The sequence below is a fragment of the Hyaena hyaena genome, unplaced genomic scaffold (assembly GCF_003009895.1).
Source record: "Hyaena hyaena isolate Hyena2069 unplaced genomic scaffold, ASM300989v1 scaffold_786, whole genome shotgun sequence".
Lineage (NCBI taxonomy): Eukaryota > Metazoa > Chordata > Mammalia > Carnivora > Hyaenidae > Hyaena > Hyaena hyaena.
The window spans coordinates 58,371-130,459 of record NW_024081421.1 but is presented as its reverse complement, the minus strand read 5'-3'; the positions used below and the strand labels follow the sequence as shown (position 1 = coordinate 130,459).

Below are 72,089 nucleotides of genomic sequence, written 5' to 3'. Positions count from 1 at the left end.
CTTCAGACTAGAGCCAAAATCTGTAACTTCCACATGATTTCATACCAGGGTTGACTTGTTGGGGCTTTATTTCAGTCCTGATCTACTACTTCACTTTTTTTGTATCCTGCACTCTCCAACATTAACCTACTTACTTACTACACCACACACAAGAATTCGGGTTAACTACATATTTCAGGGCATTTAAAAGAAAACATGCTCTAAACTGGCTTAGGGTAGTAGTATGTATTACTGGTAGCTTTCTTAGCCAGAGAAGTTTAGAAATATAAACTGGTTCCCTACCAAAGTCTACTGAAGAGAATAATAAGGAGAGATAAATGGTAATAGGGGGACCAAAGCAAATTCAATGTATTCCAATAACTGTAAGACAGTAAGGAAAGCGTGGTACTGTGAAAACACCAACCCCAATGGGAAAAAATACACGCATATTTTGCTTTACTTTTAAAAGAAAACATTACTGGGGGCACCTGGGTAGCTCAGTTGGCTGAGTGCCTGACTTTGGCTCAGGCTATGATCTCTTGGTTCATGGGTTCATTGGGCTTTGCATTGACAGCACAGAGCCTGCTTAGGATCCTCTGTCTCCCTCTCTCTGCTCTTCCCCCACTCGTTCTCTCTCTCTCTCTAAAAATAAACATTAAAAAAATTTGCCGGATAACGACACAAATGTTATAAACTGGAAAAAAAGAGGCAAATCCCGCGGACTGTACCAATATTAAACAGTTTTATCTATCAAAAGGAATACACTATAAAAATAATGCCAAAATATACAACTTTAAGACTATTTAAGAATATGATAGCTCTACTTCAAACCTGAACTTAAATTCCCAAGTTAGTGATTCATAGTATTTTCTGGACAGACCTATTTCAGACCCTGAAAGCATATTCACTAAAGAATTTGCTATATAATTTCAAAATGTTTACAGAACCTCTCCTTAATTATGGATCCTTGCTTTAAGTAACTATCTCTTCATGCTAGATTTTAAGTTCCATACACACTGATAATGTCGTCTTCTTCAAGTATGTGCTTAGGGCACTGAGACCTAAAACCTTAAAACCTAACAACCTTATCAATGATCTTTTTGTCTCTAACGTGGAATGTCTATAATGTTTTCTAAGAAAATTTTTTCCATCTTGCAAGTTCATTTTTTAAGTTTATTTCCTTTCAGAGAAAAAGAGCACCCATGGGGGAAGGGGAGAGGGAGAGAGAGAGAATCCCAAGCAGGCTCCTGCCGTCAGTGCAGAGCCAATTAGGGGCTCAATTTCATAAACTATGACACCATGACCAGAGCCAAAATCAAGAGTCGGATGCTGAGCCACCCAGGTGCCCCGCAAATTTATTTCATGCACTACTCTTCTCCCTTAGTCCTCTTATGCTAATCGGACCATTCTCCTGTCACTGGCTGTGGGGTGATTCTTGGTCATTGATAAACATGCAATGACTCTACTGTGTGATGAAATCTGGATATACAACACTGAACAAGACAGACCCGATCTTTGTCCTTGCAGGACTTAGTACGTTCCTTTTCACACGAACCGGAAAGCAACTGGAATGTTTATGAACAACGATATCTTCCTATTTCACACGTTCATATTTTGTTCATTTGGTGTAAACCCTTTAAAAAGATGTAAACTATAATACTGCCTTTGCTTATATTTTCCCAAACACCTGCCTCAACAATGACAAATGCAGCTGTTCATAGAAACATTTAAAGTGTATTAACTATGAAATGTTTAAAACCTTTATTGTTGTATCCATAATATTTGTTCTACTTGAAAACTGAGAAGTAAAAAGATAAAAATTCCAGTGACTTTCAAATTCAATATCCAGAGATTATCACACTGTCAGACTGGATCATTCAAGACTTTTCATTCCTCATAAAAATCCATAATCTGTAATGCAAAATAATTACTTTTCACCAAAAGGCTAAAAATTTATCTATTATTTTATCCTTTTCTCTTAATGTCACCAAATTTTTTAAGGTGTAGTTTTATGAGGAAGCAATACAATCACAGATTTAAATCGAATCTCATCTCTAAAATACAAATAAGATATGGGGCACCTAGCTGACCTAGTCTGTGGAGCAGGAGTCCCATGTTGGGTGTAGAGATTACTTAAAAAAATTAGGGGCACCTGGGCAGCTCAGTCGGTTGAGCGTGCAACTTTGGCTCAGGTCATGATCACACAACTTGTGGGTTCAAGCCCTGCTTTGGCTCTGTGATAACAGCTTGCAGCCTGGAGCCTGCTTCAGATTCTGTGTCTCTGTTGCGCAACACCACCCCCGCCACCCCCCCCCCCCCCCCGCTATGCTCTGGCTCTCTCTCTCTCTCAAAAGCAAACATTTAAAAAAATTTTTAATAAAAAAATTGGAATGTCATAAACTTCACAAGGTTACTGTAAGGAGTGAATGAAAAGTTAAGTGGAGCGCCTATTATCAACCATAAAACACTTGTAATTGCACCTATACCAGTCAGATGGTACTTCATAATGAACAGGACTTAAATGTGACACTCTAGTTTTCCCCTTTGCTTAAAGGATTCTCATGGTTTTCTGCTGCTTCGTCCCTATCAACTGAGTTCACAAAAGCTATGGGCAGAAGAAATTCTTGGATTAGGGATGTGACGAAATAATAAAAGAGCCCAAAGAGTTATCTCATTAAGTTATCATCTAGACAATTTTCAAATACTCAAAATTAAAGTTAATAGTATGGAGAGGGCCCATTTTTTCTGGGATTTGCCAAAAGGTTGTAAACTACAAGTTCTCATTCAAAAGATACATGATAAACTAAAAAAAAAATTTGTAACATATAAACAATTTCTAATACATAAATACCACAAAGAGACTTTGGAGAATCATAAACTCTTTTATTACAGAGTTTTTACTTTAACAATGAGTGATTTAAAAACACTAATGAAAGTGTTTGAAAAATGGTTTAAATTCTTTTTAACATTTATTCGGTTTTGAAAGACAGTAAGTGGGGAAGGAGGAGAAAGAGAAAGAGAGAGGGAAAGAGGGAAGGAGAGCGAAAGAGAGAGGGAGGAGCAGACACGCAGACTCTGAAGCAGGCTCCAGGCTCAAACCCACGAATTGTGAGACTAAGACCTGATCAGAAGTTGGACCCTGAAGCAACTGAGCAACCCAGGCGCCCCCAAAATCGCTCAAATTCTTGACTGCCATTCCCAGAAGTTTTCAATAAGAAGAAACAAAGAGAAAAATGGCCAAAGATACAAAGTATCAATTCACAGATGAGAAAATGCAAATAATGTATTAGCTAATGATCCAAATTCCTATAGCTAAAATCAATATTCATACCATAATCAAAGACAAAAGGCCTGAAATATAAGTGGTATACTTAAATCTAACACAAATTTAAATTGTCAACCAACAATAGATAGGTATTGTTTTCTTCACTGGGTGTTTGCAAAACCAAGGGAACACCATAGTCTGAAGGGGAAGGAGGAGCCACGAAGGAGGAAAAAGGACAAAAGAAAGGAAGAATGAGTAAGCCAATTTGCTGTCAAACATTCTTGTTTACTTTCAATGATAAGAGGACAAATAGAAACTCAGTAAAGAGGTATTTTTTATTCTGTTCAAATTCAGCTTAAAGAGAACACTCATCTTTATTCTTGGGATGTTTTAATGAAGCCTGGAAGACAGGGATAATTTCTGAAGACTGAATAACCACCACTGGATGATCCACCTCAATATAAATCTATGAATGAATTAGCTTGATCATAAGAAAATTTTTCTCAAAGTAACAAACTTAAATTTATACAGCACTTACAAACTTCAAGTTCGTTTTTGGGTCTAGTACTCAAGATATCTAAATATCTAAAGTTGGAGATATTTCAATGACAATTTTTTGAAGTATTTTCATAACTAGATACTGTATCTCCTCTGATCACTGATTAAAATAAGGTATGTATCTAGCAGTACCTCATGTACAGAAGCTCAAAAAAGTTCTTTTCCTTGATCACCAAATAACTTTCAAATACTCAAACTCTGGTAAAAAGGACTTTAACTCAGAGGTTGCAAGACTTTTAGTATTAGTATTTAGAACAATTTAGCATTTAGAACAACAGAATGTTAAGAAGGCTTTCTTCCTAATTGTAATACTTTTGTTCAAATTAAGGTAGGAAACATTTTGTAAAATTTTCTCATTTGTCTTTAACATCATTAACCATCACCACAAATTAGTAAAGTGGTATAAAGAATGTTTTAGTATTTACTTCTACCCTGCTTAAGTTTCAGAAGAGATGTAACAAAATAGAAAGCTGTATGTGATGTGTCTTTGGTGGAAACGAAAATAAAAAGTCCACTGGTAGGTGTGTTTCTCCTCTCTTCCTTTAGATGTACTAATGCTTCTCTTTCGTGAATGAATTTCAAAAGTCTAGCATTTTGCCAGAGAATTTTAACCTGGATCCTATCCATGGTTCAACATCATCAGCTTAGCTCATGTTTTGCTGATCTGAGAGTAGTTGAGAAATTCAAGGGATCTCAAGCAGAAAGTACTACATGAACTACAAAGCACTATAATTCTTACATACTACTGTATCCTGAGTCAAAATAGCTACTTCTAGGAAGAGAGAACCAGACATACATAGTTTCTGTTCTCTATTAGAATTCAGGGGGCAGACAAAACTCCATGTAGGAGGAAGAACAATCTGAAATCTAAGAAGCTACAAGGTTCTCTCACACACCTCTTTCAAGCAACAAAGTAGTTTAAAAATAAGATATTCAGGGAGGGCGTCTGGCTGGCTCAATTGGTACAGCATGCGATTCTTGATTTCAGGGTTCTAAGTCCCAGCCCTACACTAGGTTTAGATATTACCTAAAAACAAAAATAAAGCTTTAAAAAATGGGAAAAATATGGTATCAGTAATATTTGTGGTATTTCCCCCAATTATGGCCCAAATACAAAACATAAACCAGGAAAGTATAGTACTACATATATGAAACAATTTTAGTGCAATAGCAATTATTTTTTTAAAACGTTTTATTTATTTCTGAGAGAGAGAGCACGCGCGTGAGCAGGGGAGGGTCAGAGAGGGAGGGAGACACAGAATCTGAAACAGGCTCCAGGCTCTGAGCTAGCTGTCAGCACAGAGCCAGATGTGGGGCTCGAACCCACGAACCATGAGATCATGACCTGAGCCGAAGTCAGACGTTTAACCAACTGAGCCACCCAGGCGCCCCAGTACAATAGCAATTGTTAAGGCAATGGCCAAAGAGACAAATTTTAAATGCCAAAGAAAAAGAAATGATTTCCGCCCTATAACTTGCAACTTCATAATTTACCTCTTCTACTACTTATCTCAATTTGGAAGCATTTCTGTGTTTAACTTAATTTTCTAAGAACTTAAAGAGTTTGAACTTCTTAGAATTTTTAATTGAAAAACCTAGTCTTGGATGCTATTTTCTAACCTGGACAAATTTACTATTGGTGGATCTATTCCTTTATAAAAGTCCTAAATGAGTTTGGTTGGTGATCTTTTTTCTACAGCCACTATGATTAAAATAAGTTTCTTTAGACAAATGACATCTGTATCAAGGTGGAGTCTGTTAAAAATCACCTCTTGTAACAGTAAAAATTGTAGTCCTTCTGTAGCTGGTGAGATTAATTCGCTTCTGACAACTAACATAAAAAACCCAACAGTTACCTCACCGTCTCACAAAAAGGCTTGCTGCCTACCTTCCAAGATTCTTATAAGGTATTTTCTTTTCTTTCTTTTTACCAACACAGTAGAAAGCAGAATAGCTGGCCTCCAGACATTTTCACAAAATCTGAAATTTAAGAAACACTGCCTTAAAACTTTTTAAAATCAGCTAAATACTCTTAATTAGAGGCAGAGCACAGACAAATGATTAAGAATGGGAACAATACAGTCTGTCACTTTTTTCAGGTCTGTGAATATCTACACATCGCTTAACAGTTCAAAGCCTTTTTCCTCAGCCATATGTTAGAATAACAGTAGTATCTAACAACATTATTTTAAAATTATCTTAAATATTTCACTCAAAACTTTGAAAACAGATATTCATATATAATGTTTAAGGAATATTTAACATAATCTTCAAACTCAAGACTGCAGGTAAAATATGTAATACTACAGTAAACAATATTACCAGATTGGTTTCCAGCATTATTAATTTAAAGCACTAGAAGATCCTTAAGCACAACAGCAAAAACCAACAAACAAAACTCTCTATTAACATTTCTACATATTCAGATCTACAAGATAATCTTAACACCAACCAAAGCTGAGTTTATAAAGGAAATTATCTCCTGTTATTGCCGTATGTGGAAACTAGCAACAGACAAATTAACATTGCAACTAAGACACTTTCACTATTACTTTTAAAAAGCCACTTTTAAAGAAACAGATTATGCATGCATGAGTGTAAATGAGAATATTTTCAAATGCTATATGGAGAAACTTCATATTCTCCAGAGGAAGTCAGGCTCTAACAACTGCAATATTTAAAATGTTCATAAGAGGATTTACTAAGATTAGAACTAAGTGGGGATCAGAAAATGTATCTACAGGGAGTTATAATCTGTGAAACAGCAGGTGCTAGAAACAATAAAGCTAAGGCTAAGCAAAAACCTAGGGATCTAGACACCTTGTTACACAGTGAAACTGTATTTATTTTTAAAATAGACACTTTTTATATGTATAAAAGTTTACAGTACACCACGTGCTTTCCATATGTAATCACATTTATTCCATCCTTGTAAATTATGCAGGAAAATTACTTTTTGCAGATTAAGAAGGTTCTGAAAGTTAATGCGATTTGTGAAAAACCAGTTAGGAAGTAATAAATCAAGAATTTTTTTTTTACATCAAAAATGTAAACTGAGGCCTTCTCACTCGTATTTCAATATTCTTTCCACTACTCCATGAGCTACTTCTTAAAGGAAGAGGCAAATTAGCATTTCACAGAAAGGAATCTCTAGGCCAAACCACAGACTTTTTGAACTAGGTTGTAGTGACTTATGTAAGTTATTTCACTTTAGTAGGACTTTATGTTCTCATCTGTAAAATGAGAAAATTTGAGGTCCCTTCCATTTCTAAGGACAAATCACCATGACTCTACCTTTTACACAATACAGACATTTTACAAATACATGTTAATGTTAATTTTAGGAACAAACTCCAAGTAACAAAGTAGTGTGTGAACAGCTCTGAAACAAGCTATTGCAATTATTAAACAAATTCTTCATGTCTTTCTGATAAATGCTGCTTCAGTATCAAGTTTATATACAGAAAGCAGTCCAAACCTCTTATAGACGATGATGGAAATAATCTCATAAATCATTCTTTTTAGACTGAAATAATGCTCTTGAAACAGAATAAAAAAATTTAACTACAAGTCAGTATCAACAAATTGAATATTTTTACTATTCTTCTTCTTATTCCTTAGAATAAAAACCTCTTTTCCAACAAAGTGTTTTTCAAATATCCCACTGACTGCCATTTGCTACAGTCTACCTCAATATCACATTTTCCAACAACTTCTACAGGATTATACATACATATATATGTGTGTATACATACATAAATATATATATAAATATAAACACCTTGATAAAACATTTTCCTTTTAAATTCATTCCACTGAGTAGGGAGTTGCCTCCAAACAAAATTCAACCTTTCCCCCCCTTCCCTTGATAATCAAGAACTAAAACCAGAGACTAAACAACATACTTTTTCACCTACTAAGTTCTTTCCTCATCGGAATATTTAGTTCTCTCTATTCTTCCTCAAATATTCCTCATGGAATACACACCCGAGATTTTCACTTTCCCAGTTCTGCTTGCTCATAAAACCATACTAAACAACAACTATGGACATCAGAGACAAAAAACATTGAAGGTACCCTATTTTTTTCCTTTTTTTCTTAACTCCTTACCTTCATGAATACCACTTAATACTTTGATTTTCGTTCATTTTAACACCTTGCATGCTCCTAAAATAGAACACATCCCTGAATAGCCTGACTTTAGTCAAGCTGGCTGCAGACCTTCCTTTAAAAGAAATTTAATTAGTACTTGTGTTAACTATAAAAGATCTTTAAGAAGTAAAACCTTTCTCCTCCTGCCAATTATCTCCAGGGGAAACATCATGAATCTTTAAATATTTCTTTGCGTTTAGCCCAAATGAAAGATTTTCTCCAACAAAATTAGTTAATATAATGACTTGATCTTATACAGTCAACACTATCTCATTTTGTTTTTAAGCCACTTGGCACCAATAGAGCATATGTTCTGCCAGTTCTGAACTAATCTCCAGGAAAGCCTTTGTATAATGATTGAAGAAACTGAAACAGATCAGTGCCCGAGATTCTGAACACCCTACTTGAGCATATGTTTTTAATAAACAGTCAATTTATTTTAAAATAGCTATTTTACCAGTTCGCCTTCCTTCATGATTTACGTAAACCAACTTAAAATTAAAAAGGAACACATGACTAAGAACACAGGTTCATTTCAACTTCAGAATTACAGATAATTCCAAGGCTTTACACATCACTGAATCTGCAACCCATTTCACCCGCGGGTGTCCGGTGGAAATTACAATGTCAAAGAGTACACTGTTTAAAATGTTTCCTACGGTTTCAACTGGTGCAATAGTGTTAACTTCCCAACCCAAACTGTTTCTTACTGTTATTATTAAAACAGCTGTCAGCTGGGCTTCGGTAACCTCTTTGTACAACCGTTTTTCAACGCTTTGGGATCCTTGAGGATGCGTCACACCATATTACCCCTCAACAGGAGATCTAAGAATCTGACGTGCTCCGAGGGTCTACGAATACCATTCGAATGGGCACATGCAGAACGAAGAAGAGAACCGATTGCCTAATGCGGCAAAGACAGTTTACACTGGCATTTAAGATGCAACTGCAGCGTGCCGCTCTCTTTTCCCTTGAGACTAATAAAGCGGCAATTTCCCTTCTCCCTTTCATCTTCCTCTCCCCCGGAACCCTGTACCTCCGATGCTGTCTCGGGGAGGGGGGGTGGGGGGGGACCGCAGCGGTCTCCAGCGGCCGCGCCCGCACCCTGGCTGCCGGCGGGCGGGCGAGCGCGCGCGGCGGGCCAGGCGCGCCCCCACCCCCGCCCAGCCCCGCCCCGCCGGGTCCGGCCGCGGCACGCCGGCGGCGCCCTCTCGGGCCGCGCACACTCGCACGCACACGCTCCTCCCGGCCCCGCCATGTTCCGGGAGGCGGCGGCAGCCCAGCCCCGGGATCGGCGGTGGGGGGCGGGCGGGGTTGCCCCACCAAATTCCCCCGCACCACCGCCCTGCTGGCGGCTCCTGGCCGCGCCGCAGCTACTCGGGACTCCTGAAGGGGCGGCGGCGGGCGGAGCGGACCCGCGCCGGGGCCACTAACGGCCTGTCACTGTCAGGCCGGCGGCGCCTTGGGCTGGGCCTGCCCTGGCTGGGCGGCACGAGACAGGGTGGGCAGGGCGCGTCCCCTACCTTGCTCTGGGGAAGGGAGACGGGAGCAGCGCAGAACTGAGGGTCTCCTCCCAGGCGCCGGGTACGGGGCTCGAAACCGCGCCCCTCCTTCCTCCTCGCCTGTCGCCACGCCCCCCTCACCCTCACGAACCCAAGGCACTATCGGCGCAGGAGGGTTTACCCCCTGAACGAGTGCCTTGGTGTTGCCGTCGCTGTCGTTGTCTTCGTCGCCGCTGCAACCGCCACGAACGCCGCGGAGGCCGGACTTGAAAACATCTCCGGTCTCCGTCCGTCTCTCACCACAGCCTCCTCGCTCCCAGGACAGCGCCGCCCGGCGATTGGCTGCGACGCAGACACGTGACTCCACGGGCACGGGACGGGCGGCGTGACCGCCCCGCCTCCGGCGCCCGCCCGCCTCTTCCGCCGGCCCCTCCCCGCTACCCCGCGGCTCTTTCTGCTCTGTGGAGAAGCTTCCCGAGCCGTGGGGCGGGGGTAGTCGGAAGGTACCAAGTTGGAGGCGGCGGGGGTGTAGGCCGGAACTCCTCTCTACGTGCTCGTACCTCCTCCCACCTTATGCAGGTGTTACCGTCTCCCTCCGCCGTCACCGGCCCGAAATGAGAGGAGAAAATCTAGGAGTGAGCTAGAAAGCAGCACAGGCTCCGCTGACGCTGCCGGGACAACGGGCTCTGCAGTCGCTTTTTGTGGCGACCATGGCACTGGAGGTGACTGGAAACTTCTGGAAATGGCGGCGGCGAAGAGGCTGAACATAGCGTATTCACATGTTATTTTTGCAGGGCGGGTGGGAGAGTTCGTGAGGTCGAACCCGGGAAGATAGGTCTACAGGCAGAGGCGGGCAGTCAGCCCCCTAAACTCGCAGCTGCAACGGCCGGCCCTAAAGTGTTTAGAGACGCTGGGCGCGGCTGGGCGCCCACGTCCAAGCCGCTGTGCGCGTGCGCGCCGGCTGGGCAGCACCTGCGCCGGAGCCCGCGGGACCAGGAAGCTCGCTGCGAGTTCCGCGGGGCAGCGACGCGCCCGCCCTCACCTGCGCCAGGTGGGGCTCCAGTGTCAGTTTTGAAAGCACCTTAACGTGCACCTGCAGCGGGGACAAGGCGAACCCCACAATGAATATGCTCTCTCCCATTCACACCTTCAAGTAAGCATTTTAGAGAAACTTAAGTACATTTCTCCTCATCTGCGATAGTATTTCAGAGGAAACCGCTCAGATACTGGAAAATTTACGGTCTTGGCCTACCAGCAGCGGGTACTCTTCGGACGCATTTTATTTACATCGAGGTTAGTCTGCGACAGTTCGTACGTGCCTTTATTTAACCACCAAAGGGGTTACATAATCAGAGGGAAACCGTTTTATTGACTTAACGTCTGGAAGCTTTTTATTTCCATCGAGGCTAATCTGTATGCCTTTATTTAACCACAGAAGGGGTTACGCACTGGACGGAAACCACCTCAATATTGGCCTTACAGTAGTAAGTTGTAGTTTACAACTACAGCACCTATCTGACTTAATGGAGTTAAGAGATTTATGTCACTAATCACAGTTGTGACACTTTAAACCTGACACGTTAGATCTCAACGAATTATATAAATCATAAATTTGTATTTTTCCCATCCTAGGTTCCTGAGATCTCCCACCTATAAAACATTAAGTTCAATATGAATAGTAAGAGCACTTTATGGCTGTAGGTGGAAGACTGTTACCTTTAATATGCGTGTTTATGGCACGAAATACAGAGATCCACTAAAAATTTCACCAACTCTGTCACCTCTTCAAGTCATTAAATTCTCATTTAACTCACTGTCAAAAAAAGTAAGTCCATTAGTATTGATGGCAATGGCATTGCTGTTTCTATAGTGCTGCACTAAAGAACTGAAAGGTAGCAAATCTTGAATTTGCTCAAGTAAATTAACCATAATTTATGGCAACAACTATATGTACAAACTTATTACTTAAAATCACTAAATATATGAAAGATTCATAAGGCACTGACTTATAACTACACTGGATGGGCCACTACCTATAGAAGAAAAGCTCACTGTAGAATTCAGTTGCAAAAAAATTTATTAATGAAGCTCATATTTATAAATGGCAATTACATATTAGCTATACTTTATTATTAACTTTCCTTTTCAATGTGAAACTAGAAATAAATCTTAAGATATTATTATAAATATTATGGATAATGGTCTCAAAAGAAGTCTGAAGAAAACCAGATGTACAAGCTAGTTGGTTAGTAAGCTGCTAATTAAGACTTTTAATTGTATAGCCCTGTCTTTTGTTGGCTCAAGTCCTGGAATCCATCTTCAGCAAATGGGTAAAATATCTATTTTCAGAATAGGACCAAAAGAGTCAAGGACTCCAAGCATTAAACCTGTCTTAGCCAAAGCTAAGCAGACACTTAAAGTATGCATACAGTTGACTTTTTTAGAAGTCTATTTAGGGTGTGTGTGTGTGTGAGTGGGGGGAGGGGTCAGAGGGACTGCCCTGTCAGCGCAGAGCCAGCTGCGGGCCCAACCCACCAAATTGTGAGATCATGACCTGAGCCGAAACCAAGAGTCAGATGCTTAACTGACTGAGCCACCCAGGCTCTCCACAGTTGACTCTTGAACAAGATGGGTTTGAACTGCATGGGTCTACTCATATACAAACTCTTTTTGAAAAGTGCAGTATTAAAATGTATTTTATTTTTAACCTTTTCTATAACTTTATATAAGAATACTATATATAATAAATACATGTAACATAGAAAATATGTGTTAATCAAATGTCTATGTTACCACTCAACAGGCTATTAAGTTTTGGGGGAGTCAAAAGTTAGTCAAAAGTTAGTACCCAAACTCCCTTCTGCCCCCTCACACCGTTCAAGAGTCAACTGTATTTGATATCTGTATCAGAAGCCATTGTACAAAATGTACCTTCTCTCCAACTTACTTAGTTCTTCACAACTTTAAAATCAACCACCTTTAAAATGTTTTGCTACATTAAGTCCAGATATATAAGATCATGCAAAGATTCCTGCCATATTTCAGGAAGGTGAATGTAATAAATGACAAGTATAATCTCAGATCATAGCTTATCATATGACTTAGTCTATATATAATACCTTTGCAGTGAAAACTCTTATGTACCTTATTATGTGCTGTAGGATTCTGGAGCAGTGGCCCCATCCAGTTATAGGAAGTAATTCTAAGCAATCAGTAGCTTTCTCTAGCAAACTTTCAGTAGCTGATACAGAAAAACTGGTATTAGATCCTTTGTTATTAGGGACAATGATAAATTGTTTGTTGATTTATTTTTCTATTAAACAGTAGTAAGATTTCCTCGTCAAATACCCTCCTTTTTAAAAACAGCACAGAGTTAGAAACTGAGAAGAGGAAATGAGGGAGCTAGTGATAGTAAACACAAATGATGCCTACCTCTCCCTACAGGTTTGAGAAATAGGCCAGGATATAGCAGTCATCTGAAAACTGGCAAGGAAATTTTATTTTATTTTATTTTATTTTTATTTATTTCTAGGAGAGAGAGACAGAGACAGCGTGAGCAGGGGACAGTTAGAGAGAGCGGGAGATACAGACTGAAACAGGCTCCAGGCTCTGAGCCGGCAGTCAGCACAGAGCCCGATGTGGGGCTCGAACCCACGAACCGCGAGCTCATGACCTAAGCGAAAGTCTGACACTTAACCGACTAAGCCACCCAGGTGCCCCACTGGCAAGGAAATTTTAATCAGTGTGTTCATATACATTTTGAAACCATCTTGGATTACTGTAATAAAATTTTACCTGGTAGGTGTTTTTAAAAGCTAATCAGGAAACTATCATTTAAACCAGTATTCTTATATTAAAAGTGATATAATTTTTAAGAAAAATAGGCAAAAAGATTAAGCAAGACTAAAAATCCTACTACATACAGCTACAATACAATGTAAGTGATGATCAAAGAACTATAGAATATGTTTTGATAATGGTATAATATTATGCCTACAAACAGAACCTAAAGTTAATTTTCTAGTTCTAAAATATTACATAAAAATTGATAATCAGTGCATATCCTGAATATGTCTTTGTTTTTTCACCCAGTATCTGAAGCTTCCCCACTCCTTATTTTTCTTCGAGTAAAAAAAAAAATTATGTCAATGTAGAAGACATTTTTACAAAAGTCATTAGAAAGTCAAGAGGCCCTAGGGTAGAAGACAAGTATTTTCATTGTGTTATCTGTCTATGCTACTTGGAAAATTACTGTTATTGTTTACCCTCTCGGTTAAAAAACAAAGACAATTTTTTAAAGATCTTCTTGAAAATAATCATGTTTTTAAGCATCATAATTACTATCAGTGACTGATTAGTCTGTTAGAAGAGCAAAGCCAAACAATGACCTTGAGAAATTCTGAAACAAGCTATTAAAATTTTTTTTCAACTTGGAAAACTAATGCACAATAGCTAGTTTCTTGAACTAGATATAATACACAGAAGGTTTGGGGCGCCTGGGTGGCTTAGTCAGTTAAGCGTCCGACTTTCGCTTAGGTCATGATCTCGCGGTTCGTGGGTTCGGGCCCCGCGTCAGACTCTGTGCTGACAGCTCAGAGCCTGGAGCCTGTTTCGGATTCTGTGTCTCCCTCTCTCTCTGACCCTCCCCTGCTCACGCTGTCTCTCTCTCTCTCTCTCTCTCTCTCCTAGAAATAAATAAAACATTAAAAAAAAAAAAAATACACAGAAGGTTTTATCCTATGTTCTAAGTTGAATTATGCATTCAACCAAGTGTTGAATGAGTATATTTTGCTTATTGACTGCTCTTTCCAACTCAGACTGTAAGTGCAGTATACAATATCAAAGTATTTTGTTACTTCCTTTTATAAAAATGAAAAATATCTACAGTACTTCTAGAGACAACTCCTGTATCCTCCTTACACCTACAGTCTGCTTGAGGTGTCACTTACCAGCTGGAAATACAGTAAAAACTGTATGCTGTAAATATATAAATGTTTAAAGGGAGTTCTAATATAACTATAAGGTGTACAGAACAACCATGTTAAGACTTGGCTATAGCTAAAGATAGAAAAGCAAAATATATGTGAAATTCACAATAACCTTATGTTATTGATAAAAGTGACCTGGCATTTGAAAATGGAAATAGTGGAATGACTGTTAACTAGATTATGAAATACTGTCTTCATAGTTAGCCATAGACAGCAAAAGACTTTAAAATGGTATTCCTAAATATTAACATGACACATAGCAGCAAGTTGCTACATATATACCATGAAATGAACAAATAATATAAAAATTTATGTAGTTAGGAGATTCATATTTTATTCCTCCTGGAACATATTTACAGTTGAATATAAATTAAAGTCCTGCTTGTACACCAAAGCCAGGTCCTTTGGGTGGTTCAGTCAAAGAGGTAAGACCTCCAGCTGGCTCACAAGAGAAGCGTCCACTCCTGAAAATAAAAAAAGCAAGTAACATTAAATTGACTGTTAATGATTACCATTTATAAATCTTTACTTAAAAAAATAATTGTTATCTTACAATAACCCAGTTAACTATTTTTCACCCAAGAATTAGCATGGATTATTTTATTCAAACATTTCAACTGCTGCAAGATTTTCTAAAGTATGAAAATCGACATATCAAAACTCACCATAAATATGAAAAATATAAAAGTAACACATTAATACTAGTTCCCATTTATTGAACAGTGTACATATATTATTAGTTCATTTAATCTTTACAACAATGCCATGAGTCAAATGGTACTGGCCTTACTTTACAGATATAGAAACCAAGGCTCAGGAGATTCAGCAGCTGCCCAAGGATTAGAGCTAAGAACTGTGACATAATAACCCAAACCCAGAGGGTATTTTATTCTTTTTATATTTGAGTTTTATTTAAATTGAATTTTATTTTGTTTAGATTGAAATCTATCAGAGTGAACAGAAGGGAAAGCAAATTTATACATTATATTTGGAAATCAACAGAGGAATTGGAAGGAAATAGGAATTAGAAGATTTAGAGGAGCGTATCCTTTAGGGGAAACCCTAAATATCTGTATTCATATTGAATATTTGTATTCACATTTTTAAAAGCTGTACTAGTAGTATTAACATTTGGTTCCAGTCTAGGGTGGCTACCACAGCCACGAAGAAAACAAGAACAGGTCCTTAATGCAGCACAGAGGTAGAAGAACCTGTCTTTTTTTCACCCCCACACATATTTTCCCAGGTAATCACTCAACTCTGCCCCGTCTGACCTCCATTGCTAGAGCCCAGCTCAGCACCTACTCCTATTACACCCTTCCTATTCCCTAGCTTTGTTAATTTACTTTTTTCCTGCCATAAATTTTAACTAAAGAATTGTTCAATTTATATCTTTTTACTCCTTGTTTTGCCCTTTACATTCTGTCATCAATCTTCCAAGTGTCTTTTTAGAGCCACAGGAAATCATTTTTTGTTCAGGGGACAGGCCAATGATACCACATAATCATTTTAAGATCTTTCAAGATTACATTACACAACACAAGTAACTAAGTAGTGTACTGTAATGAAGAGTGCCTACAAAGTCAGAAATTGGGTATTATTTGCATTGTAAGTTCACTGTGAAAACAAGATTAAAAAAAACAGTCCCTGTTCAGGCGTCTGGGTACCTCAGCTGGTTAAATGTCCAACTCTTGATTTAGGCTCAGTTCATAATCTCACAGTTCGTGACATCGGTGCCCCGCATTGGGCTCTGTGCTGACAGTGCACAGAACCTGCATGGGAAAGTCACTGTGAACTGTCAGAATCTAAAACTAATGTAGGGTTAGTGGCAAAATGATATCTAACTTTAATACAAAACATTATTTGGCTTTGTAAATTTTTTATATTATTAACATAAGCCTAACATAACATAACCAAATAATGTTTTCTATTAAAGTTAGATAGGTATACTTGCTGCTCTTTAACTGCCAATGAAATAATTATTCTGGAGGACTTTTCTTCCCTTTACTAGGTTCCCTCTACGGTTTAAGCTCAGCTACCTTCTTTACCAACACAAAGGACCAATTTATTAGGAGGATTATAAAAAATGAGGTTTTGAGAACAGTAAATGGCAGAATTAATCATGCACACTGCCTGAACTCTTCAAGGAATTATGAATTTTTGTATAAGAAAGTAATTTCAAAAGTAATCTGGTCCATTTTCCTACTTTATTCCATGAAATTACAGTCCCATGACATACTTAAGGGGGGAAAAAAGTTTCAATAGTCTGTTGTATCTGTCTGCAAACTTTTTCCTTCCCTTACTCTTCAAAAAAATGCACATAAAAATGCTATAAAGGCTGTTACATCATCCAGTAAAGCCCACAAATTGTGTTTAATCTATTAATCTCATGTTTCCCCTCATTTTATCTATAAATATGCCTTAGAACAGCAGACAGGCAACAATCTAGCCCTTCCATTCAATTTACAGTAGGGTTTACACTTCATAAAAAACAAACATTTGCCCTATGCATTAAGCTTAAAATGCCATCTATAAATTACCTTGTTCTCGTTACAACTTAAACAGTAAATCTGGTTTTTCAGCCATTCCAACATTATTTATAATACATCATTTTAACTCATTTGCATTCTAGGAAACTTGACCTTTCTCTACATTGTTTATGGTTTAAAAGTACTTTTTAGGGGCTCCTGGGTGGCTCAGTTGGTTTAGTGTCCAACTTTGGCTCAAGTCATGATCTCACAGTTTGTGGGTTCGAGCCCCACATCAGGCTCTGCTGTCAGTCTGGGACGTGCTTCAGATTCTCTGTCCCCTTTTCTCTCTGACCTTCCCCTGCTTGCGCTCTTTCTCAAACATAAATAAACATCTTTTTAAAAAAGTACTTTTTAAAGAAAAGGTACTTTATGAAAGTTTAATGTTTATCTTTTTAATATTGCTGATATATATCCACCACTGCACACTGTTGTTTTAGTATTAAAAAAACAAAAGTGATTTTACGGTCTAGAGTTATCCATCAGCAACCACCTATGCTTTTTTTTATACTTTGTAGCCTACCCATATATTTTTACATCTCATAATATCTGCATCCCATAGAATTCTGCAAAATTTAAGGTATCCTGGGAAAACTATGAAGAATTCAAATTGGATTTAAAATTAGTTTTAGCTAACCCATACCAAAAAAAACCAACTTCTCTTAATTAGTAATTTCTTTTTTTTTTTAATTTTTTAATGTTAATTTATTTTTGATAGTGAGGGAGAGAGAAACAGAGTGCAAGTGCGGGAAGGGCAGAGAGAGGGAAACACAGAATCTGAAGCAGGCTCCAGGGCTTTGAGCTGTCAGCACACAGCCCAATGAGGGGCTCAAACTCACAGACTGTGAGACCATGATCTGAGCCAAAGTCGGACACTTAATCAACTAAGCCCCCCAGCACCCCATCTTAATTAGTAATATGAGAGCAGGTTTAGAAGTTATTTTCAGTACTTAAAGAAAAACAAAAATAACAGGGCACCTGAGTGGCTCAGTTGGTTAAGTGTCCGACTTCAGCTCAGGTCATGGTATCTCTCAATTTGTGGGTTTGAGCCCCGTGCTGGGCTCTGTGCTGACAGCTCAGAGCCTGGAGCCTGCTTCAGATCCTGTGTCTCCCTCTGTCTCTGTCCTTCCCCCCCACCTTCCTCTCTCTCAAAAATGAATAAACATTAAAAAAACTTTTAAGAAAAGCAAAAATAATCTTATCATAAAATTTAATCAATGTCAAAATAAAGTATTGTCTTACCATCAGTTTAATATTTCCTTTCTAACCATCATTTACCAAAAATATAACAAAGCAGTTCTGAACCACTTATAGACTTGAATCTTTTATTGATTTTGGCTAGGGCAGACCTGGTAATGGTACTCTGAAATCAGGTACTGCTGAACCAGTTTAATTGTTCTGGTTACTCAGTGACTCACAATGAGCACTTCTTATGTGAGCAGAGAGCTTTATTATAAAAATACTTAAAAAAAAGAACTAGCTAGCTTTGGTCAATTTAAAGAATAACTCTAACTATATTTTGGTTATTACTATCATTGCATTCTCTTTCATTATACTATATATCCAAGAAATTAACTTGAGGAAAGGAAAGGAAAAGTTTTTGTTTTCTGATACGATGGGATAGATTTCTGTTTGTAGTAAATTTCCCTTCTCTCTATTCAAGTAGATACCAGAGGATTACCTGATAAGGGTTTTAGAGGGGAAAAAAATACTTGTTTTAGATGACAAGTTGGTTTTGATCTATCCAAAACACCTGACAATTCCTATGAACTTAGGGAATAAAATTTTTTAAATTAGGTTTACACTAGGTTAAACCATTAAAATTTATTTTACAGAAATAAAAGAATACCTTGGCCCAGGTTTTGGAACCTTGCCAGCTTTGAGTTCATCAATAATTTCTTCAATATCCTTAGGTGTCAGATCCTCCTAAAAAATAAATAAAAGTCATATTAAAATTATTTCCTACTACTGAAATCTTTGTAAATCCTTACTATCAGTTAGTTTGTCTGCCTCTCTCAGCTCACAAGTTAGTCACCAAGGTAGCAGCAACTGAATACCTCCCTCCTATATCCAGTCTATACTGCTAAATGCAGTATGCAGTAACAGCTGCAGCGGAAGAAGCAATACAGAGTAATGCTTTAAAGTGAGAGAGTTCGCATTTGAGTCCTGCCTCCAAAGTCAGTAACCAGTAATCTTAGACCAGTTATTCAGGCTCCTTAGGTCTGTTTCTTCACTTGTAAACCTACTTCAAGAATGTTTTTGAGGATTCAGGGAGAAAATATATAAAACAGAACAGTGATATGGCACATGCTCAACAAATGCTATGTCCTTGAAAAAACAGTGAGGTGCAAATAGTAATTAGCACCAGTAGTCATAGTAACTTAAAAGTAGATGCCTAATATCTATCCCTACCTAAAGAGAGAAAAAATACTCTCATGAGATCATCTTTCTTTCCTAAGTGAAATTCACCCTGTTTTCAAATTCACTTAATTTTTGAAGGTAAAGGTAAAAAATATATATATGTTATATATATATATATTTTTGACACCTTTAACACCTTATTTTAATGATCCTGACCCTCCAATCCCCATTTCAATAAGAGCAGCACTAGGTACCTGTGTAAAATCTTTACCTCAGGAAAGGGTTCTGTTATTTAAAATAACAAATACAATTAAAACACAGACACAGGGGCGCCTGGGTGGCTTAGTCGGTTAAGCGTCCGACTTTCGCTTAGGTCATGATCTTGCGGTTCGTGGGTTCGAGCCCCGCGTCGGGCTCTGTGCTGACTGCCAGCTCAGAGCCTGGAGCCTGTTTCAGTCTGTGACTCCCTCTCTCTCTGACCCTCCCCTGCTCACGCTGTCTCTCTCTCTTTCTCTCTCCTAGAAATGAATAAAAACATTAAAAAAATTTAAAGAAATAAAAATAAAAATAAATGTTCACAGCTTTCAAAAAGTGTTTCGGTTCTTATTGCAAAAAAAAAAACAAACAAACACAAAAACATTATGGTAAATCTTCATAACAGCATATGGGGTCATGGATTCCTAGCTCTATGGTCGACAGCAAAGAAAACAAAAGCAAAAATTTGACAAATTGGACTTCATCAAATTTAAAAACCTGTTGTGCATCAAAGAACATCATCAAGAAAGTGAAAAAGCAATTTACAGAATAGGAAGAAGTATGTAAAGCTCCTATATCTGATAAGGGTGTGATGTCCCTTCACATATAAAGAATTCCTGCAATTCGACAACAAGAATTACAATCCTATTAAAAACGAACAAGGCACTTGACATTTCTCCAAAGATATACAAATGGCCAATAAGCANCAGCGTGAGCAGGGGAGGGTCAGAGAGAGAGGGAGTCACAGACTGAAACAGGCTCCAGGCTCTGAGCTGGCAGTCAGCACAGAGCCTGATGCGGGGCTCGAACCCACGAACCGCGAGATCATGACCTAAGCGAAAGTCGGACGCTTAACCGACTAAGCCACCCAGGCGCCCCACTCTCCCAACTGTTTCTTAATGAAAATTTGAAAATTATACATGAATACCCATTATTTCTACCATCTATATTCAACAATTATTAATTTGTTATATTTGCATTATATGCACACAAGTCCCCCCTCTTTGGGTTGCATCATTTTGGGTTTATTTTTTTTTTAAAGATGGCATTAAAAAACGTTTTTTAATGTTTATTGATTTTTGAGAGAGAGAGAGAGAGCAAGTGTGAACAAGTATGGGGAAGAGCAGAGAGAGAGGGAGACAGAATCCCAAGCAGGCTCCACACTCTGAGCTGTCAGCACAGAGCCTGACGTGGGGCTCAAACCCACAAACTATGAGATAATGACCTGAGTCAAAACCAAGAGTCTGATGCTTAATGGACTGAGCCACCCAGGTGCCCCTGAGCTGCACCATTTTGAAGGCAAATTGTAGAAATCATGGCATTTCACTCTTGATACTTCAGAAGACATCTAAGAATAAGAACACTTTCTAAATAACATAATGTCACTACACCTAATTAACAATAATTCTTTAATCAAATATCAAGTCCATATTGAAAATCTACCAAACTATCCTCAAAATGTATTTCATAGCTGTTTTTTTCCTAAGCAGGAGCCAATCAGAATTTATGTGACTACTTCATTTTATCCACCAGTCAAATGAGATCCATAAAAGTTATCTGCCCTAGGGGCAAGTGGCTGACTCAGTTGGTACAGCCTGCAACTCTTTTTTTTTAATGTTGATTTTTGAGAGAGAGAGAGAGAAAGAGTGGGGGAGGGACAGAAAGAGAGGGAGAGAGAGAATCCCAAGCAGTCTCCATGCTGTCAGCTCGATCCAACGAACAGTGAGATCATGACCTTAGCCTAAATTGAGTCAGACACTTAACCAACAAGCCACCCACAGCATGCAGCTCCTGATGTCAAGGTCATGAGTTCAAGCCCCAAGTCAGGTATGTTGTCTACTTAATATAAAAAAAAAAAAATTATATTGCCAAAGACTATACCACTACTCACTGAAAGAATCCTTATCTTTTGGATAAATCCACAAGCTTTATATTTAAACTTAGAGTGCATCACACAAAGCCTTGACTGTCTAATTCCTGCAAATCAAGATCCTATTTATTACAAGCAAATTACAGAAATGTGGGAGAAGGCAAAATTGCTGCCATATTTTTAAAGGACTTTTTAAAGTTTTATTTAAATAATCTCCACACCCCATATGCAGCTCGAACTCACAACCTTGAGAGTCAGAGTCATACACTCTTCTGACTGAGGCAGCCAGGCACTCCAATGACTTTTTTTAAAGTATGGGAGTGGGGCACCTGGATGGCTCAGTGGGTTAAGTGTCTGACTTCAGCTCAGGTCATGATCTCATGGTTCATGAGTTCGAGTCCCACATCAGGCTCTGTACTGACAGCTCGGAGCCTAGAGCCTGCTTTGGATTCTGTCTGGGGCGCCTGGGTGGCTCAGTCCATTTAGAGTCTGACTTCGTCTCAGGTCATGATCTCACCGTTTATGGGTTCAAGTCCTGCATGGGGCTCTGTGCTGATGGCTAGCTCAGAGCCTGGAGCCTGTTTCAGATTCTGTGTCTCCCTCTCTCTCTGACCCTCTCCCGTTCATGCTCGCTCGCTCTCTCTCTCATGGAAATAAATAAAACATAAAATTTTTTTAAATAAAGTATGGGAGATAAAGAAGATAAGAAATTTTAATCTCTGATCATTAAAATGAAGAAAATCAAAAGAGAGAATAAGACCACTCTAGAAACCTAAACAGCCAAAGAAATCAAATTTCATCTCCATTAAAAAATAAAATTGTAGATTTCCACTGCAGGGACTATATAGCAAACTAGCTATCCTGACTGACCCTCCCCCTCCCCAAGTATAACAACTAAAAATGCTAGATAAAATAAAAAAAAACAAAAAAATTGTAAATGTCATCAATATGCTGACAAGAAATACCCAGAGGCCAAAACTCAGTGAAAACCCAGGCAGGCAACTGGAATACCAAGCAAACTTGGCTTCAGGGTTTCATAGTCCAGAGGGGCAAGAGACAAAGCTCCAGGCCACAAGAGACATGCCAACCTTACAAAGGTAAGGCCCTAAAAAGCTATTCCCTCAAGGGTAAACAAGAAATTAAACTATCCCTCAAAAAGAACTCCTAGTCTAGAATCTTACACATTGGGGTAACAGTGGAGGGTATAAAGAGAGGAGCTTTTTTTGCAACAGTATTTCCAGGAGCAAGAGAGAACCAAAGCAAATACCTTATTGAAGAATCCACACTTCATGCAGGATTAAAATAATTTCCATTAACAAATTTCTAAGAAGTAGCAACTAACAAGATATTATGTATGAAAACCATTAAATATAATTAGGGTAGGAAGAAATCTTTTAAAAAAGGTAACTAGAAAATTCCACATACTTGGAGATTAATACTGTACTTCTAAAAAACACAGGCCAAAGAAGAAATCAAAATGCATATTTAAAAATACTTAGAACTAAATGATAAAAATATTACTTGTCAAAACTTTTTTGAGATCCAGCTAAAGCAGTACACACAGGTCTGATACCATTTCTGTAAAATTTTTAAAATAAGCAATATAGTATACATTAGTATGACTGGATACATATACTCAGTTTAAAAACATGTAAAGGAAAAATACACACTAAATTTATGATACTGGTTATCTCTGGGAATGAAAGAGAATATAGGATTTGGGGGCCTTAGGAGTGGCTTATCTGCATCTGTAGCTTATTTCTATAGATAATAATGAGAATAAAAATAATAATACCTAATATTAGAGTGGTAAAATATTATCTGTTACGTCTTGGTGATTATTTTCTGTATTTCTATGTAAATTATTTTTCATAATTTAAAATTTTTTACAATTTGGCATTATCTCCTGGAGTTAAATGCAAAAATGTTAAAAATAATAATTTTTTAAAACCTTCTAGTATATAAAAATGTGAGTTAAAACTGACATATTTTATGCAAAGTGTTTCCAGTCTTTGCTTTTTTTAAGATGTATTTTTTTAACATTTATTTATTTTGAGAAAGAGAGTGAGCAAGCAGGGGAGGGGCAGAGAGAGGGAGAAAGAGAATTCCACGGAAGCTCTGCACTATCAGCAGGGGAGCCTGATGTGGGACTCATTGCCTGAGCCGAAATCGAGTTGGACACTTAACTGACTGAGCCACCCAGGCACCTCCACTATTCTTTGCTTTTTAATAAACTTGGGAAAACAGAAAAACACCCTTCTGGATAATTATGCCACTAGTTTCTTCTAAATGAATAATTCAGAAACCAATATCCACAGGATAGGAAATCAAATATTTTAAATATTTTAAATATGACATCATACAACTTTAATTTATATTAAATGGAATACTCACATAGTAGTTGTCATTTATTTGAACCATTGGTGCATTTACACAGGCCCCTAAACACTCCACCTCTATAAGGGTGAAAAGTTTATCAGGTGTTGTCTCCCCAACCTTTATTCCTAAAAATATAAATGGTCACTGTTAAGGACCAGATTATATTTTAATAGCAATATAGCTTCAAAAACAACAACAAATTACAGAGGCATACAAAAAGTATTTAAGAACATTAAGTTTCTTAAAACAACTCAATAATTACACTAGAACATGCAAGGATTTCTTTTCTTTTTTTTTTTTCCTAAATTTCTGAGAGAGACAGACAGCGTGAGTAGGGGAGGGTCAGAGAGAGAGGGAGACACAGAATCTGAAACAGGCTCCAGGCTCTGAGCTAGCTGTCAGCACAGAGCCCTATGCGGGGCTCGAACCCACGAACCGTGATATCATGACCTGAGCTGAAGTTGGACGCTTAACCGACTGAGCCACCCAGGTGTCCCTCCTTCTTTTTTTTTTTTTAAATCTTTTTATTAGGTCTGTTTATTTTTGAGAGAGACAGACAGAGCATGACTGGGGGAGGAGCAGATAGAGAAGGAGACAGAGAATCCGAAGCAGGAAGCAGACTCAAGGCTCCCAGCGAGCTGTTAGCACAGAGCCTGATGCAGGGCTTGAACTCGTGAACCACGAGATCATGACCTGAGTGGAAGTCAAACACTTAACTGACAGCCACCCAGGCACCCAATAATATTGAAGGATTTAAGTGGACTTACTTCTTTAAGAACAATCAGATTTCAGGGGACTCATGTCCAGTATTTGTTGTTATACAGCAGAGTATCAGAATATATTATTTTCATTTTGACTGTGATAATTAACCTACTAAAATCAGTCACACTGGCAAAGACTCAGAAAATTGCTAATGTCAAAGATCATTAGGACTAAAAGGAAAACAAGTACTCTCATATCTTTAGGGAAGCCATTTTGGCAAAATACAGTAAAATCTGACCCAGCAATTCTACTTCTTGTAAACAACCTCAGTATACAGTAGGACAAGTATGCAAATGTATTCATGAAAGTAACTGCAGACTACCTTGTAATAGAGAAATGAGGCAGACACATATATGTTATAGCCAAAATAAAGGGCAAAGAACAAACACATTTATGTTTTTAAAAAAATCTAAAACTAAGATACCCAACTATTATCAGAATTTGTACACTGGAGGTGGAGGGTGGGATTTTGAGCAGACTTCAGCTTTGTGTTTTACCCAACTAATTTTACAACATGCAAATACTTTATATTCAATAACAAGATAAAAGTATACCTCCTTTTACTTCCTTTGATTTGCAGTTATTAATGCAGCAATGGCAGTTTTGTATGGAAAGATGCTCTTTTAATTTTATAAATGCTACCATAATAATACTTCAAATACTTCAAAGCAGAAAATACTTCAAATTTCCCTTCCTAACACATTCTTCCTGTTTTCGTATCTTATTTGTTCCAAGACTCATTTGGAAGAATACAAGGACAATGCAGTCACTTTTTTATGTACCACATGCTATTATTACACAATGAGTGAAATTTAATTTTTAACAATGAAAACTTTAAAACCCCCGCGTGTTTTCCAACATACTTAATGATTACAGGAAAAAAGGGTGAAAACTCAACTTTGAGGCTGAGAACTAAGGAAAAATACAAAATAAGAACAAATACAGGTGGGCAACCACAGTAAGACAAAAATTTACTGATGAAGTACACATCCAATAAGATGTCAAACTGGAAAACTTAAGTAAAAATGGGTCAAATCTAGAAAGACAATTCTATTTTTCATAAAAGTTATAATGTGTCCCATACCAAGCTTTTTCTGAATGGCCTCCAGTATGCTGTCAGAGTTTCGAAGCATGCAAGGTGTAGTAGTGCAGACCTGAATGTGATACTTTCCAACTGGCTTTCGATTATACATTGTATAAAAAGTTGCTACTTCATATACTCTCATTGGAGGTACTTGTAAAACTTCCGCAACCTAAAATATTGGGAAATTTTAATATAATTACAATGTTTATTAATTGAACTTTAGGTATGTTGTAAAGCGCATAAACTCAATATTGCTTCAATTTGCTAAAAACATGAAAGTTATTCAAAAGCAGAAAATATACTTGTATTTGATATTTGCGAGGTATAAGTCCCTCAGTTGTTCCAGAGCCTTTACACTTAAACCACACAGAGCCCGGAAGTTAATGGTTACAGTACCTCCTCCACTTACCCCATGCCCTATCTCTGCCAAAGGATCTTCTTTTTCTCTAAATCTTTTAAGTCTTCCATTATTAAGAATTTCTACTTTGATCATTTCAACTCTTATATTTTATAATTTAAAATTTCAAAATGTCAAAAAATTTGGTGGTCAAATCCCAGTAAATTAAATAACTGTATTTTTTCAGTCCTTCACCAATCTTTTCAAAAAGCCTTGATGTTACTGGTACAATGCATGCAAATGGTATGGCAACACAAAAAAGGGCAAGAATCAAAGCTCACCTATTTAGCACAAAGCACACATACATACACGTACATAAGTCTCCAGAACAATCTAAAACACAACTTCTATTTCCAGTTGCCACACTCTTTACAGAAATCTTATGGACTAATACTTCCCAACTCTTCACATCAAGGTATTTATAGTAAATACGTCTTGACACAGTGGGGTTCAGGACGAAGGGAATCATTGTCTGAGCACAACTCTCTTGGTCAGGGCAAGTCTATTAATGAAAACAAGGTTGTTTTAGTTGTTTCCTAGGGATAGTCCACAGATAGTCTATCATGACTACCATCCTGGTTACAACTTTCCAGGCGATCTAATATCATTTAATCTATCAGGTCTTAAGATTTGATATCTGACGTTCTTAAAAAAAAAATTATACATATATCCATGTTTTAACATGAAAGATGAGTTTGTTAAATGGCATTTCAGATGACAAATATGTTGAACTTTCTCATATCAGAGAATCTAAAGGATATGTATTCTCAAAAGACATATAATCATGGCTCACTTGTGAAAGATAAGTAGCTGTGCTAAATTTAATTTGGTGATACTAAACCAGGCATGTACTTCTGAAACTGGGAGCTCTCTCAAAACAGACATGCTAGAGCCTGAAAATACACATGCTGGAACCCTACCACTGATGCTAACTTGAAAGAGATCCCCTAGGAATGTTCTCCCTACACTTTAGTGATGGTTAAAGAACTAACATGTGAGCTTCTGGATTTTGTTTTGGTTGTAAGATTGGGCTTTTTCTTTGGGGGCTGGGGGCAGGAAAGTAAAGAAACAAGTCTCAAATGTAAAATGGAATTTTAAGTTATTTTTAAATTTTCTCATAGTTTATTTTTGAGACAGAGAGAAACAGAGCATGAGTGGGGGAGGGTCAGAGAGAGGGAGACACAGAATCTGAAACAGGCTCCAGGCTCTGAGCTGTCAGCACAGAGCCTGATGCAGGGCTCAAACCCACGAACCGTAAGATCATGACCTGAGCCGAAGTCAGACATTTAACCAACTGAGCCACCATGGCACCCCTGGAATTTGATTCTATCCTCTGTACACTTTCCTACCTCTCACACATACACGTTCACTTCTAAATAGAAAAGGACAATATTTGTGAGATGTTCTCACAATAGTTCTCATTTATTTTCTTTTACTCTGCTAAGCTTGCCATTCAGCAAGACTTCCAACACAACTGCCATTATTAAAAATGTTAATTTTGGGGGTGCCTGGAAGGTACAGTTGGTGGAACATGCAAGTCTTTTTTTCTTTATGTCTTTATTTTATTTTGAGAGACACAGACAGTGAGTGAGTGGGAGGAAGGACAGAGAGAGGGAGATAGAATTTTGAAGCAGGCTCCAGGCTTTGAGCTGTCAGCATAGAGCCTGACACGGGGCTTGAACCCATGGACTGTGAGATCATGACCTGAGCCAAAGTCAGACGCTTAATCGACTGAGTCACCCAGGCGTCCCTAGAACATGTAAGTCTTGATTTCAGGGTGGTTAAGTTTGAGCCCCACAGGGATGTAGAGATTACTTAAAAAAAAAAACCATAATCTTTAAAAATGTGAATTTTTGGGGAAAAAAAAAGCATCTATGATTAGAAACATACCTAGATCGTTCTTTAGAAAGTTGGCTATTATAATACAAAACAGTATTAAGTAATTTAGAAAACACCCAAAGAGGTTCGTGATTCATTGGCAACAAAACCACCTGACTATATTTTACCAGGTATAGTACCAACCAAACTTACTTTATAACATTCATAGTCAAAAAAACAAAAAAACACAAAACTAAGGGTCCATAACCATGTTAGAGTACTGTACAAAGCAAGTAAGAGATAGGAACTAAATCTAAAATTTGTATATGTCATTCCACTAAATCACTGAAGACATTCCTGTTCTCTAAGAAAGATGTTAATGGTCTAGCCTAATAGAGCAAATAAAATTTAGAAAGTGAAAAGAGGAATGAAGTAGAGCAGATCTCTGCCAATACTCAGTCAAGCAGAAAATGCAATGAACTGGAAATGTTCAGTCCCAACTCTATCACCTAGAAATAATAACATAATAATTTGAAGAGATCTGCCCTAGTTCAAAATCTTCACTGTGCATGAGGAAGTAAGTCTACAGAAAAGTCAGTTCTTTTAGCTCAAAGTCAAATATACTTTCTATTATATTACTCTGGCTTATTATTTGTAAGATTCTCATAAGAATCAAATAACACATGGTTTCGTATGGTACTTTATAAACTATAGTCCGCAACATAATACCATAAAAATCTAATTAATACAATGTAAGTGTAAAACGTGGATTACCATTGAAACAACTATCAGAAAATAAGTAGTCTTAAAATATGTATGAATAGACTAACTTCCTTTAAATGGGTCACCCCTACCATTTCTGTAGGTTGTTGATTTTTAAGTGTAGGGTGCCATCAAGTGTCATAAATACAATGTCAAAAATACTTATGTATATCTTTATTAAAGCCTGTAGCCAAAGTTACAAATAAAAACATTCATATTAGGTATGATCAGATATTTTTCTCTATAATTTTAGTGTTTAAGACATTAATTTTCAGAATTCCTTAACAGTAAATTATACATATGTGGGATCTTTTTATCTTTATTACAGTCACTTCTCTCAAAAAGGGAAAAAGAAAGCTACTGTCACTATGATGCCTTTACTATTTCTTGCAAGGATAAAAACCTCTACATTTTCCGTTCTCCATGTTATTAAGAGAACCAACAAAAACAAATTTGAGGAAACAAATGATTAAAAAGGCTTCAAACTCCTAGATTCTAACATTAATAACTGTCAGAGAAATTTCTACATAAGAAGACATTCATACACAGTCTCTCTTCTTTTCAAATTAAGGCAAAAATGAATCCGGTACCTTATTCATAGCAGAGATGGGCAGCCATCCATTCTGTCTTTGGGCTAAATCCAGGACTGGAAGCACAGCTGCTGCTTTATGTCCTTCTGGATAGTTTCCTACAATTGCCTCTATCCTCTGTATCAAAGAAAAAGCACCTGTTTTCATACATTTGGAAGATACTAAATACTCTGTAAATCAATTATAACATTAATTTTGTCATACCTTATAGTTTTCTGGTGTGAAATCAAATGGAGTATCTGGGTTATTCTCAGGAGTATCTCTGTGCTTCACAAAGGGAAAAAAAGTTTTCAAAATTACCTCAAAAGTGTTAACATCTTTATTACTATACTACTACTGATCATTTAATCTCTTCACTTTAGGGGCGCCAGAGTGGCTCAGTTGGCAGGCTCTTGATTTTGGCTCAGGTCATGATCTCACAGCTCGGGAGTTCAAGCCCCACAGCCTGCCTGGGATTTTCTCTCTCTCTTACTCTCTGCCCTCCTCCATGCTCACTCTCAAAAAAAAAAAAAAAAAGACAAAAAACTTTCACCTCTGCTTTAATTCCAATGTAACATATATCAATCTATCCTTGCATCAAAAGGAATACCTAATTATTAAATATACATTTGAGGAATATGATTAACAAAGTAATGTTAACAGAATAAAAAACTTTAGAAAAGCTTTAGAAATCACTGTTTAATGACTAAGAGAATTAGCTTCAGAACCAAAAAAAAAAAGTGTTATCCAACTTGATTAGAGAATACAATCTTTTTATTTATTTATTTTGAGAGAGAAAGAGAAAGAGAATCCCAAGCAGGCTCCACACTGTCAGTGCAGAGGCCAACATGGGGCTTGTACCCACAAACAGATCATGACCAGAGCCGAAACCAAGAGTTGCGCATTCAACTGACTGAGCCACTCGGGCAACCTGAGAATACAATCTCTGAATGTAATTACCCAACAAACCAATTGCTGAAACACTTATAAAATTAAGACACAAAATTCTGAGTGTGAAAATAACTTGCATGGTTCCAAAAGAGTGCATCAGATGTTCAAGAGGACCCACTACCTTAGGGAAGGTGCAAAAGCACCATCTCTTCCCCACATAACAAAAACTAGCCAGTGACAAGAAGCTGTATTTCTTCTCCATAAAAAGAGCAGGTCCTCTTCAAAAACTGACAAGAAATGGCACGTCAACAGGAAATCAAATGAGTCACACTGAGATTAACACTTACATCAATTAATGTTTAGTATGAACAGTGAACAAAGAACTGAATCCCTTATGTTATCTCTCAAACGTCTGCTTTTTTAAGGATATAAAAGAAAGAAAATGGAAATTCTGAACAATGATCTCAAATATGTGGCAAATTTTATGTTTTTAGACTAACTGTAAAGCAGGAATCAACTCAATGGTATGGCTAACTCACTTATTAGGATTCAGCCTGGAAATAGTTAACAAAACTGTACCACTAACTCAAAATCATCCTACAAGTCCACCAAATAGCCTTTTAACAACACAGAATTAATCCCTGAAAACCACACCTTGTCACAGAAAGGGGAAACATCTCTTTTACTTGTACAACTAAGCTAGGGAGTTTATTGGCCTCTACCTGGACTTAAACCCTCTAAAGCAAAAATATAAAGGCAGCCACTAATATATTCACTGTATTACTAAAGTCCATGAGTTTCAAACTGGTACCATTTTGGGATTCCCCAAGTTGCAGCCATACAATCTTTATTCAGCCAATATGACTGATTTTTAAGAACCCAAAGTGAGACTAGAAATCAGGTTAGGGAGCATAGTAATTTAACCAAAAAGTAATCTACATTCTTATGAGTTGCCCTGGTGTCAATTTAAACTTGAGAGGTTCAACTGCAATCACACATCTTTTGAGATGTAATGAATTCAGTTAGCAATATTTAAATCACCACAAGGGCCAGCATATACCAAAGACATTGGTGTTTAAGATACTTTTGATTATCCCAATAGATTTACCCAAATTTCCCAAAGTCTTTCCAGTCTGAAGAAATCGGAGTCATTACTTACAACAAATAAGGCTCCTCCAGCTCCACTCTGCACAGCTGTCTTATGTAAATTCCTTATATGTCTTCCCTAAAATTTCAAGAAAGTTTCATAAGTCATAAGCCTTAATAAATTTTAATGAGTAAATACTTTAAGATCCATAATTAAAAAATAGAATCAACTTATATAAATAAAAGATCTTAGGAGATATGGTCCACTGTGCTACACTCTCCTATCTCTATTTTAGAAGTATAAGGAATCGGAGATCCAAGGTAAGGTTATTAACTTGCCTAAGGTCACACATGGGTCCATGAAAGAACAAGGTCCACAACCCCTATCTCCTGAGTCATGTATCCTTTCTTCTAGACTCTTGTTGGCATGTGTTAGGAGAGTTAATGTTCCATTAACTTACAGCCTTTCACTTTTGTCTGAATCAAGTTGGATGGCAGCTTTCATTTACTGTGGGCTTTCATAAACATGTTTTTATTCTGTACAAATAAATCATATACACAAATGAGTCGTGTGTCCCCTTTTTCAATTCTTTGCTATGGCAATGGCTAGTTTAGAAACTCTAGCCATAAAGTTTCAGAAAGCTGCTTATGATGCTATGCAGTGACCATAGTCAATTGTTTTAGAAGAAATCCATTTGAGTACTTTCTGTTGCATTTCATTTCTCTTTGCCCTGTTGCTCCCAACACCTCTATCCTCCCCACAGCCACTAAAACCAATTCAACCACTATTAAGAAATCCTCTGATTTCTGAGTTCTACTTATCACAAAGATGGCAGAACACTGGATTAAATAAAGCATGAAACTAGTGAAGAGTTGGGACAATTCAAAGAAAGCAAATACAACAGAGAAGTAAAAGCAGTGATGTATAACACAACCATGTATTTAAACTTTTCACTAGGTCCAAATATTTCAGTTGAAGAAATAAGTTTACATAAATTCTTGTTTAATTAACAAGAAAAGATCCAAGTACAGAATGTGAGACATAATTATAAAATATGGGAGAGGGAGGGGAGAATTTGATCAGCTAAGTGGTACACAAGGGGGCTTCAACTCTGTTGTTTTTGTTTTCTTTCTTAGGCAGCAAACGGATACAGTGTTTATTATATTCATTTTTGCTTTTTAGTGTCTTAAACACATAAAACTTACACACACACACACACACACACACACACATATCAAAGACAGAGTTTAGGTTCTTATACTTTTATTCATATTCTCCCCAACTGCTCCAGGGTCAATCTGTGAATTAAATACAAAGTTATGCTTATATCCCTAATTTGCCTGTCCATAAAACTGAGACAGAGATAGACTGAGATAAACATTAAAACCAAGGCCACGGTGGGGGGGGGGGGGGGGGGGGGGATGGGCATGGAGGAGGGCACTTGGGATGAGCACTGGGTGTTATATGGAAACCAACTTGACAATAAACTATTTGTTAAAAAACAAACAAACAAACAAAAAAACCAAGGCCACAGTTCTGAAACAATACTGTTAAAAACAACATCTGCATAAGGCTTTGAAAAATTAACTGAAACTAAAGATTAGGAGATAGAACCTACTGTCATTTTAGCTGAGATTTTTTTTTAATCAAAGAACAATTTTTACTGAGTAACATTAGTGAATTACTTAACTAAAGCTGGAGAGGAAGCAAAGTATTTCATATTAAGTAAGTAAGGATTAAGAGAATGGAGGGACACTTGGGTGGCTCAGTTGGGCATCCAACTCTTGACTCTTGATTTCAGCTCAGGTCATGATCTCACAGTCCTGAGGGTCCTGAGATGGCACAGGCTCTGAGCTCGGTGTGGAGCCTACTTAAGATGCTCTCTCTCCCTCTCTCCCCTGTCGCTCTCCCACTCGTGCTCTCTCTCCAAAAAATTTTTTTTTAAATTAAAAACTTCTGAAGCATTTTTACTGGCTCTTTACCCACTCCCTCTAGGTTGTCCTCAGGGCTCAGGTCTGTCCTAGGTTCTTTTCTCCACAGATTTTTTTGCCCCTAAGGAGCTTATTTATTCTTATCTATGAACTCCATGCTGATGATTCTTGAATCATTCTTGGCAAAAAATTAACAGCCTGAAGAGACCATAAACACATATAAGCCAATGAGAAAAATGAGAAAGTATATGAGAAAAATGTATGAATTCAATGAGAAAAATATATGAAAAATGCCAATATAATTTTAATGAACTAATAATCTAAAACATGCATTTTTAAAGGAGATAACATTTCCAGCTATCAAATTAGCATTTTTTTTCAAAGATAACAATTCTGCTGAGCATATGGAGAAATGGGCATGCTTATACATTAGGTAAAAATTGTTAAGTTTTTTAGGAGAGCAAACTGACATAATATATGGACAGACTTTAAAGAAAAGTTTCCATCTTTTAACTTAGTAATTCTACTTTTAGAAGTTTATTCTAAAGAATAATATAAAATGAGGATAAAGGGTTATAGAGAAATATGTTCTCTGTATTGTTATAGGAAAACACAAGCGCCAAAAAGGCCAACATAGAAAGCTTTTAAATAATAATTCCAACAAAAATTATATTATTTAAAAAAAATCTGTTTTCTATTTGAGAGAAAGCACACGCGTGAGCACGAGCAGGAGAGGGGCAGGAAGAAAGAGAGAGAGAATCCCAAGCAGGCTCCATGCTCAGCGCAGAGGCCAACACTGGAGGCAGGGTGTGTGCGGGCATGTGTGTGTGTGTGTGTGTGTGTGTGTGTGTGTGTGTGTGTGTGTGTGTGTGTTTGTGTGTGTGTGTGTGAGTTAGTGAGTGAAAGGGGTCATGATCTGAACCAAAATCAAGAGTCAGATGATCAATCTACTAAGCTACCCAGGTAGCCCCCAAAATCATATTATGTAGCTACCAAAAATCATATTTACTAAAAATAATGGCACTGAAAGATATATTTGTGCCACAATCATAACTAAAAAATATCAGAGGTAAATGAAGTAAAAAAGCATAATTATTTCACAATTATTTCACAATTATTTCAACACAGACACAAATGAAAAGATTGGAAGGCCATAACAATTTAAAGTGCTTATCTCTGATGTTACAAGATTATATTTCTTATATTTTTCTCCATTTTCCATGCTTCCTATTCAGTATGGATTGACAAAATATTATCAAAAACATCTAAAAACAAAACATTCATCAAGTACAAATGAAACTTAACACCTCTACTATTAATCCTGTTTATCCTTCCAACTTCCCTATATATTATCAAATTAAACACCACCAATCTCTAAGTTAAAATAGCTTCTGTTTGAGGTCAGTATTTGAGCCTTCCTCATTATTCCAGGATCTGCCATATAACTTTACCACTTCTACCCAAAATTATGTGTTTTAAGTTCCAAATCATTGAAAGCAGATTACTGATTGAGGTGAGGAAAAAAGCAGCTATTTTATAGAAAAAAAACCACTGGAGTTTCAGATTAAAAAAATTCTTAATTTGGGTTTAAATCACCTCTCTGCCACTTACTAACATGTGACTTTACACAAATCACTTAATATTTTTAAGCCTCAATTTCTGCACCTATATAAAACAGGTATGTTCATTTAGTGGAGTATTTTGAGGTTCAAATAATAAAGTTTCTCTGAAAGTACTATACATACAACCTATTAAAGCATTATCACATCTGCTTAGCTGAGATGGGGATAAAACATTCAATAAGTGAAGAATGGAAGATTTAAACACCATTGCATTTGAAGAACTAAACAAATTTTTAAATTGCACTTGGTTAGCTGAGTCTAAGAGGCACAGTCAAAAAAGAACAGATTACCGAAAGCTTCCTGAATTTCCACATAATTATTTTTATTATTTTTAGCCACATAAAACTATCAGTTTTTCTGGTGAAAGTATAAATGGTTGAAAAATACTATCTCCTCCCTCATCACTGAAATTAATGTATAAATCTTTTTCTTTTTTTTCCCTCATCACTGAAATTAATGTATAAATCTTTTTTTTTTCTTTTTCTTTTTTTTTTTACTTACAGTGGAGGAGAAGTAGCAAGTAGTGCCGGTAGACAATTTTCCAGAGGTGTGGGTTTCTGCACATCTCTGCACGTGAGCAGAGGCACTAGCCACTGACAGCTTTCATTCCACACTATCTTTTCAAGGATTTTTGTAGAGTATCTCCCTCTCGGGCAAAGGCTAGGCAAGTGCTCTTGCAGCTGGGGTTGGGTTCCTCAGTTGTGAGGCACAGCATTCACCCAGGCTGTTCCATGTCACTCCCATGGGATGTGAGGGTGAAGGAAAACCAATCTGAACATGAAGCTTATGCAGGCTGCTATGCCCTGAGTATTTATTTAAGTCCTCTGTCTCTCACCCAGAAGTCTCAGTCAGTACCCATTAAACTGAGGCAGGTTAACTTGTTAGCTAGCAAATAGGGTAAAATCTTGGAGCCTTCACAGTTCTTGACAAGAAAGGTCAAAATCTACAAATATGCCAATCTGCATGGCCCACTAATTTCTCAAAATATAGAAAATATTATAGAGAATGAATACAGAGATACTATAAAAGAAACCAGTAAAGGTGGCTGTCTCTGAAGAGGGGGGGATCACCTATTTTATATTAACATCCACATCAGACACTTGCAATAAAGGAATAAATACATGAAAAGTCTGAATTAACATCTTTGCACTAGTTAATAAGCCATTTGATTTTAGTTTCACCTTGGAATGAAGAGGCATTCCAGGACCCATTATTGGTCTTAGACCTAGACTTAGCTATGCTGAACAGATTTGAAGAGTAAGCAGAGATTCCCCCTTAGAGTCTACTCTTTTCACCAGAGTATGGTTTCTCACTGAACTCTGAAGTATCTATACTTCAGTGAATTCCATTTGAATTCAGTGAATGCCAGTTGAAAATTCAAGTAACTTTTTTTAAACAGACAAGAACATAATTTGACATATAGCACACAATTAATAGTGGGCTTCAATTCTAGCTTATTCTTTTTTCAGAGTGTTGAAACACTTCTGAAGAACAAAGACGATTCACAGCAAATAGTGGCAGTGTTTTCTTTGAATTCAACTCGAGTGGCTTTGTGTTAAGTATACTTCAACATACCTTTTTTCACTGACTCCTCAAAAATCAATGGTTAGCTATTATTATTTCCATTTTACTTTTAAAGAAACTTAGGCTCAGAAACAGTAACTGCCCTATACCACACAATTAGTGACAGAGATGGAGTTTGAGTCCAGGCCTTTTGGATTTAAGTTCTCAGCTGGCTTAGCCCTTCCCTTTTTAATCATTATTTGCATTACCAATACCAGTAGCTCAAAATGACAAAAAAATTAAATTTGATACTCTTACACCCATTCCCCAAGAACAAAATCTTTCATGGTCCCTATATTCGTCTTTCTAGTTTCTTCTGATGCTCAAACATTGACAGTATCCACTCTGCTCACTTTTCAGTTCTGTCAGACACTTGCACAATAAAAGGCCACATCCAGCCAGAGGAACTTAATAAAAAACAAGGAAGCTGAAAAACAAAACTGACAGAATCAGTAACCTAATTAGTCAGAAAGACAGGACTAAGGTCAGGCAATCGAAAAAGTGTTTTCCTTTATTAGCAATCAATTCAGGCACAGAATATACCTTTCACACTACCCCACACATTTACCAACACAATATATGTATGCACTGGCAGGGGAGGGTCACAACTCACATGTGAAATATCTGGTGAAGGGAAAGTGATAATGGCTCTCAATGTAGTTTCCTCCCATTGTTCATCAATTATCTACTAGCCTATTACCTACAGCCTCCCCCACTGCCAGCTAAAGCAAAAGCCATTTCTTTCAGCTGTCTGGAGCAAAGACATGCAGAGAAAACAAAAAGCTCCCAAGAGTCTTTATGTATAATATACTCAGAGTAGGTATTTCCTACAATTTAAATAAAAGTTTTCAATCCATTTTGGTTTAATAAAGTAGATGATGGATGAGCTAATAGTAATTGTGAAATCTATTTCAAGGATAGTGATTATAAATACAAGTGCTTACTCTGCATCAGATACTGTGCTACAAACTTTACAAACACTGTAACTCATTTATTCCTCCCAGCAACCCTGCCATATAGGTATTATTATCATCCCCTGTTTTACAGATGTGGAAACTAAGGCTCAAAGAACAGAAAAAAAAACCTTTTCCTAGATTGCACAGCTAAATAAATGAAAAGCCAAACATAAGTTTTCCTGACTACTAAAATTAAGTTTTGTTTTATTTTCAAATATATGTGGGAGGGCTCTTACAAATGTCTTCCAAATAAAATCCCATCAATAATTTTAAAATGTTAATTCAGATTAAAGAAATCTGATTTTTCTAGCACTGTATAAGAGAACTGACAAGCAAACTTTGGCCAAATTATATAACAGAAAAGCTACTCAAAAAGCCCAGGTACTACAGGAGCATTACAGATTAAGATAACCATATCAACAACAATACTGTCTTATTCTGACCATAAATTAAACAAAGTACTCTTTAAATATGTAAAACCCAATGTGGATATAAACAACACTCAGATATTGGAACGATAGGAATACTTCCTAGAAATGAAATGTCCAAATATCATTTTAGTCAGTAGACCTAGGTTCAGTCATACCTTTACCAATTATATAGTACACTAACCTTGGGCAAGTCACTCTACCTCTCTGTACCTAAGTTTGCGTACCTATAAAATGACAGAAATATCTATCTTAAACTGTTAAAGATGAAATGGAATATTTAGCAAAGTATCACTATAAGTACTCATGTACTGGCCAGTATCATCATTATCATTATTATTATTACTGGAACTTTAATTAAACAGTAACACTCCAATTTCCCATTATCTTTTCTTTTTGTGTCCCATTAAAATGAAGGAAATATAAAGGCCAAGTAATAGGCCTCAATAATCACAAAAACAAATAAGACCCTAAATAATTACAAGTTGACTATAAGAGCAAACATTCATTTTCAAAAGGTTAAATGATCTGAAGAGCTTTTAATCTAAAGAATTACCTGGTAAAGGGCACCTGGGTAGCTCAGTCAGTAGTCGGTTAAGTGTCCAACTCTTGATTTCAGCTCATCTCAATGGTTCATGAGTTAGGGGCCCATGTCCAGCTCTGTGCTGACAGCTTAGAGCCTGCTTGGGATTCTCCCTTCCCCTCTCTATGCTCCTCCCCTGCCCGCTCTCTCCTCCTCTCAAAATAAACAAACATTTAAAAAAAAAGAAGAAGAAGAACTTGCTAGGGGCACCTGGGTGGCTCAGGTGGTTAAGCCTCTGACTTTGGCTCAGGTCACGATCTCACATTCGTGGGTTCGAGCCCCGCGTCGGGCTCTGTGCTGACAGCTCAGAGCCTGGAGTCTGCTTCAGATTCTGTCTCTCCCTCTCTCTCTGGCCCTCCCCGTCTCATGCTCTGTCTCGTCTCAAAAATAATAAAAACATTTAAAAAATTAAAAAAAGAACTGGTAAAACTTAAGCACAGTTTTTTTTAGTTTAACTTGAAAATCAAATAAATCTGAACAAATGTTCTATAAATGTAAATTGTTTTATTTTCTAGTCCCTAGGGACTAATACTCTGATAAGCATATATTGTTTAAAATTTTGTAAACCTATGACCAGGTGGAACTCAAGTATGTGTATTTTTTTAAACATTTATTTATTTATTTATTTATTTTGAGAGAGCAAGTGCATGCATGAGAGCAGTGGAGGGGCAGAGAGAGAGGGAAATACAGTCCCAAGCAGGCCCTATACTGGGCTTAATCTCACGACCATGAGATCCTGACCTGAACCAACGAGTTGGATACTCAACCAACTGAGCTACCCAGGTGCCCCTGAAGTATGTGTATTTTTTTTAAGTTTATTTATTTATTTTAGAGAAAGAGATTGAAAGTAAGTGAGGGGGGGCAGAGAGAGAGAGGGAGAAAAAGAGGGAGAGAGAGAATCCTAAGCAGGCTCCACACTATTAGCACAGAGCCCTATGTGGGGCTCCAACTTGAGCCTTGAGATCATGACCTGAGCTGAAATCAGATGCTTAACTGACTTAGCCACCCAAGTGCCCCAAGTATGTGTGTTTTTAAAGCACCATAGATGACTCTTTTAATCAAATTTGGGATTTACTGCTTTAGAGTATATGGTATCTATATCCTAGCATGCAGATGATGGATTTTATGGTCCACAAATTGTAATCATGCCAAGAACAAGAAATGCTAGGCTATCTTTTCCAACCCAGAATCTCTGAAAGTACTGAGGGATATCAAGGAACATGTTAGTCAGTGATAATGAGGAACTATCAGATATCTCCTTAGGAACAAAACTGCACCCATCGTGACCAAGTTAACCTCCTCTTCTTATCTCCTCTGCTCTCTTCCCTAAGTACAGTGAAATCACTTCCCTAGTCTCTGATCACATTGACAAACTCTTCTATTATAGCACCTACAATCTTCACTATACACACATACCTTCAGTAAGCTTGAGCAACTTAAGAAAAGCAGATGAAAAAGAAGAAACAAAAAATAGGACTTGCAAACTAACCCAGTTCAGATTCCTACTTCTGTGTAATTTGGGGCATTTTTGTCTGGGAATCTTCAGCTGTCTTACCTACAAAATGGGATAACACCCAGCAAAGTATCCCACATATAAGGCATTTTCCCTCTCTACCAACAAGACAAAGAAAAAGGTGTTTAAATACGTTAAGTATTTAGTGCCTGTTGAATGAAAGAAATCTTCTACAACTGATTTTCTTTTTAAATTTTTAACGTTTATTTATTTTGGAAAGACACAGAACCTGAAACAGGCTCCAGTCTCTGAGCTGTTAGCACAGAGCCCATGCGGGGCTCGAACTCATGAACTGCGAGATCATGACCTGAGCCAAAGTCAAATGCTCAACCAACGGAGCCACCCAGACACCCCACCCTACAACTGATTTATAATGTGTTTCCTGATCTGACTCCAAAAGTAGTGGGTGAGTCAAGGTTTCTCAATGGAAAACCAGACTGACATGGTCAATGAACCTATTATTACCCAATGCACCGAGCTGTTATTAAACAGTATGCAAAGAGAAGGGAAGTACAGCTATTTATATCTTTGAAATGGAGACTGAGTTCACATCTCCAATATAAAAGATCTGAATTTGTAGTATGCAGTAGCAGTCTGCTAAACCTCACTGAATAAATAAAAATTTGGCTTATTTTCTCTTTCCCTTGAGGTGTTTAAGGCCATGGGAGGCAGAGTAATGATGCCCCCAAAATATCCACTTCCTAATCCTGGAAAGCTATGAATATATTAGTATGCACAGCAAAAGAGAACTATGGTTGCAGAGGGAATTAAGATTACTAATTAGCTGACCTTAAAATAGGGAGATTCCCATTCAGGATTATCAGGGTGGGCCCAATGTAATCACAGGGCCCTTTAAATGTGAAAGAGGCAGCAAAATTACAGAAGGATATGTCACAAATGATGGGTGCAGGGTCAGTGATGTGACAGCTTAACCTGCCTTTGCTAGCTTTGAAGATGGAAGAAAGGAGCCAACAAAATAAGGGTAGCTTTTTCTAGGAGCTAGAAAAGTCAAGAAAACAGACTGTCCCCTACAGTATTCCAGTAGCTCTGCCAACAGCTTAATTTTAGCCCAGGAAGATCCATGTCAAACTTTCAATTTACAGAATCATAAGACAATAAATAGATCTGTGTTACGTCACCAAGTTTGTGGTAATTTGTAATAGCAGCAATAAAAACACTAATACAGATGCCTTAAAAAAAAACAAAACTCCTTTAGAGTCCTTGAGCCAAAATGGACACTGCATATCAGGTTTAATGATCACTAATGAAATGAGAAAACAGTCCATTCTACAAAACTTAAAATTTAGAAAGAAAAATGCCACCACAGGCGGTTCTACTTCTAGAGTGGCTGAGTAGGTATTATCAAACCAAACCCCTAACAACTATAAACGCTGGATAAATTATTTTTTTAAAACTACAAAAAAATCAAAACTTTCTGAAGGCATTGGAAAACTACCAAATGCAGGCAGACACCAAAGGGAGTCTACACTTAGAAGAAGCCAATGAAGGTTTTTTGATTTATACTTTGTATTTTTTAGCCTGAAGGCAGGCCCACAAGCCCCCATCAGTCCTGTGCTGGGCAACTAAAACCTAAAGAGAAAACCCGAAGTCTTAATGGCTTGAAGAACCACAGAACAGTTTGGGACAACAGGCATGGGAACGTGCGAAATCCCAGAAAGGAAGAGGCAGAGAGGGGCCCCAAATTCTGTGGTTGACCCCCAAGCCGTGCATGCACATGGAGCCAACTCCAGGCAGCCCAGCTGCCTGGAACTGAACCAGTATTTGAGCTGCTGCCTACAAGGGAGTTGGATTATAGTTCAAGTTGAATTGAGTTAACAGCTTGCCCCAACACTCATGGAGAAATTAACAAAATCTAGAGTTTTTTATGATTTATTATTCACAATGTCCAGGACAGAATTCAGAATTAATTACTCAATATAAAACAAAACAGCCTATTTTTAAAAAGACAATAAATGGAGATTACCACACAATTTAAAAACTGCTACACCCATGTTTAAAAAAAAAAATCTCCAATGAACAAAAAGATCAAATAGAAACTATAAAAAAGAACCAAATGAAAATTCTGAAATTGAAAAAAAAGTTCTAAAGCCGAAAATGCCACTCACTGCTACTGAACTAAGTAGTGGATTGGAAATGAAGCAGTGATGAGCTGCAGAGCAGTATCAACAATTCAAAAAGCCATGGAAAATTACTGAAGAGAATAAGCCTATTCTGAGTATTTACTGCTCCATAATACACTTTTTAGGCAATTCTTGATAATCACTCAAAGTGTTACTATACTTTTGACAGAAAAGACACTTCAAGAGATTAAGAAATATGGTTCAAGGTCACACAACTATGGTCTTGTAGGCACTTCTAGACAGTACTAAGTTATGGGTACTTTTAAATCAATGATGAACTCAAGTCTGTGGCTGAAGAAATTAGCTAATACAGCAGAAATTGTAACAGAATAAGCAATTTCCTTGAAAATGTAAATGGTTTCCTTAATGGTTTCTCTTTTAGGAAAGGAACTTTATTAAAAGGCATCTCTCTACTCACACATTTCCTAGGTCATTCTGATATTCCACTATTTGGAAAAGGTTGTAAGGGCCTGGTTATATAAGTTATAGAACATCCCCACAATGGAATGTTATGCAGCATTAAAAATGACAGTATAGAAACATTTACTGGAAAGTGGATCAACAATGTTTTATGGGAAAAAATAGGCTATAAAACACTGTGAACAACACCATCAATTTTTACCAAAAAAATTCTAAGTTCTATTAATTATAGACACAAAAATGTTAACATTTTGGTTATTTCCAGGTTGATGAGACTATGGGTAATTTTTATTTTTTGAGCTTATTCTATTTGCTGTTCCAAAATTATGTTTTCTCTACAATGTATTACTTGTGTAATAAAATCAAACTTATAAATCAAATCATCATGCTCTACACCTTAAACTTATACAAAGATGTGTCAATTATTGCTCAATAAAACTGGAAAAAAAAGAAAAAGAAAATCTTAGATTTATTCATCAACTCAATATTTATTGGGCACATACTACATACCAGGTAATATTTGTACAAAGAAAAAACTGTTGCAGAAACATAAAATTTGATTGAAATGTCTTCCACTACCTGAAGATAGTCTTCAATTTATACCTCTAGACCTTTCCCTCAGAACCTGAAGAAAATCTATCTGTACTCTTATTTCTAGCCTTTCTACTAGTAGACAAGGTCTACTTCACCTCTCACCTGGGGTTCTGCAAGAGACTGTTATCTATTTAATCTCCCTACCTCTGGCTCCAACAAATGTATTCCCTTACTCCATCCAGTCACCTATCCAATACAGGGAAACCTGACCATGTTCCTCTGCTTCTCTAAAATCCTTCACTGACTCCACACTACTTCTAAGATAAAGCCAAATTCTATGGCATGGCATGCAAGGAGCTCCAACACCTGGGTCCTACCTTACCTCCAATAATGGGGTCCAGAAACACTGCTTGAGGGTTCTTAAAGTCACCAAGTTGGTTTTTTTTTTGCCAACTATCAATAGTTTTTTCTTATGCTGGCCTTCCCATCTAGAATATCTCATCACCAATTTTAGTATTGCCTCTAGAAAAAATCTTACCATCTTCAAACCATATTGATCTTATTCATATCTCTTAACACTGTACTCTTACACTGTACGATATTACACCTGGACCTTAAAGTTTCAACTCCACAAGAACAAGGACTAAGTCTGTTCATCTGTAATATAGGGATATAGTATCAACTATGAGATTTAGAATGTAAACATTTAACACAGTGCTTGGCACATGAAAACTAGTCATCAAATGTTACCTATCACTACTATCCATATTGTTACCTGCAGCCCAGCAGTGAAGCAGGACCTCAAATGTTTATTGAACGACTAAACTCTGCAAATTGGAATATTCCTCCCATTTTATGACCAAGAAAAGTAAGTGCAAGAAAATTACAGCCCAATATCACAAAGCTAGAAAAGGCGGTGAAGCCACCATCCAAAATCAGGTCCAATTCTAAAGCCCTGAACTATTCAATTCTACTATGCACTCTCTCTTCTGCTAAAAACTGACTCAACCTTTCTATTTTACTGCTGGGGGAAAAAGGGGCTTCCTTCCAGTAAATGATGTAAAAATCGCCATTCCTGGAATCACCATTTCTAAGTTAACTTGAATGAGTGTTTCGATTCAACTTCCTTGCCTAAAATAAGGGCATGTACTTGGATCTCAAAAGCCCATTCAAGCTCTAAAATCCTTCTGGGTGCAGTTTTTCTGATGGTGTTCTTTCAGAGTTAATGTGACATTATTACTTATCGAACTTTTCCCATATGCAAAATAAAAATTGCAGTAAATCAAACACCTTGCCCAAAGGAAACACTCTTTAAGCTTTCAACCTGCAAGCCAATGCCTACAATTTCAGAGTCCTTTCCAGGGCGCTACTACCGGCCGGCAACAAGGTCACCAGGCCTGATATGCAAGGTGCCTCCTTCGTGGGCGGGGGACCTCAGAGCCTCTCCGGCTGACAAAGGGCCAAGCCTACGTTCCGCGCTGGGGCGAAACGGCAACAGACCACCGGGCGGCCCCTCCTTCTTCCTCTCCTTGACCACACTAGGCGTAAACTTCCCAGTCCTGTGGGGGAGGCCACGCACCCGCAGCAGCTACGTCTGCGACCCTCCCTCGGAGCTCCTCGCTGGCGGTGGAGCTGCGGCGGCCTCCCTGAGTGAGGGCGAAGGCCGCAGTGTCCTTGCCGCCGCCTGCAGGCCGTCCAGAGCCCAGCGTTCTCGTGCGCCCACCACAAAAGGAGACACCGAAAAAGAGGGGAGGGTGGCGGCAGTGCCGGGGCTCATTCCGAACCTCCTTACCCACTGGGCGGTGAGGCCTGCCGCCTTGGCCCGGAGCGCCGCGGAGAAGAACATGGCGGACCAAACAGTTGGCCTTTCCCTGCGGCACCAGGCGAGAATCCCGAGCGAGCCTGGGACGCACGGCGTGCGCGCTCCCGAGCCGAGGCCTAGGGAGTCCAGGCGGCGGGGGCGCGCGGAGGTGCGCGGGGGCTGCTGGGGCCCAGTGGGCGGAGACTTCCTAGCCGAGACGCCTGGCGAACAGCAGCCAGGCCCGTAAAAGGCTGTGTCCTGCAGGCTGCTGGTGGGGTCCCAACCTTGAAAGGAAGCGTCAGTGAGCTGTGCCTTGGGCTTCTAGGGAATGAAACGCCGATCTGGATTTATGGGGTGAGCTTACCTCCTACAGAGCTTTATGGGAATTTAACCACTTCCTTTTTTATTGTAGTTACTTAAAAAAAATTCCGTTGCACTCCCCTGTAATCACATTTTACAAGTTATAGAATTGAAGATGCAAAAGACTGCCACCGAGTGAACTAGACACCAAATGCCTTATTTTCCATTCTTTCGATTTAGAGATGTGTGCCGACACATTTAAGGGTGAAATGATAGATCTGGAATTTGCTTCAGAATAATGGAGATTCAAAATAATGGACATAGAAATGAAACCGTATTGGCCATGAATAATGACCGTTGAAGCTGCAGTAGTTCTCATGACTACTCTCGGTACTTTTGTACATGTTAAAAATTTTCCATAATAAAACTTAAAAAAAAAAAGCCACTTCCTTTCTCATGTTTGTTTGGTCATCTTTGGAAATTCCAACAAGTATTTATTCAGTAACAGCCGTAATATGCACAGCGCTATTTCCTGCTGTGTAGAGTTTACCAGGGACTTTACTGCCTCTTGATTTTTCCCTTCACTGCCTTCTTGTGTGTCATGTCCTGTAACACCCCTTCCTTTTGCCCATTTTCCTTGCTAAACTTGTGAATGATTTCTGGAACTTGCACAGCAGCATAAGGATTTTAAATATTTATTCTTCATGTAAAAACTCTAGGGGCGCCTGCGTGGCTCAGTTGGTTAAGCTCCTGACTTTGGCTCAGGTCGTGATCTCTGGGTTCCTAGTTTGAGCCTCAGGAGAAACTGTGCTAACAGGTGAGAGCCTGGAGCCTGCTTTGGATTGTGTCTCCCTCTCTCTCTGCCCCTCCCCCTCAAGTTCTCTCTCTCTCTCTCTCTCTCTCTCAAAAATAAAAAACATTAAAAAAATTTTTAAATAAAAAAAATAAATAAAAGTCTAAAATATTTCATTATAGGGTTACCTGGGTGGCTCAGTTGGTTGAGCACCTGACTTCAGCTAAGGTGATGATCTCTTGGTTTGTGAGTCCTACGCCTGCATGGGGCTCTGTGCTGACAGCTCAGAGTCTGGAGCCTGCTTCAGATTCTGTGTATCCCTCTCTTCTCCCCTCCCCCCGCACACTCTGTCTCCCTCTCCCACAAAATTAATAAACATTAAAAAAAAAAAAAGACTTAAGAAATATTTAATTTAATTAAAATATTAAATTTAAAATGGTTAAAATATTCCATTATAACCGTTTATGAGTTGTATTTTACAAATTATGAAATGCAAATCACAAGAAGCCTGACAGCCAGTGAGCTAGAAGTGCTTTGGTTCGCATTTCTTTGCTTATCTTTTATATTAGTTTGCTTCTTCTAAATTGGCTTCAGTATTTGCCTTTTAAAGGGAAAAATATTCTGGGCCTCCATATTGATTTAAATTATTATATTATAGGGGCACCTTGCTGTGACTCAGGGGAGCATGTGACTCTTGATCATGAGTTTGGGCCCCATATTGGATGTAGGGATTACTAAAAAAATAAACCTTAAAAAAATAAAAAAATTTGTTTAAAAAATTAAATTATGGTATTATAAATTTATCTATATATATGCCTATATATATATACATATATACATAACACTGTTATACACATAATGCTGTTCTTGTAGGTCTTATACAACTAAAACCAAAATATATCACAAATTAAATACATAACAGACTTACAAATGGATGATACTAGTATGACGTGGAGTCTTTGAATCTGGTATACATGCTTTCTCTTGATTCCATTAAGGCCTTCTCTGACCCTAGGTTAAGTCCTCATGATACCTTCCTTATAAATGCCTGCCTCCACTTTCATTACACATTTACCACCAGATTATAACCTCCATAGGTGTAGAAACCTGCCCTTACCAACTTGTTTGATTCAACAGCTTTCACTGTACCTGATACATGGAAAGCATTCAATACTTGGAAACTGAATGAAAACTTTGCACATAGTACAAATATTTGGATGCTCTGAAGGGGTTGTATGTCTCTGGTTGGATTATGCTTATAAAGGTATATCTGTGAGAGTGCTTTTGGATATAAGTAACATGAAACCTAACTGAAGGAAATTAAGCAGTTATGAGTTCATTATGTCACATGAAAAGAATTCCAAAGGTAGAACAGTTCCAAGATTAGATAATTCAGTTACTCAAGGATGTCCTTAAAAACTTGAGAGCCCTCCATCTTTCTACTCAACCATACAGGAGCTGTGACTCCTGTTATGGTCACAAGATGGCTGTCGCACTTCCAAGTATCATGTGCAGATTACAACCGTCTCAGGAAGGAAAAAGAACTCTTTCCTTTCAGGGGTCTCAGATGTTACTCCAGGAGACTTCTTCAGCTCATTGGCATACCCCATCATGGAAGTTAAGAGAACAGGCTCTAGAATGAGACGGCTGGTTCAAATCCTCTCTCTACTGCTTTCTAGCTGTGTGACTTTAAGCAAGTTAGTCTCTCTAGGCTTCGGTTTAGTAATAGTACCCTCCTCATTGCTTTATGATGGGAATAAAATGAGTTAATAACTATAAAATTCTTTTTAAATTACTGAGCATTGGGACGCCTGAGTGGCTCAGTCGGTTAACCTTCTGACTTCGGCTCAAGTCATGATCTCATGGTTTGTGAGTTCGAGCCCCACGTCGGGCTCTGTCCTGACTGCCTGGAGCCTGTTTCTGATTCTATGTCTCCTGCTCTCCACCCTTCCCTCACTCATGATCTGTCTCAAAAATAAATAAACAGGGGCACCTGGGTGGCTTAGTCGGTTAAGCGTCCGGCTTTCGCTTAGGTCATGATCTCACGGTTCGTGAGAGCCCGCGTCAGGCTCTGTGCTGACTGCCAGCTCAGAGCCTGGAGCCTATTTCAGAGTCTGTATCTCCCTCTCTCTCTGCCCCTCCCCTGCTCACGCTGTCTCTCTCTCTCTCTCTCTCTCTCCTAGAAATAAAAAAATAAAAATATTTTTTAAAAAATAAATAAATAAATAAGTAAACGTTAAAAAATAAATAAATTACTGAGCATAGAGTAATTGGATGTCTTCCGTAATGAGTAGCATCTGTGGAGTTCACAGTCCACAGAGAAGGTATATGTCTTATCGGTATCTAACAGTCCAAGCAAGGACTTAGCAGGTATCCCTAATTTCTGTTACCTAGGCGCCAAGAGTGCAAAGAGTAATGTTTAAAACATTAGGGATCAGGGCTAAAGGAATGTCTAGCCTGTTAACTCTTTCTGAAGATGACACAGAAAATGCTTTCAAGAGTCATTCTGCTGCCAGTAAGTGTAATACCGCTTTGTTCAGCGGTCCAAAAGATCTGTTAATGTCCAGCATGATTTTGGCTTATCCTTAACCCAAATAATTCTCAGTGAAAATATTAGGATTAATCTTTCTCACACCTGGTAATGTGAGTTCATTTCTGGAGCCACCCCACTTATAACATAACCTAATGCACAGTCAGCTATTCTTCCCAGAGTCTTTAGGATAGAATTGTGGGGTCTCTTTGAAAAATTCCTACTCTCAAAGCCATCGTTTCTAGGCACAGACCAACATGGATGCCAGTGATGTTAAATGTTACTTATCTTACCCCATAGGCTTGATTGAAATTGGCTTGATTACATACTGTAATGAATATTATGGCTGCCTGGTTAGACATATTCCATGATTCTAAGTTAGTGCTACTACCATAAGCCCAGGGAAGTTGGCCCTAACTGTAGTGATCGACTCTTTGATTGAAGAATGTGTGTGGCTTTGGGGTGGGGAGTGGGGGGTGGAGGGGAATTGAGGGACTGAGAGCTAGGAGAACTGGGATAAAGTTGAGGGGAATGACCAAATGTGGAAACTTGTGCTCTGCCATATCTATGATTTCTTCTCCATTTAAACCACCATAAGCAGGCACTAGTGAGGGCATAGTATAATGCAAATCATGAGCTTTCAAATCAGAGGAACTTGAGATTGCTATTCTGACCTCATCTCTTACTAGAATCTGTGAAGCTTTGGTCCTCAATTTCTTCGAGTATAATTAGAGCATTAAATCATTCTCTTAGGTCGCATCATACTTACTAAAGCAGCCTTGGGCACATTATAGTATGCTCTGCCTCCCACATGCCTACTCACAGTATTGACTCACCTCGGGTTTTCTAGCAAATAACATGAAGTGTGGGTCCAGTTCTGTTTTGAAGGAAGAAGACAGACTGAGTCAAAACTCAAAGGAAGGAGAAAAAAAGAGATAAGGTTATTGCTGGATGAATAAGAAAGAGTTTTCAAGAGAAAGGAAATAAAGGTCCTTCAAGTAGGAAATTTGACGGTGCAAAGAAGCATGATATAGTCACAGTGGTACACTGAAGCGTTAGACCTGCTTCATGCTGTGTCACTCTGAGGTGAGGGGGGATATTAGCATAATGAATAACTTCTTTGTGATCTTTCCAAATTCTTCTCAAGTTAATCTTGGATATGGGACCAAAAGGTAAAATCAAAATCAAAACAGCCAGTAACTGTACAAACCTCAAGAAGAGACTGTCTAAAAAAATGATAAGCAGAATGTCACCCAAACCATTATCAGATTCAAGTTGCTTATTACTTCCCTAGTGTGGGAATGAATCTTAGTAGCCTCTACGACTCAAATGAAATTTCCTCTAAGAATTTTATCAATGCTTCCCTATCAAGTGATCAATGTAATTAAACAAGAAATATTATTCTTGCTTGACAGGTAAAATTTTAAGATTGCTAATTGCTAGTATGGGTAATGTGTGGAGCAACAATCTCTCATCCAGTGATGGTAGTATGACAATTAAGACCAGCCTCTCCAGATGCTAATTTGGCAATATAGACTGAATTTATTTATATGCAAACCATTTTATCCACCAATTTTACTTCTATGAATTTATCCTAAGGAAATAACCAGGAAAGTCTACAAAGTTATACAAACAGCTATGTTCATCACAGCATTATTCATAATACTGAAATCCTGGAAGCCATATAAATGATCATCATCAACAGAGAACTGATTAAACAAATTACAATACAACCATATAATAGGATGTTCCTCTGCAAATTTAAAACTAATGACAAAGATTAGTATTTATTTTAAAGGAAAAATGCCCATGATGTGTTAAGTTTAATTTTTAAAATTTTACAAAGCATCATATATAACATGACCACACTTTTTGTATGTGCATAGAAAAAAATATGGAAAGTTACATATCAAAATGGTAATACGAGGGGGCACCTGGGTGGCTCAGTCAGTTAAGCATCCAACTCTTGATCTTAGCTCAGGTCTGGATCTCGGGGTCATGAGTTCAGGCCCCGCGTTGGGCTCTGTACTAGGCATGTAGACTACTTAAAAGAATGTTAATAGAGGCATCTAGGTAGCTCAGTCCCTTGAGCATCCAATTTTGGCTCAGGTCAAGATCTCACAGTTAGTAGGTTGGAGCCCCCTGTCAGGCTTTCTGCTGTCAGGGCAGAGCCTGCTTGGAATCCTCTGTCCCCCTCTGTCTCTGCCCCTCCCCCACTCATTCTCTCTGTCTCCCGCTCTCTCTCTCTCTCTCTCTCTCTCTCTGTCTCTCCCAAAAGTAAATAAACAAAAAAATGTTAATAAGAGTTCTCTCTGGGTGATGGGATATAAGGTACTTTTAATTTTTTTATACCTTTTGTATCATCTGAATTTATTTCAATTAACGTTATTTTTATTGCAAGAAAATAAAACTGTTCAATTTTAGAAACAGGGTAATAAAGGAAATATAAAAGTGAAAACATTGATAACTCTCTTTCATATCACTTCTTTTTGTGGATGAAAACCTCTTCAGAGTAGAATTCCTTTTACTGCTATTAATTCAAGTTTTAATTTAGGGCATCAGTGAGTGTGGGCTGGCAAGAGGGAAATGAGCCAGTGCTTAGGCTCTTTGGGCAGTTTTAATTTTAGGCAGAAGAAACAGTTCTGGACTCTTTCCCACAAGGCTGCTTCTTAAAATTCCTATGCAAATCTGAATTCATTTCTTCCCTGACCAGTCACAAAAAGATTTATATAAAATTTCTTTAAATAGCCAATTCTCCTTGCTCATATAAAATATTCCTCCACTAAGAAATATTATATTGCAGCTAAGTAGTTCCTTTGCTTCATGCACTTGTATGGTATGGTATAAACAGCCTGAGCTGTGTAATGAAAGAGTAATCAGAGCAAGTTGAAATTGATCAGAAAAGTCTTTCATTCATTTGTGCGCTGTACAAATATATTTTCGCCCCAATTATCTTCAGCACTGAAGATACAAAAATGGAAAACATTGTCCATTATTGGGAAGACCTAACACACTGCAACAAATGATTATAGTACAGAGTATTTGTGCAAGATTAAATGGGAATTTGGAGGAAGGAGTGCCAAAGTCTTCCTGGGGGAGTTCATGTCAGGCTAAGACTGGAAGGCTACATAGGAATTGCCATAAATAGGGTTTCTTGGGGATAAGTTTTCACCTGAAGGAAATGAAAGATATGTATTGTTAGAAAGAAGCTGAAAGAGCAAATAACTAAACTTCTAAACTGATCCTGCTAATAAAAAAGCTTAGAGGAAACATTTCCCTGCTTCTTCTGGAGCCCACTTCCTACCAGGTAATTGCACTGCATAGTAACAAAGGCACTTGATGTTGGTGCTGGGGTCTTCATGGTCCTTTCTAGAAGCGAGATGCTTTGGGGAGGGGCTTGCACACTACTGTGTGTTAATGGTTGTGCGTTAATGTCAAGATGGCATGTTATAGGGGAGCCTGGGTGGCTCAGTCGGTTAAGTGTCTGACTTCAGCTCACATCCTGATCTCATGGCTTGTGGCTTCGAGCCCCACATCGGGCTCTGTGCTGACAGCTCAGAGTCTGGAGTCTGCATCTGATTCCGTGTCTCCGTGTCTCCGTGTCTCTCTCTCCCTCTCTCTTTCTCTCCCTGTCTCTACCCTTCTCCCGCTCGTGCTCTGTCTCTCTCTGTCTCTCAAAAATAAATAAACATTAATGGATGGCATGTCATAGAATTAGAAGGGGCTGTGGTATTAAAGTGCTCAAAGGACAGGAATTAGTGTATAGATTCTGAGATAGCCTGATTCAGTGGGTCCTCATATGAGCATTTTAGAGCAGGAAAGACTAGAAAAGATCTGGTCCAATCACCTCACTTTACAGATTTTTAAAAAGTTACTAAGATTGCCAAAGATCTTAACAACTGCCTTCTTTAAAAATAAATTATTAAATGTGATGTTTGGTGTAATAGTGCTGTAGTATATCTCTACAAAACTTAATGGGAAGATTCATTCCATCCATCTGAATAGCAGAGAAATAATGGTCTGTTTTCCTAGCTTTAGCTCATGTGTGTCTTCTGTTTATATAGTCAAAGGTCAAAAGCTGACTAAGAACAGATGAGCCCTTTCCTTTTACATCACTTTTCGACTTTTCAAAGGGCTTAAAATAAACTATCATTTTCCATTATTTACTTAAGGGATTTGTTTTGCAGAATTTGTAGCTCTTGGGAACCCCCCTGTCATTCTTACGAAGTACACAATCTGATTCTTACTCATCTATCAACATCCAAGGAATGTTAGTATTAATATGTATGGTTTAAATCACCCAAAACAGAATAAGAAGGCTGAATTGGCCAGCAATATTTGTGACTTTCCATAAATATCTTATGTGTATAGACTCAGGAAATTACTCTACTTTGAGATAGAGGAAATGATAGAGATAGAGATATAGACATGGGTGGAGGAGAGGGGGAGGAAGGGGTGGGGAGAGAGAGGGTGGAAGAGAGAGAGAGAGGAAGGAACAAGAGCCTGTACGTCAGTTCTGAGACCAAGGATTAATTTCTCTGAATAAAAGCACTTCCTTTTCTAACCAGCATTTCATCTGACACAGACTTAAAAACCACTGCAATCCTAGACTTCTAAGGGCTTACAAAAATTTTATAGCTGACCTTGTGTAGAGGGGTTTGCACTAATATTTACATGGATTCACTCTTCTGCTGAACTCCAACTTGAAATCTGTGAGATGCTATTCCCCAGAGTACATCCAGCACTCAAATCCTTGCTAGTCAACATCTAGACAAAACTAGATTCTAAATTCTGCCTTCACAATGCCTGTGCTACGAAGATTCAATCAGATGTATTAACAACTGCAGATTTTACTGGTGACAGTTTGTATTTATCCACATTATAAGTTTTCTCAGATTAGTATTTTGAAAGGTATTGTAAAAAAAAATTACCAGTTTTGACATTCATTTAATCAAATACTTGTTTAGTATTTCTGCAATAGTAAACTTCCCCATGGCCCCATGACTGCTTGCTAAATTGATGAAACATTTTGTTAAACGTGTAACCTGGGAGGAAAAATACTAAGAGGGACAAAACTTGCCATTCACTAAACCATTCCTCAATCCATTCAATGTTTGCCAAGTTTCTTTCATGGGTCAGGGAAAGGGCAGTAAGTGCTTAAGATGTCGAGATAAAGGACATAGTCCGACCCACTCCAAGGAGCTCACAGTCTCAATATGAGTCCACAATTGAGTTCTTAGGTGGATTTGTCCACTGAAGAGAGCATACAACTCCAAACTCCCCTATTGGATGATCTGCTCCCTCTGAAATCTAGTGTTCTTTTGCTATGATGCAGTTTTGCAACTTGTCCTTGTGTTTTAGTAACAATAAATGTTCAAAATAATAAACATCATTGAGCACCTACTATACCAGGTGGTAAGGTAGGCAGACTCATAAGATGGCCTCCAGTGTCCCTGCTTCCTTGTATTCATGGTCTTATGTATTCTCCTTCTGTTAAGTGTGGGCTGGGCTAAGTGACCTGCTTCTCACCAATAGAATATGGCAAAGGTTATGGGATGTCACTTCTATAATTATGTTAGAAAAGACTGTGACTTCTGTCACTATTGCTTTCTTGGTTTGCACATTTTGGTGAAACAAACTGCCATATCAGAGAGGCCTACCTGTCAAGCAGCTGAGGGTGGCCTCTAAGCAAGGCCCCTAGTTTATCGATCTGTGAAGAACTTAATCCTGCCAACAACCACATGCACTTGGAAGCAGATCCTTCCCCAGTTGGGCCTTCAGATGAGCCAGAGCCTTGTGAAAGACTCTGAGAAAAAAGACCAGGTAAACTGTGCCTAGATTCTTTTTTTTTTTTTTTTAATATTTTTATTTATTTCTAGGAGAGAGAGAGAGACAGCGTGAGCAGGGGAGGGTCAGAGAGAGAGGGAGACACAGACTCTGAAACAGGCTCCAGGCTCTGAGCTGGCAGTCAGCACAGAGCCCGACGCGGGGCTCGAACCCACGAACCGCGAGATCATGACCTAAGCGAAAGTCGGACGCTTAACCGACTGAGCCACCCAGGCGCCCCATACTGTGCCTAGATTCTTGACTCACAGAAACTGTAAGATAATAAATCTATCTTGTTTTAATTTTGGGGATAATTTGCTATGCAGCAGGAGATAACTAACATGGAAATTATCCTCATTCTTAAGGAGTTGTCAGTATAGCCGCAGTCAGACAAAACACTACAGCATAATTTTTAAAGTAGTGCTATCTTCAGTAACTTGGCAGAGGTTTAAATCAGGGACTGAATTCTGTGATTCCGGCATTTCAGTTCCAATCTCAAGCTAACTTGATTTCTGTTTTTCTAGATTTTCCAGTTGGAAAAGCTCTTGAACAACTCCATCCCTTGAGTTCTTACCCTATATTCCACCTGAAAAGAAGAGTCATGATACACACTGTAATTGACCAACTGGACTACACAATCCTTGAGGGTTGGAAGAGTATTTTATACTTCATGCTTTTTCACGTGCCCTTACATATAGTGGGAGGGCTCACCAAGTATGAATGATGAACTATATTCTCACAGTTAGGAAAAGAGCAAAAGGCACATGAGAGACTTCTGCATTTCCTGAAAGACCTGAGAATTCTGGCACATGTAGGGTGGGGTGGGGAGCTGCCAAAGCAATCTTATACAGGGCTCTGATGCACAATTCATGAGCCAAACATACGAAGCCTTGGAAGACTTCCACAGGCAATATTCACCATGACACTACATACTTCCTCCAGAACTTTCCAGGATCCATAAAACAAGAGCCCTGAAGGTTATTTTTATTGATAACAGCAGACGCTGCCTGTGCTCTGCCTATCACCTCAAGGTACTGGCCATCACAGTGTATGCCAGAGCATCTTCCTGCAACTGTCCATTTGCGGGCTTCAGCCAGAAGTGCAAGTGCAGCCCTCAGCTGCTGACATTTGAATGGGAGGAAAAATCCCCAGTCTTCCTTGCTCTCCTTGGATGGGATGACTCTGAGGTGTGTTCTGTGCTATCATCCATAGCTCCCCAGTGATACTGACCCCCAGGAATTCACAGGGTTCACCTCCTCAATGACAGTCTCTTGGGTCACTCCAAAATAAACTACCTGGACTCAAATCTTTGTCTCAAAGTTGGTTTCTGGGAAAACCTGGGAACAATTCAACTAAAATCAGATGCTTAAGTCTGAATCTTGTTGAATTAGTCCTGCTGAAGCCATCTTGCTCAAACATCTCAGGAAAGAACTAGACCTAATTTGGTGAAGTGTGATCCAATGGGAAGCCTGGGTGGGGAGGGCAGTACTTGGAAACTGACTTGCTCATGGGGGTGGAGTGAACACTGGGGGCTAAATTGAGAGATAACTTTTTTTTTTAATGATACAGACTTCCAATAAATTTTAGAATATAGACAAATAGTTGCTAGTAGTGGTACCTGGGTGGTTCAGTCGCCTAAGCGTCTGACTCTTGGTCTTGATCTCAGCTCAGGTCTTGATCTCAGGGTTGCAAGTGCAAGCCTGTGTTGGGCTCCATGCTGAGCATGAAGCCTACTTGAAAAAAAAAGGGGGTGCCTGGATGGCTCAGTCGGTTAAGTGTCTGACTTTGGCTCAGGTCATGATCTTGCGGTTCGTGGGTTTGAGCCCTGCATCAGGTTCTGTACTGGCAGCTCAGACCCTGGAGCCTGTTTCAGATTCTGTGTCTCCGTCTCTCTCTGCCCCTCTCCCACTCATGCTCTGTCTCTCTCTGTCTCAAAAATAAATAAACTGTAAAAAAAAATTTTTTAAGTCACTAATAGTTATCAATCAGCCCAGAGCTTAGTCTTTTGCCAAAGCTGGAAGAATGTTTAAGTCAACTCAGCAAGCCCCAGCTCTGCCCCAAGGAAAGTCCAGAAAGGTCCTAGAATTGGTTATGCTCTTGTTTTGGCCTCTTGTCATCCTAAGCCCTTCCGGCTGTTGAATGGCAAAAGCTAAACATGGTGTCAGTTTCATTGCTGTGCCTGGCTCCAGTTATAATCACCCAAACCAAGTCCCGAAGGTCTCCAGTAGCACTGGAGAGGTACGGATGTTTATTTTTAAATAAATTCCTTTTCTTCTGGTTTAATCAAAAGCTTTTATAAAGTTTGGTTTTACACCATATGCAAATATACTAATGTCTGAAGGATTTGGTAAAGATGTATTTGTTTTTCTCTTTCCTGTTTTTTAGTGTACACGCAGATTAACACTGATTCGAAGAGCTCCCCCTAAAGTTCAGGACAAAGGATATGGTTAAATACAGCAACTACGGTGAGGAAGGGTCTGAAACAGATTGGACAGGTGCCTCCGACGGAAAACTGACAAATAACTGTTACTTAAGTGAGTCACAATTGGAAGTTTCAGTCATTATATGTGGAAGCAAACACATTTTAGTGTATGAACCTCTACTGTGGAGTTTGCATTTGCCACTTGGTTTTCTAGTTTCTGCTTCTCCAAGAATAAACAGCCTAGTTGAATACAGTCTTTAACAGACAACCTCTCCTTTATGAATAAAGTCAGATCCCAAGTGTTCATCAAAAGGTGCTGACAGAGGCTGTTGGACATCTTCTGACAAAGGTCCCCATCCAATGGCCAGCAGATGTGAGAAAGTAGCAGAGATGGAAGAAAAACCTTTAGAAATTTTGCTAAGAAACTGTCTCCCTTTCTTCAAAAAGGAATGTGTGTTCCTTCCTCATACTGAGAGAAGCCATGTGCTTTCCATGTGTAAAGACAGTCTTTTGGAGGGGAGGGGGCATTTTTCAGACCAACTTGACCAACCCCATGTCTGATCTGAGTTTTTCTTCAAAATGCTTTCAATTTCTTCTTTCTATGTAATTTTCAGGCTGAGAGCTGTTTTGCCCCACCCCCCATGGTATCAGTGTGTATTTTGGAAGCTCTATGAGTATCTTGTGGTATCTATGAGTGAGATGGCTCTTCACAGTGGGTATTCTTTGAGTGGCATCATCTAGATTCATGCTGGCCATTTAGTAGTGCTCTATCCACATCATGATTATAAACAGAAACTGAGGCTGAGTACTGCTCAGTGCCCTTATGGATATAGCGTGGCTCCACACAGGGGCCCTGAAGGTTGTCTTCCAGCAGCCCAGACACTTCGATTCTGCTCATCTGGTCAGAGTCTGCGACAAACAGCAACAAAGAATCTAAGTTCATTGCTTTTATGCCTTGCATTTTGCTTTATAAATATTTCAGTAAAAGTAATAGGATATTCAGATGAAATTTAGATCCATTTTGTCCCCCTCCTCAGTTACCTTTCTTCATTTTCCTTCTCAGATCCTCCCCTGGTAGTATCTCCAGTGCATGACTCTAGTTATGATGTATGTATGTGTCCATCATCAATCTATACAGTGTTTTTTTATTTTAAAATGATTTGTAACATATCATTCAAATATTTCCACAACCTGGTTTATTCCCTCTCGTGGTATATTTTTGTGATCTACTTACAACATGAATACATGGAAACCTAGTTCACTTTTTAATCTGCTATTCTAATGTTCTTGGGAATACAAACTTTATTTTTCATTTCAAACCCCTCTGATGGGTTTCAGATGGTTTCCAACTTCTTATAGCTGCTTCCTATGCACATATTTGCAAGTTTCTCTACAGTAGTACTTTTCTAGGGCACAAGGAATATAAATTTTTAGCTTTACTAAATGTTGGAGGCTTTTCAATTTGTGGTTTTGTTTTTTTTAAGAGTCACCTTTTTATTTATTTTTTAAGTAAGCTCCATGCCCAACTTGGGGCTTGAACTCATGACCTTGTGAGTCGTACCTCAGGAGTCACATGTTCCCACTGACTGAGCTAGCCAGGCACCCTTTTACTAGATGTTGTTAATTTCATGTCAAAATAGTTGTATTTCTTTTCACTTCTACTAGTAGACTTTGTAAGTTTCTATTTTTCATCTTTCCAACATCTTATATTGTCATATCAAACATTTGTAGACTATCAGAGGAATATGAAGTGGGATCTAATTTAATTTGTATTTCTCTCCGTATAGTGAAGAGGACCATATTTTTGTGAATCTTGGTGATTTTGTTTTCCTTTACTGTTTCTTGTGCATATTTTTTGCCCATTTTCAAAACTTGGGTGTTTTGTTTTATTGCTTATTAATCTTAGTTCTTCGTGTATCTTGGATACTTTGTAACATATTATAAATATCTTCTCCTAATCTATGGCTTGTTTTTTAACCAGATTTTAAAATTAAGCTTGCATTTTGGCATCATTTAAAAATTACAAGGAAATTTGCAAATTTTTTTTTTATGATTCATGCATTTTCTACCTTGTTTTGAGAAATTCTGCTTAGGTGCACCTGGTTGGCTCAGTCAGTTAAGCTCCTGACTTCAGCTCAGGTCATAATCTCACGGTTTGTGAGTTTGTGAGTTCGAGACCCCCCCTCCAGCTGTGTGCTGACAGCTTAAGAGTCTGGAGCCCGCTTTGGATTCTGTGTCTCCCTGTCTTTCTCTGCCCCTCCGCCACTCGTACTCTGTCTCTCTCTAGGTCAAAACAATTATCTATATATTTCATTCTAATAGTATAAAAGTTGTGCTTCACATATTTTGATCTTTTTTTTTTTTTCTGAGAGAGAGAGAGAGACAGAGAGAGACAGCCTGAGCAGGGGAGGGTGAGAGAGAGAGGGAGATACAGAATCTGAAACAGGCTCCAGGCTCTGAGCTAGCTGTCAACACAGAGCCCGACGCGGGGCTAGAACCCATGAACGGTGAGATCATGACCTGAGCCAAAGTCGGATGCTTAACCAACTGAGCCACCCAGGCGCCCCCACATATTTCAATCTTTATTCTTTCTTTCTATAACTTATCTGTGCATGGGGTGTTAGGGAATAAAAATCTAATTTCACTTATTTATATCTAGAAGCCAATTTTTCTAATACTGTATTTTTTTACAATGGAAATAGCTTCAAGATTACATAACCAACTCATGATCACTATGAAAATTAAAAAAAATTATTTAACATATGAACAAATACATTAAAAGTTACCTAAGAGCCTGTTGCCCTCAGATAGTCATCACTGATATTTTCAACATCTTTAATCAACAGTCTGTCCTCTCCCCCACTTGTTTATGGTGCCACCTCAGTCATACAGGGAGAGGTCTTTTCTGGGATTCAGGCAGACTTAGAGAATTAACCCTAGATCCAGATTTAATTTATAGAATTTGAAGTATCAACATAAAGGATTTTCAGGTTAGAGTATGTCACATGATTGCCTGATTTCATTAAGCAGAGTAAATAAGTAAACATAATAAGTAGGAGCAGCACATGGGAAGTAAGAATTTTCCAGGAACAGCCAGCTCTTCTATGGTTTGAGGATGTACGAGCACACAGCCTACAAATTTATGAAGCAAGAGCATAATTTCTCCTTAGTATCATGCCCAGCATGCAAGGTTCATCTTGCTAATTATTTTTAAATTAAGACCGTTAGTATTTCCTCTAATAAATCACTCACCTTAAATTTTGTCATAGAAATAGACAAGGAAAAACAGAGCCAACTCCTAGAAAAGCACTGTCTAACTTGGATAGAATGTGAAAATCTGCATCAGTGCATCTTGGAGGTTCTATGGTGTAAAAGGTGAAATGAAATGGAGTCCCTTGTGTCAAAGGGTTTAAAATGGAGCCAGGAGGCCATAAAGGTGGTGGGCCTTGTGCACATCTTTATCCTCACTGGTGGAGCCATGATCTTTTGAGCAAGGCCAAACTGCAAATATTCCAAGGACTCAGCTGGAAATTCTACGACCTGCTGCAGTAACAGACTTTTGCATAGTGCCAGCCTTAGCAACCAATTCTATTTACCCGTGATTAGTTTTCTACCAACACCAATTAAAAGTCTTTGTAAACAACTTATACAAACATTCCCTTTCCTCTTTAAAAACCCTTGACTTTTGTTCCCTGGCAGGATGCTATTTGGCTTGCTGCCCAAGTCTGTGTTCCCCAAATTGCAATTCTGAGACCTCAAAGAAATGCTTTTGTTCTATTTTAGCTCTGCCTTTTTACCACCAAGAAATAGGTGATCGTATCCTTCCTCTGCATACACAAATGTCACCCTTCAGTATCTTAATATTTTTGTTCTTCATGAAATTTGTGAGTAAATAGCTCCAGGCACACATTAAAAATACATTTGATTTTTGACTTAAAAAATAATCAGACTGCATATAGGCCATGTTTATCAGCACGTAGGATGAGAATCTTACTGTTTTTTGACCTTGAGTCCACTTTGGTGTCCAATGAACATTGATGAAGTTATTCGGTTTTTATGTAGGCATCCTCTGGTATATATGGCATGGGTTTTTGAAAACGTATTCAGACATTACTCATTTCTGTTCCAAAGGCATTCGAAATGTTTTAAGTGATAAGAATATGCAGTGTAGAGCTCAGTTATAAATTGCAGTACTATATGAAGAGATTTGGAAGGACTAGATAAGGATTAAGTCCGTCTTCCCAAATATAGCCACGTAGATACATCTGTTCTAACTTTACCTCGTCTCCATTCTACAGCTTTCCCTTTTGCCACAGTCTAAAACCAAATTAGCAGAAAAGAAAGCAACCAGCCAAAGTAGAGCTAGTGTGTTAGCCCAGGACTGGATTCCTGGTACTTGTAACTTCTGAGTGTGTGCAGACGTGGGTGAATCAGAACGACTTCTTTTGAAGCACGTGTGGTTAATCCAGACACTGACCAGCTCCAAGTTCTTCCTGCCACGTGCTTCCTTAATACTCTGGGAGCACTTGCTGATCAATCAAAATGAACCCAGGCTGCCAAACTGTTCTACTGCTCCAACTATTTGAATTTCGAAAGCTGTTTTCCTTGAGGACACTCCTAAGAAGGAAAGAGGAAATTGCCTATGTGCGTGTTTCTGAGACAACTTCAAGGGGTTTTTAGTGAGCAAAAAAATTTCCAGTGTGCGGGTTCTTTTTTTTTTTTTTCTGACCTCATCTCAAAGACGCTGTGGTTTTCAGCTAGCTTGGTGCTGTTACTACAGTCATTTTACCTGACCTCTTTTTTTTCAACAGGCATAAGGCAAGTCTGAGCTCATACTTTCATGAAAGCCACTCTGCCATCTAAGCAGAACTAACAGTGTTAGAAGAGCATGCAAATTGTAATTAAAAAAAAATCCATAAGCCAGCAGTTTCTTTTGACCACAGTGGTTTTTTTCCTCCTGCTCATTCTGCTGAAACAGCAGCATTGGGGTACACTGCGAGGCTTCAGCTTTCTGCTCTAATTTGCTGTTCTTCTGATGAGAATTGTGCGTTTGAGGATGTTTTGTTTCATGTGTGCGAAGTGTTGCACACCCAGCTGGATTTTAAGTTTCTGAAAGCACGAACCCCTCCTTTCTTTGCTCATCTCTTCTCTTCTAAAGGATCCAAGATGGTATCCTATTGTAGGTGCTCAATCATCATCTGTTGAGTGAATGTGTGATTGAACAAACGAGTGACTGAACAGATACTTCCCATCTCTCATTTTCTAAACTAAACTGGGCAAACTGGGATGGGATCCATTTCAGTCCCGGAGAAGGATCTGTACCGAGGCAGAAATGAGATGAGGATCTAAGGGCACATGGCAGGAGCTGAATAGTTCTACAATTCCACAGTGAAGGTGGTTTAGGCCTATGTGGATGGATGTCACAGGGTATAATCAGGTGTTTGCATGGATGTACATGTGATAGGTAGTGTTTTTAGTTACACACATTCATGTAATTATGTATTTCCATCTGTTGTATGTTATGTTCGTGTGTATGCCTTACATGTAAACATATGTGAGCCAAATATGTGTGTGTGTTTGTGTGTGTGTATACAGTTGACCTTGAACAACACCAATTTGAACCAAGAGTCCACTTATACACAGGTCTTTTCTGATAAAGACAGTACAGTACAGTAAGTGTATTTTCTCTCACTTATGATTTTTCAAAAGAAGAAACACTTTCTTTTCCCTAGCTTGCTTTATTGTACGAATACAGTACATATAATCAACACACAAAATATGTGTTAATCAACTGTTTATGTTATCAGTCAGCAGTAGGCTACTGGTAGTTAAGTTCTGGAGGAGTCAAAAGTTATACAGACTTTTGACTGTGCCAGGGAGTGGGCACCCCTAACCTCTGTGTTGTCCCAGGGTCAGCTGTATGTCCATTAAAGAATTTGCACTGAGATCCTCTTAAAGAACCACCTTTGTTTGGAAAAATATCATGATTATTCACATATGGTTGGAAAGTAAGGCCCTGGGGCTATGGACAGAAGAATATATGGAAATAAAGTCACAGCTAAACCAATCTGAATCTAATCATCAAGAGGAATTTGGGAGTCGAGAGAGTGGAAGGGAGAGATTAAAGAGAGATGGGACTCCATAGGGCTTTACTTTGGAAATCGTCATGGGGGAAATTAAAGAAAAGAGGCTGAATTCCTTGTCTGGGTTGGCCCAGAGCAGGAAAAAAGAAGTGGACCCCAAGAGAGATGTGAGTTCAGCTCAAACAGGACTTTGGAACTAGAAGTCAACACAAACCTGTGCAATCTCAGTAATTAATGAGTAAATCTGAAGTGATCGTTCAACTTCTCATACAGCTTGGGAAGAAGCCTCAAGCAAAAATTTTTTTAAGTTTATTTATTTTCAGAGAGAGAGAGAAAGAGAGAATGAGTGGGGGAGAGGCAGAGATCGAGGAGATACAGATTCCCAAGCAGGCTCCATGTCATGCACACAGAGCCCAATGCGGGGCTCAAACTCATGAACCCGTGATCATGACCTAAGCTGAGATCAAGAGTTCGATGCTTAACCGACTAACCCACCCAGGAGCCCCTAGCAAATTTTGATTAAATCTTAAAAACTGTTGGGGCACCTGGGTGGCTCAGTTGGTTAAGCCTCTGACTTAGGGTCAGGTCATGATCTCATGGCTTGTGGGTTTGGCCCCACATCGGGCTCCTTGCTGACAGCTCAGAGCCTACTAGAGCCTACTTCAGATTCTGTGTCACTGACTCTCTGCCTCTCCCCTGCTCGTGCTATGTCTCTCTCTCTCTCTCTCTCTCTCTCTCTCTCTCTCCAAAATAAATAAACATTTAAAAAGTTTTTTAAAAATCTTAAAAACTGTTGTCGCCTCAGCTTCTGTCTCTGGCTTCCTTAAAAGTAGCATAGGGTGAGTGATTGAGAAACCCTCTACTCATTCCGACAAATGAGTCTCATACGTGACCTTCTTGAAGCCCGGAGTTATAAAGAAAATCAACAAATAAAGTCACCCCACTGTCTCTTTCAGGGGCCGTTAACAAGATACTTGAACTGGTAAGACCAAGTTACCCACTCCAGTCCTGGTTCACAGCTCCAATCCTGGTTCTGGTTTATTTATTTATTTCTTTTTAATGTTTTTATTTATTTATTTCTGAGAGAGAGAGAGAGAGAGAGAGAGATTGAGACAGCGTGAGCAGGGAGGGTCAGTGAGAGAGGAAGACACAGAATCTGAAGCAGCCTCCAGGCTCTGAGCTAGCTGTCAGCACAGAGCCCGACGCGGGGCTTGAACCCACAAACCGTGAGATCATGACCTGAGCCGAAGTCAGACGCTCAACCGACTGAGCCACCTAGGCGCCCCCCTGGTTCTGGTTTCAAATCTAAGCCGGGGCAGCCCTGCACCCAGAATGTCCCTGATTCAGCCTATTCTCACCCAAGCTATGCAGTGAAGACAGGGCACCAATGGGGCAGACAGTGAAAATGTGGCAGGTTAGTTATAATGTTTACAACCTGGCTTTGGAGTGTTTTAATGTTTTCCCAGGGCCAAATTAGCCACTGTATTAAAGTACCAAAGTAATTTTCACAGTTGTATGATATAGATGGTTATTGTTCCTGTTTTACAAATAGGAGGACTATGACAGGAGCTTGCTCAGCACCAGCCAAGCAGGCTTCTGAGTGAGGAATTATGATTTCCAGGGTTGGGCTTGGTTCACTGGACACCATTGTCCTTCTCTACAAAGGGTTTATTGTGAAATGTTTACAAAAGCACTTTTAGGAAGAGTTCAGTGTCTATTTCTATCTTGGTGAAAATGAGGGTGAACGTATAGGAGTGATACAGAGCCCCCTTGCAGAAGGGAGAAGGGCATTCACACCTGCTATGTTCTTACCATGAGCCCCGCATCGGGATTCCTTATCGACATTATCTGTACTTTTCTGAAAGATAAGGCAGCACAGACAAACTTTCTGGGGTGACGTAACGTTCCAGAACTTAACAACATGAACACGCAAGGGTATGCATATGTCAAAAGGCATCCCCTGGCACACAAGATTTAAACCTTTCGAGGGTCCCTGGGTGGCTCAGTTGGTTGAGTGTCCGACTCTTGATCGCGGGTGGTGAGTTTGAGCCCTGCACTGGGCATAGAGCCTACTTTAAAAATTTTTTTTAAAAAGATTTAAACCTTTAATTCTTTTAAAACGTCAAAAGAAATAGAGCCCTAAACAGATATTGAACTCTTATTAATGATATACAGGCTAACCTGTTTGGCCATGACATGTTCTGATGTCTAAAACTTACTTTGAAATGCGTCCAAGCTATGAGATGGGTTAGTGGGTGGGTAGAGGGATGATTCAGTGGACAGATATGTGGTAAAGCAGGTAGAACACAATGTTAACTTTAGAATCTAGCTGGTAGATACACGAGTGTTCATTGTATACCCCTTTCAACTTTTCTCTATGGTAGAAATTTTTCATAATTAAATGTTAGGGGGAAAAAAAGTGGAACTGACAGTTCATACCCATTTGGATGCTACAGAAAGCCCAGAAATCTGAATGCTCAGAAGTAAAATATTCCATTTAGGCTAGTTTTAGAACTATGTGGGGAAAAGGCCCTCCTTGAACATAAAGAAGGATACTAGCTCCTTCTAGCTGAAATTGCATTTTATGTATTGCTCTCCTCTGTGAACTGCTGTCAGGTGCGTTTCCAAGACACAGGTTATGGTCCTTACCTTGATGGCCTCTCCACAGCATTTGGCATCACTGGCCACTTCCTCCTCAAATAATGTTAGTATTTCCACCTCAAAACGCCCTCCTGGCTTTTCTTCCATTCTTCTGCTGGCTCCTTCACAAGCTCCTTTAACTACTTTTTTTAAATGTAATTTTTAATGTTTTATTTATTTCTAGGAGGGAGAGAGAGAGAGAGAGACAGCGTGAGCAGGGGAGGGTCAGAGAGAGAGGGAGTCACAGACTGAAACAGGCTCCAGGCTCTGAGCCGGCAGTCAGCACAGAGCCCGACGCGGGGCTCGAACCCACGAACCGCGAGATCATGACCCAAGCGAAAGTCGGACGCTTAACCGACTAAGCCACCCAGGCGCCCCTAACTACTTTTTAACGTAAGTGTTTCTTTGGGGTGAGTTCTGGGCCTTTCTTTTCTTTTAGTCTTTCTCCCAAAAGGGTCTCACTGGGTTTCGGTACCATCTCAGGATGACATCTCCCAAAGCCATAACTCCAGCCTAATCTTCTCTTTTCAACAAGGGACTCTTAAAGCCAACTGCCTCCTTGATATCTCCACTTGAACGTCCCCCATGGACTCGTCCCTAAAAAATGCACAGCTCTTCCACACTATTTGATCCTCAGCTATGGTGTTTCTTTTCCCCTTCGCCTCCCTGCACCCTCCCCTCCCTGCCCACTGCAGTGACCATCATCTGCCCTGCCAGCTGGTCCAAGACTCTCACTCCATTCTCATTGGATCAAAGCCACCAATGTCATCTCTTAAAAACATAAATCTGATTATGTCTCTTCTCCACTTAAAAAACTCGGGGCGCCTGGGTGGCTTAGTCGGTTGAGCGTCCGACTTTCGCTTAGGTCATGATCTCGCGGTTCGTGGGTTCGAGCCCCGCGCCGGGCTCTGTGCTGACTGCCGGCTCAGAGCCTGGAGCCTGTTTCAGAGTCTGTCACTTCCTCTCTCTCTGACCCTCCCCTGCTCACGCTGTCTCTCTCTCTCTCTCTCTCCTAGAAATAAATAAAACGTTAAAAAAAAAAACCCTCATTAATGGCTTACCACTGCTGTTAGGATAGAATACACAATTCTTTTTTTTTTTTTAATGTTTTATTTGTTTCTAGGAGAGAGAGAGAGAGAGAGCGTGAGCAGGGGAGGGTCAGAGAGAGAGGGAGTCACAGACTGAAACAGGCTCCAGGCTCTGAGCCGGCAGTCAGCACAGAGCCCGGCGCGGGGCTCGAACCCACGAACCGCGAGATCGTGACCTAAGCGAAAGTCGGACGCTCAACCGACTAAGCCACCCAGGCGCCCCTAGAATACACAATTCTTTATATCGACAAGTTCCTAGTGTTGGGGCCCCTGCCTGCCTCTCTGTCTTGTCCCCCACCACCTCCCCTTGGCTGAATTGACTGGGGCCACATGAGCTTTGGGTCCAGCAAGCTGAGTATTTTCCTAACTTACGTCCTTTGTATAGGGCACTCCCTCTTCTTGGAATGTTTCCTACAATCTTTCCTGGTAAAGCTTTACTCATTGTTTAGGTCTTAGCTGAAATAATGCCCCTTGAGAGAAACTTCCTGACACACCCCTCCTCCCATCTAAATTATGCCTTATTTTCTTGTTGTCTGTCATAAAGCTTTCACTTTTTGTCTCACAGTAGAATTAGTGATTATATGTTTGTGTGTAGCTATTTGTTAATGTCTGTCTCCCCTGCCAGACTTCAAACTCTGTGTGGGCAGGGATCGTGTCTGCTGTGCTCATCCCCGTGTTCCCAGCCCTATCAGTCCTGGGCCCTGGGGAGGTGAGCAAAACCCACTTATCAGTTCAGTGAACACACAGCTGTGCCTCAGGGAGTTACAGTTTGAACAGGGGTATATAATGTCACTAATCAATGGGGCATCAGGATTCAGCATCATTAGGACCTGTGCAGCCCACCCCACAGGTGTCACCAAAAACCATTTGACACGGGGCATGAGGAGGGGCACACACAGCCTGTTCTGAATCATTCCTGTTGTGCCTCCTGGCTCACTCCTGACATGCAGGTAAAGGGAAAGCAAAAAAGAGCAGTGCTTTAAATGCCTGCTAAAAAGACTTCCTCTTCCTCATGTGGGAAGCATTTGTGGGCATAGCCTTCAAGCCCACAGAAATGAAAGGCAAGTAACTTGAACTCAGAATCGCATGGTTGGTTGTTCCTGGCTCTGTCGCTTATTAGACAGATGTAGGACCTTGTGTGGATAATTTATATCTTAGAAACTTGATGTGCCCCACCTATGTCATACAGCTGTTAGTCATACAAAATGGGTTAATATAAATGAAAGTGTTTGTCCTGCCTCGGCCTGTAGACCACTGCAAGCATATGGCTTACTCTGCAGCTTGAAGGACAGTAAAATAGTAGAGACACTGATTTTTGCTGTTTTTAACAACTGACTGCTCTACTACCAGTTTCTTACTGTTTTACAATTAAAATAATGAACAACTCGATATTCTTTCCGCTTTCATAAGGAAACTTAACTGCAGGTAGGAACATGATGGACATGACCTAAATTCAGAAATATCATTTCCTAAACCAGCAATCCACGGTCAGGATTAACCTGTGCAGCCCTTAAACTGTGTAAGCATTCAACCCATCTATTGATAGCTTTCTGGGTGATGTTGTACTAAAATCTATGTTTTCCCTCAGAGTTGCCTATTATTTTAATGACAAAAACATCTTTATTTCCCCATTTGTAAAAATAAAATGTATTCATAAAAATTCAAATGATATATAAATATAATAAGGAGCAAGAGAAAATCATCCACAAATATCTTCTCATTACTTACAACAAAAAGACTGTAAAAGTAAGTAAGACCACCAAGTAAATATAAACAAGTCTTATATATAGGCAGCACTCGATGAGAATTTTTTAAATCTCTCATACATGGAATTATTTTAAAAGACTACTTCTACCTTGCAAAAAGCACATATTTATGTTAATGATACATTTTTCAACTTACCAGCTATTTTTTCTTTCAGGGAAAATGGCTTGCCAATGTGTATTTGAGAAGACCATCCTTTTCAATTGGACAATAAGAAATAAAATGTCCAATAAATATTTCCAGAGACTTTATCATATGTGGAACAACTAAAAGGTATAGAAGTTGTTAGCAAGGAAAATGATGTGAGAACCCATGGTGTTTTTTAAATGTCACAATGAAGAGGCAAGAAATGCAAGCTTAATGGTGTATGCTACCTTTGCAGATCATTAATATGCAGATACGATGACTTTGATTTCATACAGCAGCCGTTCATCTGTACTGCCACAAGGAAATAGCCGAGGATATTACTAATTTAATCTTAATTAATTAATTAATTAGGATATTACTAATTTTACACGCTAGTCTGTCATCAAGAAAGAGGCTAAAATCTGGGAGGCTCCAAGAGAAAACAGAAACACAAGAGGAGCACTGAGTAAACTTTCAGGCTGAATTCATATGAATTTTGGGTGACCGTGGGTTTCTCAATTCTTTTGCAGCATAGATCAACCTACAGGTCAGCGTAAACAAGGCTAAGGAGGGGCTACGTCTGTTCTATATCGCCATCTAGCGGATAGTGATATCCACGGTCTTCCGTGCATTTGCTGCCGAGGTAGACTTGCCCTACTTAGCAAGTGAGCTGATGAATATTATTTGAGACACAGAAGATGAACTAACCTTTGAGTTTTGATTTCCTTCGGAGTTTAAAATGTCTGTTTAGTGAAGCAAATCCGCTTTTTATCATCTTTGGTCAGCCTGTAGGAAAAAATGATCAGCATTTATAAGCACCATCTTTTCCTCTTTTCAAGAATTAAAAATTCCTAAGTGTTAATATTTCCATGAGTTGCCATCAATAATTTTTTTTTAATTTTTTAAAATGTTTTATTTATTTCTAGGAGAGAGAGAGAGAGACAGCGTGAGCAGGGGAGGGTCAGAAGAGAGGGAGTGACAGACTCTGAAACAGGCTCCAGGCTCTGAGGGGGCAGTCAGCACAGAGCCCGACGCGGGGCTCGAACCCACGAACTGCGAGATCATGACCTAAGCGAAAGCCGGACGCTTAACCGACTAAGCCACCCAGGCGCCCCAATAATTAATTTTTAAAATCTTTTTTGTCCCCCTCCCCCATGTCTTCCTGTCTACTTCCCAAGTCTTCTGTGTAATATGAAACAAAAAATAATTCAAATTCTTTTGGGGTGTGTTGCAAACCAAGGTAGCAACACGTTAGTGGATCCTGACATCAATATAGTGGGTCATACCCAGCATTAAAAAAAGAAAAGATCTATTTTTCATTTTTTGAGGATTCTCTGTACTGTTTTCCACTGCAGAATTCCACTTACCTGAGATATCTAAAATAGTCAAATCCAGAGAAGTAGGAGTAGAATGGTGGCTGCAGAGGCTGTGGGGGAGGGGAGGGGAAATGGGGAGATGTTCAAGGAGTGTAAAGCTTCAGTTACACAAGACGAATACATTCTAGACATCTGCTGAACAACATTGTGTCTAGAGTTAACAACACAGTACTGTGCGTGTAATTGGTTTAGAGGGTAGATCTAATGTTAAATGTTTTTACCACATTTTTTTGGAAAAAAGAATCGTTGAGGAAGACCATGAACAAAAGAAAACAATGAGAGAAAAGAAAGACTAGACTAGAATCGAAAATGACAGAGTGCTTTCTCACGTGTATGAGTATTATTCTGTGAACCTTTTGTTAGACACATGTGTTTGTGTGTACTAGGGTGTAATGTAAAGGGCTTTTCATTCTGTGGGTCAGGTTCAAAGAAGTTCAAAAGCCACTGCTGTACTCTAAAAAAAAAAAAAATTCAAACTAAAGCTAAAATCGATGTTGTGTTTCAAGGGAATTCGGTTGCCTTGTATGTAGACATGATTCTCTATTCCTGAATAAGGGATTTTAAGATTCCTGAAGGCAGTACACGGGATAACTTAGAGCCACATGAATTGTGGACTCAGTCTATGCTTTCTCTTCTGTGTAAAGATAAAGTAGAACTGATCTGGGAGCTTCATTATGCTGAGTGCAGCCTTTGAAGCAGGACAAACCTGGTGTTGAATTCTGATACAGAAACTTCTAGCCCTATGTTAGACTTTGTGAATGTCAGCATCTTGGTCTGAAAATGAAGCTGATAATTCTTCCTTCATAAAGCTGTTATGAGAAACTGATGGTAATGTAGACAATGAGTCACCAATTCGCTGATAACATTTGAAATAGTTCTTGCCTTTCTTTATTGTCCTAGATTTCATATCTTAGAATTGCAAATTTCTCTAAATCAATTTGTTTTATTTATTTTTAAATGTTTATTTCTTTATTTTTTGAGAGAGACAGAGAATCTGAAGCAGAGTCCAGGCTCTGAGCTGTCAGTGCAGAGCCTGATGTGGGGCATGATTGTGAGATCATGACCTGAGCCGAAGTTGCAAGCTTAACCACCTAACTGGCTAAGCCACCCAGATGCCCCATCCCTTAATCAACTTAAAATCTGCAATCGAACCCCAGTAAGGATTTTTTTCTTCCTCTTCAGGGAGGTCCAGTGAAAGCCTTAACACTATACTCTCTTATTCTGCTGATTATGCTTAATTCGTTGTAAATCTCAGTAGGAGTGTATTTCTTGTTTTTGTAGTGGCTTTTTATTTTACAGATTTCCTTCTCTAACTGGGACACCATCCTTGGGGACTTGTTACCCAAACATAACGACAGTGTTTTGTGTGAGCAGAGCAGGTTTGGAAGAAGAGAGAAGACCCAGCTCCATTCCTTTTACTGAGAAATCATCAACATATAACATTATATTAGTTTCAAGTGTGTAACATGATTTAATATTTGTATATATTGCAACATGATTACCACAATAATTCTAGTCAACATCCATCACCACAGATAGTTCTGTTTTTTCCTTGTGATGAGAAATTTTAAGATTTATTTTCCTAGCAACTTTCAAATGTACAATCCAGTATTGTCAGCTACAGCCACCATGCTGTACATTACATTACTAGGATTTACTTCGTTTATAACTGGAATTTTGTACCTTTTGACCTCCTTCACTCATTTTGGCTATTCCTACCTCCTGCCCCCCGGCAACCACCAATCTGTTCTCTGTATCTATGAGTTCTAATTTAAAAAAAATTTTTTAATGTTGTATTTATTTTTGAGAGAGAGAGAGAGAGAGAGACAGCATGAGCAGGAGAGGGACAGAAAGAGAGGGAGACACAGAATCTGAAGACAGGCTCCAGGCTCTGAGCTAGCTATCAGCACAAAGCCTGATATGGGGCTTGAACCCACAAACTGTGAGATCATGACCTGAGCCAAAGCCGGATGTTTAACCAACTGAGCCACCCAGGCACCCCTCAGCTCTAATTTTTTTTTTTAATTTAAATTTTAGTTAATACATAGTGTAATACTGGTTTCAGGAGTAGAATTCAGTGATTCATCACTTACATACAGTACCCAATGCTCATCCCACCAAATGCCCTCCTTAATACCCACCACCCATCTGGCCCATCTCCCACCCACCTTCCTCCAACAACCCTCAGTTTGTTCTCTATCCTTAAGAGTCTCTTATGGTTTGTTTCCCTCTCATCTCTTCCTCGCCCCTCCCATATGTTCCTCTGTTTTGTTTCTTAAATTACACATATGAGTGAATTCATATGGTATTTGTCTCTCTTTGATGGATTTATTTCACCTAGCATAATACATTCTAGCTTCATCCATGTCATTGTAAATGGCAAGATTTTGTTCTTTTTGATGGCTGAGTAATATTCCATTGTATATATGTACCACTTCTTTA

The 72,089-nt window shown here is 38.9% G+C and overlaps 2 protein-coding genes and 1 long non-coding RNA gene across 5 annotated transcripts in view; 1 reads left to right on the top strand and 2 right to left on the bottom strand.

The window, feature by feature from the left end:
• Positions 1-9,811, bottom strand: part of ANKRD12 (ankyrin repeat domain 12) — a 126,610-nt gene extending 116,799 nt beyond the window's left edge. Inside the window, exon 1 of one of the 3 annotated variants that reach the window (XM_039219096.1) lies at positions 9,478-9,811. The gene's annotated coding sequence lies outside the window, so the exon portion shown is untranslated. The remainder of the gene's footprint in view (positions 1-9,477) is intronic. The other 2 variants (XM_039219098.1, XM_039219095.1) reach the window with 2 other exon arrangements.
• Positions 9,812-14,752: 4,941 nt separating this feature from the next.
• NDUFV2 (NADH:ubiquinone oxidoreductase core subunit V2) lies at positions 14,753-44,770 on the bottom strand. The gene is made up of 8 exons (XM_039219082.1): positions 44,691-44,770; positions 31,280-31,345; positions 29,455-29,517; positions 29,251-29,367; positions 25,684-25,852; positions 23,853-23,962; positions 18,822-18,898; positions 14,753-14,908 (listed from the first exon to the last, which is right to left on the bottom strand). Exons 1-8 carry the CDS (start codon positions 44,742-44,744, stop codon positions 14,815-14,817), a joined length of 750 nt encoding a protein of 249 aa, XP_039075013.1. The 5' UTR covers positions 44,745-44,770; the 3' UTR covers positions 14,753-14,814.
• Positions 44,771-44,969: 199 nt separating this feature from the next.
• Positions 44,970-55,454, top strand: LOC120221593. The gene is made up of 2 exons (XR_005525839.1): positions 44,970-45,053; positions 54,673-55,454. It is a non-coding gene; the product is annotated as an uncharacterized LOC120221593 (long non-coding RNA).
• Positions 55,455-72,089: the final 16,635 nt, after the last annotated feature.

Coding starts and splice junctions, on each gene's coding strand:
- NDUFV2 (XM_039219082.1), bottom strand. CDS start 44,744: ATGTTCTTCTCCGCGGCGCTCCGGGCCAAGGCGGCAGGCCTCACCGCC. Junction 31,346..44,690: donor CAGGCCTCACCGCCCAGTGG/GTAAGGAGGTTC, acceptor TTGAAATTTTAG/GGAAGACATATAAGGAATTT. Junction 18,899..23,852: donor AAATAAATGACAACTACTAT/GTGAGTATTCCA, acceptor TTTATTTTTTAG/GAGGATCTGACACCTAAGGA.